Below are 72,089 nucleotides of genomic sequence, written 5' to 3' on the forward strand. Positions count from 1 at the left end.
AATGATTGTAAAGACTGGCATCAATGTTTTTAAGAGATCTATAACTTAATTCGTCTTCTTTTTGTTGTATAATTTTGATCTTGCAAAAAGTTTTATAATATCAAATAGAATTTTTAAATTTAATACAATTATAAATGATTCTAATATAACATATTTTTGGACCAAATAAAAAAAAATAGACAAAGAAGATTATCTACAATAGAGGTTTTGGAGGGAATTTTTTGAGACAAACAACAAGATATCAAGTATTGCCTACAATCTAGGCAAGAGGAAAGACAAGTCAATCAAATACTTCCAATTAAATTTGTATATCCTTGAATAAGAATAGGCTATGCCTTAAGAGCTACAATCACTTACAAAATATTATATCTAGTGGCCATGAAAGCCATTTTCTTTAAAACTATTAAAATTCCAAAAATATTGTATTTTTCATCCTAATATTCATAACAATGTTAGAAATGCTATTGACAATGCAATCAACTTGGGCCCATTTTATTATAATAGCTAATAGAGGGTGCTTCTTCTCTATTCAAATATAGATATTAACAATCATATCTATAAATTAAAAATCAGATTATAAAATAAAAGTGAATATACTATTTGATTAAGTGAAAAGAATTTTAACCTTTCTTTAATTGAAGTTATATTTATATAAAACAAAGCTTTGCAATCCTAATTAAAATAAGATATAAGTTGAATAGTTAGTGAATCTAAGTGGACTTATCTTTGTACTTAAGAAATTGGTCATGGCCTCCACTTATATAGACTTTGATTGGTATTTAGCTACTTGAATCTAATTTTGACCTATCTACACTATTTAAATGCAAATATATATATATATATATATATATATATATATATATATATATATTAATAAATAACCTTCTTCCTAACTCTAAATATATATTTTATCTAAATCAAATCTAAGTTAAGTGTCTCATGTTAAAAAATTCTTACTTATTAATCTTATAAAAAGATATATATTTTTTATCTATTGAATATAATTTAATAGCTAAGGAGATTGTTTAGCTACTATATTATATTTAATACTATATTCTTTATTATACTTTTAGTTATTAAAGATAATCAACTTAATTAATGGCTTAGTAATAATATATTTTAAATATTAAAAAATAATTTTTGATACTAATTAATACATGATATTCTTATTTGAGGGTTCAATCTTTGTCAATGCTCTTGGTTTGTTAAGTTTTATGGCCCTTCTATCTTACACATAAGGCATTTTTTTCTTCTTCTTGGTTATAACTTTAATTTAACTTTATCTAGTTTAGATATTAGTTACAACTTGTAAGTTTAGTCATTTGTTTCTTTTAAACTTTCTTGCAATCTCCATAAAGGTTGGCTCTTTGTTTTCAATATCAGCTTTTTCCAAATTGCCTTTGAAAGTAATCTTAGATTTTTCCTTAATTATCTCCATATTCTTATTGAATATAAAAGTTGGTACAAGAGTTAGAGCAATCATGAAGATTTAGACCAATTTAGAAGTGGTGATCATCTTATCAAGTATAAGAAGAAAAATATTGAAAATAGATAGAGATATTGTTGTAAGACAAAGATAAATATTATCTACCTTACTTGCAAGTTCTATTAAGCTTATTCCATCTTTTTTTTTTATTAATAAATGGAGTGGCATCCACCTTGTTGTTGTTAACATTTTGTTTTCTTCTTTATAAGTTTTGCCAGGAAGTTATTGCTTTTTTGAAACAAAAAAAAAACTTTGCACGATTTGTATTTTGTGTTCTAATGATACCTTCATCTATTTTAAGTATTGAGAGGTGCTTCACTATATTTTTATATATGATGTACATTACACTATGCCCAACCATGATCTTGATAGAGAACTAGGCATAGGCATCCATTATTTTGGAGATGATCAATATTTTTTTCTTTTTTGATAAAGTAATTCCACATTTGGACTTTAATTAGAGCTATAAGTCAAATTTCTATAATACACTTGATTTATTCATAGAAACAATCTATATATTAATTAAGATACTTGTACAATAGAGTTTTTAGATTAAGCTAACTATTTATTCTTATAGAGTATCTACTTTACTTACTTCTCTAAGGATCTTCAAGATGATCAAAAGAATTTGGAAGAAATATTTTGGATTAAATATAAAGGATTCTATTCTACTCAATATAATGACCATGTATTTGCATCTTTCTTCAATATTATCCAAATTATTCCATTGATTTCAAAAAAACTTAAAATATTTGTTTGTTACTAAAAACAACTTATTAAGCTTTCTTGTTGGATTCAAAGATAATGTTGGTTTGATCTTTACCTTTTTAAAAAGTTACTTAAGAACCATGCCACAATTTCTCTTCTTTCCTATTGTTTGATTGTTATTGGATGGTTAATCATCTTATTCATCTTCCTCATTTATTACTTTAATGTCTTAGAAGAGCTAAGTCATTTCTTGATAATTATTATTTTTTTTTCTTGGATATTAATAATCCTTATATCTTATACAATGATACATAAATGAAAAGAAAAAAGAAAATTAGATCTATCCAAATAATGTCACTAATTTTTGTATCATATCAAATAGTACCTTAAAATAATAGATCATATAAATTTTCAATGTAGCTGCCTCTAACATAATAGTCTTGCAAAATTATTTGAGTAGAAAATAAATAACAAAAGTTCAAATAATTGATATTTGTATTCTAAGCCAACAAGATCTATATATAGCTTAGTTTGCTCAACTTTGTCTTATGAATTGAATAGAACTACATAACAAAGCTTAAATAAAGGAGGTAGTTTCTATCATTATATTCAAATGGTAGCTATTTTTTAGACATTCTATTTTATTTATTATTGTTGTAATACACAAGAATAAAATAGTCCATAATCCTCCATTTTTCTTATAGAGCTTGGATTAGTTATAAAATTTTATCTTCATGTTGGTATTGACCATACATTAATTAAAAAATTGTGGCCTTAAAAAGACATATGAGGCGCCATAGTTTATTATTTTCTAAGCTTTGATCATGACTTCTTATAAGTGAGACACAAGTCACTTCTCACTTTGGTACAATTTTATAATCACTTTTTCAAATTTAAAATTGATTTATAACAAGTTTTTTGATGGAATTGCTGGATGTTATACATTTATTTTTCAACTTAATATGTGAATTAGTTAGGTTTGACCATTTTACTCTTGCATTGGTTATCGATTTGACCTCATGGCTTTCAAACCATAGGTTGAAGGTTGAGTATGCCTATCTAATTAAGATTTAATTCAATCAATAGTAATATCTATTTTTAGCTATATATTCTAAAATATACTTAAAAATACTTGAAATTCTTTATTACTATTATAACCTATCTAATTTCTAAAATAAAACATCTATAAATAAAAAATTAAAAAATATTCTTTTAATATACTTAAATACTATTAAAAAACCAAAAAAATAGTCTCCAACAAAAAATATGGTTAGTAATTTGTATATGGTTTTGCTATTGAGATTGATAATATTGCAAAGCTTGTAAGTATGGGTAATTAGGTAGATACTATCTTAATATTTGAGTATGTTGATAGCCTTTTGGATGATGTTGTATTTCATGTTATTTTCTTAAAAATTCTTTAGATCTTGGCTGTAGAAAGTAAGGTTTTATTTTGTAATTAATTAAATTTTTTTTTATAGGTTTTGACCATTAAAAAATAATATAATCAAATTCTAATTTCAAAATATTTTAATACCAACATAACATTCTTAAAAATAATCTATTTAATAATCTTAAAAATGTTCAAACCTTTTTTTTTTGTTACTTCTATTCTTTTGCAACTTCGAAATTTTCTTAAAAATCCTAATTCTACTTAAAAAGCTTTAATAAGTTGTAATTCTTAATATAATCATTAAATTAGTGATTTTTTTTGTATGCAAATGCCAATATAAGTTTTCTTTATTTTCAAGAAATTTAGCCCAATCCAACATACAAATTGTAAAAAAGAGCCAAATGCCATTTTGATGTCTCTTTATTATCAATTTAAAAGTTAATGAAGAAGTTCTAGCAATAATTACTTATTCTCAAATTTGTAACTTTTTCTTATGTTTTTTGCATAGCTTGATATTCAAGTCTTTTAACCACACATCTAATTTCACTTAATTCTATTTAATAGATTTTGAAATATTGCAAGAACCTTAATCAATCTTGAACTCCAAACTTAACATTTTCAATTATAGATGTTGTACATATTACATAAATTAAGAAAAAATACTAGTTCTAATATTAATATATAAATTTTAAATTACAAATATCAAACTTAACTTTGAATAATTTTTTAAAAATCGTCCTAAAACCAATATAATCCATCTTATGCCTCTAAAAAAATCTTGAACTTTTTCTTCCAATTCTACTTGTTGATCCTTTAAATATCCCTTCATCTTATCATATACGATTGTAGTTAGAATTTGACTTTTGATTGAATCTTGTAAATAATTATTTTTTAGTTATCAATCCAACATATCTTAAGGACTTTGTAATATATTTCTATCATAAACTTTATTTTAGAGTCAATTATATCAATTATTTTTTAAGTTCACTTCATATTTACTAATCTATGGTCATTTTTAGGTAGAAATTTTTTTGTAATGTGAAAAGAAAAATCTCTAATTATTTTTATTCTATTAACTATTAAGACAAAAAAAAAAATGAAAAGCTTTCATGATTTTTTTTTTTTTAAAACTAAGATGATAAAATATTAATTATAAATTCATTTTATTCACTTTTTCTCCATATAGTCATGTTAAAATAGAATAACAATGGTGGACAATATACTTGTTATTGGAGCCTATTGCACTAGCAAAGTAAGATGTATAGAAAACTAGAAAGGACTAAATTTGGGTAGAATAGATTCTTAAGCAACTTAGAAGTAAAAAAGATAATATTTCCATAATGTTTGCTGTTAAAAAAGATTTTTGTGTTTATAAACATATAACAATGTTAGATCTTAATTTGCAAAAGATGCCAAAGATTTTATAATGTAGATAAGAACATTACAATCTAAAGTTTAATAGTAGAGAATAATTTAAAATTTCTATAAATAAATACAAGTGAATTAACAAAAATTGCTTTTGATTGGCACAACTTTGTAACTAACTATTAGTATAATTATTACAATTAGAATTGTAGATATTGGAATTCAAATTTAAAGTATATTTATCAAATATAATTTTAGATATTATTATAGTTGAATAGCTAATTGGTCAACAAAACTATCTAAATTAATAGTATATCTTACTACAAAATTTTAAAAAAACAAAGACTTATTTTTTAATAGGTCTAAAGTCCAAATTCTTATACTTAAGAAGTTAGTAGGTCCAAAAGCTAATAGGTAGAATTTTTTTCTTTAGACTTGACTTTACTTTTGAAAGAACTTATTAATCACTTTAAATCATCATTAGTTATTAAATATTTTATTAGATATTTATATGTAATTATTAATTTTAAAAATAGATATTTTTACATTAAAGTTGATAAATTTTAGTCAAAATTTATATAAGGAGTAATTTATAACTAACTATAGATTTGTATCAAATATCATATAACTTAATTTAAAAGAAAGACAAAAAAAACTTAATTTAAATTAAATAATAGAAAGAATATTATGATAATTTTAAAAATTATCTATATTAAAAATTATTCTTGAATAAAACTTTGAAATAAATAATAAAAATAAAAAAATATATTCCAATTATTTTTCTTATAATGCTTCAATTAATTACTAACAACTATCCATCATTTTGTTAAAAGCTACTTATTTTTTTAATTTAATTTTTCAAATTCTAACTTCAAGATCTCTAATTCTTACGTGAATTAAGTACTTTCAATATATCTTCTATTGTCTACACAGTATTAGCTTGTTGCTCATGCAAATTGAATATTCTCAATCTATTGTCTATTATCTATTTTTCATTTATCTTAATAACTTTATTAGATTGATTCTTGTAAATTATCTTTAATCAACCTAATAAATTCACCTCAAATTGTGAGTAAATTAAAAAAATGATTATATAGTTTTAAGTAATTACTAAGATTTTTGTATCAAAATATAGATATATTTTTTGTGAAAATATGCTTTGTAAGGAATAAGAAAATTATTCTTTGTATGTAATGCAATCAAAAGAATATTTGACGAGTATTATTTTTTTTACTAATGATTTGATTATGCCAAATATATCAATATAATAAGCTAAAGTAAATACATTAAAGGGGTATTCAAATGTTTTAATACAAAAGAAGATAAGTTTATTGGCATTTCACTTCAAAAAAAAGTAGTGTTAAGTTTAAATATTTAAGATTTAATATTCCATTAAGTAATATTTTAAAGCTTGAATACATAGTCATATATCATAGACATACACATGTAATCCAATAGTTACTAATATGATTAAGTAGAAGTAGATAAATATAGATTAATTTCATAATATCTTCTATAGAAGCTTTTTAGAAGATTAATAGATAGGATTTTAACTTTACATGTATTTATAGTTGATTGATAGATTAGAAACTTGGTCAATAAGTTAATTTTGTACCACATGCATTGTTAGCTTATAGAAAAGCTAACTATATGGTGCACATGTAGCTAACTTCTCTTACAACTTAAGATATATGTCTAGTATAGTCAACACGTGTTAGAAGTCTTATAGAATATTGCGATATAGCTTAAATTAGAGAATATATATAGAAGCAAGAGTGAAGCCTTCTTTACTCTTGTCAATGCCTTTTTAATCTTTTTTTCTTGATTCAAGACCTTTTAATCTTCTTGTCTTTAGAAATAGCCATTCTAGTTCAATATATTACCATCTTTGAGTGATTTTTTGGTCTTTTTGAGTGACACAAGTATGTATTGAGATTTTCTTTCCTTGAGATTCATCTCCTTTATAGTTTAACAAAAATGCTAACTTATTATTCTTATATTATTTTAGAAATGAGTGAATTATCGTACTTCTATTGTTGTATTTTGAAGGTTGTGGATTATCCACCTTTAAATAAATAATTTTTTTTAACATTAATTTTTTTCGTAAAAAAAGTTGATTATCTTGCTTTATAGAAATTTTTATTTAATATTAAAGGTTATAGATTATTATCTTTTAAAATAATTTTTTATATTTATTTGAGTTACATATGAAAGTAAAGATTATAGATGCTACTTTCAATAGAAATGAGAATAGATTTGCAACTATTGCAAATATTTATGAGCTTATCAACATTCTAAGAGTAGAAATTTTAGAAATTTATAATATGAATTATAGAAATACTATTCCTATATATATGAAAGAAGTATAAAGTCTACACCAAGAAGTTGTGCAGTTAAATAAAGCAAGTAAATCAACCTCAAAACCAAATTCAAGAAGCCTTGTTTCTAGAAGTACAAGAGAGGCAAGGATTAGTATGTCTAACAAGTTTGTTAGAATAAGATCAAAATTTTGTATCACTACAATAAGAATCATGTTCAACCATCACATATGCTACTAAATTCCAAAAAATTATTTGCAATGTAGATTGAAATAACAAAGCTCTTATCAATCATTTTTAATATGGATTAAAAGATAATGTCAAAAATTTATTGTTGATAATATCAAGAGCAAATTTATTAGAATAATTTATTACTCAAGCCATTGTATATGATAATTAATTCTTTGAAAGAAGCTATAAACAAAGATTTCATAAGAAAAGTACAAGTTAAGCCATGACAATGCTTTCTAAATATTCAGAAGCTTATTTTTTTAAGCAAAAATCTATGTAAATTGACATGATACATTTTAAAATTCTTATTGAATAAAAAAGACTTATCATCATCAAGAAGGTTTTTATCTATATTCTATAGAATCCAAGCACATTGCTCAACATTATTCAAAGATACAACGTAATCACAAAATAAAGAGTATAGTTTCCAAAGAAGATGATGTATCAAAAAATAAGTTTTTCTAGCTATAATAAAGACCATGCTATTAGAATCTTACATCGCATCTAGTAAAGGTCTTATTTTCTTCTTGGATCCTCACCTTCTTTTACAATAGAAGTTTATTTATGACTAAAAAATCATAAAATCTTAGCCTTATTAGATTCAAGAGCTTCAATTTTTGCTATAGTATCATCTTTTGTTATGTCCATTTATAATAGTAAAAAGATTTTAAGTAATATTCTTAGTCAATATGAAGATTTTAAAGATATTTTTCAAAAAAAAATATAGATATTCTTCTAAAACATCGATCTTATGATTATTCAATTGATTTGCAAGAAAGAGCTCAACCACCGTTTGGACCAATCTACAAATTATTAAAAAATGAATTGGATGCACTAAAAAAATATATTTACAAGAATTTGGCTCAAAACTTCATATGCTATTCAAAATCTCCAACAAGAGCTCCTATTTTATTTTTGAAGAAAAAAGATGGATTTCTGCAAATGTATGTAGATTATTGAAGACTTAATAAGATCACCATTAAGAATAAGTATCATCTACCTCTAATTTCAAGATTTCTTGACCAACTCAATCAAAAAAAGATCTATACAAAAATAGATCTATGAAGAGCATACAACCTAATATGTATAAAAATAAAATAATAAGAAGATTTCTTTTTAAATTAAATATGGATATTTCAAATGTAATTTAATGCATCAATTCTTTTTCAATATCTCATAAATAAAGTTTTTTGAAAGTTTCTACATGATTTTGTTGTCTATTATTTAGATAATATTCTAATCTATTATGAGAATACAAAAAAACATGAATTTCATATTTGCCATGTGTTACAAAAACTTAGAGATGCAAGATTGTATGCCAAGTTGAAAAAGTGTATATTTCACATAACTCAAGTTGACTTTTGAGGATATGCCATTTCTAATGAAGAACTATCAAGAACATAAACATCAAAGAACTAAAATATCAATATATTCTTGTATCACTTAAAAAGACTAAAAAATTACTCAAAGATGATATAATATCAAATTAGTATGGCTATTTTCAAAGATAAGAAGACTAGAAAGTCTTGGAATAAGACTAAGCATTAGAAAGACATTGACAAGAATAAATTAGGCTTCATTCTTGCTTCCATATATATTCTTATGTAAGAGCTACGTGAAAATATCCTATAAATTCTCTAAAACGTGTTGAATTTGCAAGACATGTATCTTAACTTCTAAGGCAAGCTTTTTATATGTACATCACATAGTTACATTGTTTCATAAGCTACCAACATCTAATTAATTTGCTGACCAAGTTTTTTACTTACTAATCAACTACAAACACATATAAAGTCAAAATAACATCTATGAAGCTTTTAGAAAGCTCCTCTAGAAAATATCATATAATAAATCTACTTTTATCTACTTCTACTTAATCATATAGTTAAATATTAGAATAAATATATATGTCCATGACATTACTCCTCCTTCTACAAATGAGTTCTATGAGAAGCAGTCATCATATGTTGAAAAAATCCAAGATGTAGCAAATGGTATTTTCTACATACTTTGATGTTTATTCTCTTCTAAGATAATTGATAGGTCCATTTAGCCATTGATAGTGTTCCATACTAAGGCAAAAAGACCACCTTATTATTAGATTATTATCGAGGCCTTTATAACTTATTTTAAATAAAATATTTAAAATATATAATTAAATATTAAAATAAATATATATGCCTATAACAAAAACTAATGATAGATCCAAATAAGGTCCAAATTATCATGGATTAGAAGATTTCAAAAACAATCAAAGATGTATAATTTTTTTTGGATTTTATCAATTATTACAGGATTAAAAATTCCTAATTATCAACCTTATGGACTTTTTTAGCTATTACTAATTCCAAAACAACCACGATCTTTTGTTTTATGGATTTTATCATAAATCTTTTAGTTTTAAATTTATATGATTCTATATTTGTGATAGTAGATCATTTTATCAAGATAGCTTATTTTTGTACTATGTACAAAATGTATCACAAGTGAAGAAATAACTAAGTTTTTTTTTGACAACATCTATTGCTATCATGGATATTATATCAAATAAGGAGAATCAATTTGTATCAAGATTTTAGAAAATCCTTTTTAAGATTCTAAAGATGAATATAAAGCTTTCTTTGGCTTTTTATTTTTAAACTAATGGACAAACAAAATATGAGAATTAAGTTTTGGAGTAGTGTTTGAGGTTTACCATCAACTATCATCAAAATAATTGGATAATTCTTTTGCTATTGGTAGAGTCTACATACAATAATTTGATACATTTTTTTATTCAAAAAACACCTTTTTTTGTCAATTATGGTTATCATCCATAATTTGATATTTTTAACTTTTCAAAAGTAGATAATTCTATAGTAGAAGATTTAGTCAATTGTTTGTCAAACCTACATACAAAAATGAAGGTACAATTAAAAAAAGTTCAAGAAGTGTTAGGGACATAGTCCTTAGAACCTTCTAGAGACAAGTTTCTAGAACCTTCTAGAGACAAGCTTCTAGAACCTTCTAGAAGCAAGTCTCTAAAATCTTCTAGAAGCTTCTTAGTTGATAGAAGATGTAAGGGACATAGTCCTTAGAACCTTTTAGAGATAAGTTTCTAGAACCTTCTAGAAGCAAGTCTTTGGAACCTTCTAGAAGCTTCTTAGTTGGTAGAAGTTGCTTGAGAAGCTTCCTAAATAGGAGTATATATTAGAATCGAGGCTGAAGAGTTCTTTAGTCTCGACAATACATCTCTTGGAGCTCTAGCTCACCTCTCTGGTGTTGTTCTTCTATTCATCTGATTAATCTAGTTCTTACCAGTTCTTCTTGAACTTCTTGATAAATATCCAATCTGTATTCTGTGTCCGTGACAGTTTGTTGAGACTTCACTCACCTCAGATATCAGAGCTAGTTTCTTCTTTGTTAGAGTGTAGATTACCCCTCTGCTTGGAAGTGTACTAGCACTTTAGAGGTTGCGGATTACCCTCTTCTAAATTGATACTTCTTTTGTTACAATATTGGAGTCTTATTCTTCTTGGAGAGAGTGGATTACCCCTTTTCTTGAAGCTCTTAAGGCATTTTAGAGGTTGCGGAGTACCCTCCTCTAAACCAATATTGTCTTCTTGTAGAGTCATTTCTGTCCTTCTCTTAGAATGGTCGGGGGCCAAGACATTAGTATGACGAAAAGTTCAAAGTCCAAGTTAGATGCTATCATGAATGCCCTCGCTACGTTATCGCAAAGAACTGCAAAGATTGAAGGAGTCGTGGCAAGACTTCATAATGATGGAGCATCTGGGATGGCACAATCTAGGTTGCACCAGTCTCAAACTTCTACACTTGGAGAAGCAACTTTGCCTCAGGTTCGACAAGCACCACTGATTCTACAACATAAGGAACCCCGAGTTAGCCTTCTGGACAAGTTCGATGGTACACGTTCCAAATTTCGAGGATTCGTCAACCAAATCAGGTTGATAACAGTTTTACAACCCGAACGCTATCCAACGGAGGAGTCACGTGTTGGGCTTGTTGGAACCTTACTTATAGGACAAGCTCTATCATGGTTTGCTCCTTTGTTTGAGAAACGATCGTCCATATTAAACAACTTTGAAACCTTTTTGGAGGCGTTTGCGGAAGCATTTGGTGAACACGACAAGGTTCAATGGGCTACAACAAAGATCCGATCACTACGACAAGGGATGCGTTCTACATCAGTCTATGCATCGGACTTCAGGCAATTAGCATGCGACATCAATTGGGACGAAGAAGCGTTGATGAGTCAATTCTATTGGGATTTAAGGGACGATGTGAAGGATTTGCTGTTAACTCTTCCTGATCCGCAAACGCTCAACGAAGCTATTAGCCAAGCTGTGAAGTGCGATAACCGCCTATTCCAACGTCGCCAAGACCAACGTTCAAGACAACATACGGTTCGCCACACCCCAACTATGTCGGCAAGGAGCGTGAATTCACATTCAAAGGTAGAAGACATGCAAATTGATGCGGTACATGTCAAATCTCTTACCCTGGAAGAAAAAAGCGGCGTATGGAGGAAGGTCTATGCTTGTATTGCGGTGAAGAAGGCCACAAAGTTGGAAACTGCCCCAAGAAGCAAAATCGACGTATTATCAAGACTAGGGGCACGTTTATTCAGGAAAACGAGGATGCCCAGCCACAATAGGAACCGTGCGGTTGGACAGTGAAATATCGCAACAACAACCAGGTTCCTTTCTTTTCGCTCAACCTGCCCTTTGTTTTACAATCCCTTTGTTTATTGGCCCTCAAAAACTGAGAACCTTAGCATTATTAGATTCAGGAGCATCTGCTTGTTTCTTAGACGAAGAATTTACAAAGCGTCATAAGATCCCTTTAGTACAAAAATCCAAACCTGTTTACGTCGAGGTCATAGATGGACGACCTTTATTGTCAGGTAGTCTCACCTATGAATCAGAACCTATAGAAGTGACGTTTAAGGACCATAGTAGTCATATTATTTTCAATATTATTAGAATCCCATCAAATTTTGTTAGTCTTGGTCTTTCCTGGTTGGAAAAGCATAACCCATCCATAGATTGGAAGTTGCGAAAGATGACCTTTCCCACAAAACCACCCAAGAGCAAGTCTAGTAGAAAACCCCGAATAGAGAAATCCTTATTTATTGGAGCAAGAGCATTTATAAGATTGTCCAAGAGAGGCACACCGTTTGTCATTTATGCGGCTCCAACTACCGGGGAGAAGATCTCGACAGCAAGTATATCGGAGCAATATAAGGATTTTAAAGACGTGTTTCAAAAGAAAAATGCCGACATGCTACCGGAACATAGACCATATGATTGCGCCATAGACTTACAGGAAGGAGCACAACCGCCTTTTGGCCCAATCTACAATCTATCACAGATGGAGTTGGCGGAGTTGCGAAAGTACATCGACAAGAATCTAGCCAAGAACTTCATCCGTCATTCAAAATCGTCAGCTGGAGCATCCATCTTATTTGTGAAGAAGAAAGATGGCTCGTTGCGGATGTGCGTGGACTATCGAGGCTTCAACAAGGTAACAAAGAAGAATCGTTACCCGTTACCCTTGATTTCTGGTCTCTTAGAACACCTTGGATGTGCAAGAATCTTTACAAAAATTGATCTAAGGGAAGCTTACAACCTCGTACGAATCAAGGAAGGAGATGAATGGAAGACAACGTTCCGTACAAGGTATGGCCATTTTGAATATAATGTCATGCCCTTTGGTCTTACCAATGCTCCAGAGGTCTTTCAACATATGATGAATGACATTTTTTGAGAGTACCTTGACGATTTTGTTGTCATCTATTTGGATGATATTTTGATATTCTCCAAAAATGAAGAAGAGCATGAAAAACACGTTCGTTTGGTATTGGAGAAACTACGCGAGTGAGGACTATATGCCAAGTTAGAAAAGTGTTTGTTTCACCAAATAGAGATGGAATTTTTGGAGTTCATTGCAACTACGGAAGGCTTGAAGATGGACCCCAAGAAGGTGGAAGCAATCGTGTCCTAGGAGGTTCCGAAGACGGTTAGAGACGTACAATGCTTTCTTGGTTTTGCCAACTTCTATCGGATCTTTATCAAGAATTACTCTCAAGTTGCTGCTCCTCTCACTCGGTTTACATGCAAGGATAAGCTGGAATGGGGACCTCTAACAGAGAAGGCATTTCAAAACTTGAAGACCGCATTTACTATGGCTCCAATCTTGGTACATCCAGACTTTACAAAGGCCATCTATTTAGAAACTGATGCTTTGGATTTTACCTTGGGAGTTGTACTTTCACAAATGGGAGAAGAAAAGAAGCTCCATCTGGTTGCATTCTATTCTTGAAAGTTCTCTGCTGCTAAAATCAATTATGAGATCCACGATAAGGAACTTCTAGCTATAGTGGATTCTTTCCAAGAATGGCATCACTTTCTTGAAAGAGCTACACATCTAGTGACCGTATATATAGATTACAAGAATTTGGAATATTTCATGTCGGCTCGAGTTTTAAATCGACGTCAAGCTCGATGGAGTATGTTGCTATCTAGGTTCGATTTTATTATCACTTATCGACCTGGAAAGTAGCAAGGACTATCTGATGCCTTATCGAGGAGATCATATCTTGTACCAAAGGCTGGAGAAGCAGCATTTGATCAACAATGTATGACATTATTGAAGCCAGAGCAATTTCAGCTTTGCGCTACTATTATGCCAATTGATGCTGACTTCCTAAATCAGGTACGTGTCGTAACCATTGAAGATTCAGTAGCCATTGATATTAAGCAGCGTGCCAATGACGACAAGTTTCAAGTGGAGGAAGATCTTTTATATTTTGAAGAGCGGTTATATATCCCAAAAGGACCAGCACGACTCCGAGTTCTTCAATCTCGCCACGATTTTCCAGCTGCAGGACATTTTGGATTCAATAAGACCTTGGAGCTTATTTCTCGAGATGATATCATATCAGATCGAGGAACCCAGTTCGTATCAAAGTTTTGGAGATCTCTCTTTGAGATACTGAAGGTGGATATCAAGCTTTCTTCGGCTTTTCATCCTCAAACTGACGGTCAAACGGAACGAGTGAACCAAGTCTTGGAACAATACTTACGATGCAACATCAACTATCAACAAGACGATTGGACCACATATCTGCCACTAGCCGAGTTTGCATATAATAACACCCTCCATGCGTCGACTCAATACACACCATTCTTTTCCAACTATGGGTATCATCCAAAGCATGATTTATTGAGTCCATCAACAAATAACAATCTAGCAGCTGAAAGATTTGCGAAACAACTATCAAAGCTTCAAAATACGTTGAAGCTTCAATTACAATCCGCTCAAGAATCCTACAAGGCGTCTGCAGATAGATTTCGGAATCAAGCACCTACTTTCAAAATTGGAGATAAAGCATGGCTTCTTCGACGGAATATCAAGACCAAGTGACCATGTGATAAGTTGGACTATCGAAGATTGGGACCATTTATCATCCAAAAGCAAATCAATCCAGTGGTGTATTGTTTGGAATTACCGGCTTCTATGAAGGTACATCCAGTCTTTCATGTTTCTTTGTTGGAGCCTTATCGAGAGTCATCTTTTCTTGGAAGAGTGCAATATTTGCCACCTAGTATTGAGATCAAGAACCACGAGGAATACGAGGTTGAAAAGGTGCTGGATTCTCGGCGAAGGTGGGGCAAGTTGGAGTATCTTGTTCATTGGTGCGGCTACGACATTAATGAGCGAACGTGGGAGCCAGCTGAAAATCTCACCAATGCGCCGCAAAAGGTACAGGAGTTTCATCAACAACATCCTCATAAACCTAAGCCGGTTCGACAATAGCTTCTTTTTGAAGCTTGCTCACCCAAGAATATAAGAAAGGGAGAGAGCACCACCAAAATTCGTAGTTGATGTAGTTATTTTCTCCAAGATAAAATAGAATTTTTTCAGTAGCCATAGTTTGGTCTTCTGATATGGATAGCCAAGAGATAGATATTATGTCAGTCAGATTATCTCAACCAACTAGTTCACGAAGGCGACCCCGAGATGAAGAACCACTTGTACTATGACGACGACGGAGGATACCAAGTAACCGATCACTGGTGATTGTATTTGAGTCCGAGCCTGCTTACGATGGTCAACCAGAAGGCATATTTGCAGGACAATTTCACAATGAAGACACGGAAGTTCATGCTTGGTCAGAAGTTGAAGGAGTGGGCCACTACCGTTGGCTTCAAGGGCCGATGAATCACTTACCTCATGAACAACAGTTGGAGTTCATAGCAGACGTTATGCGACAGATCTTCATTTTCTTGCGTTGGTACTGATTGACAACAACATTGCTTCTCAAAGACCTCGAAGCTAAAGGAGGGGGTGATGTTAGGGACATAGTCCTTAGAACCTTCTAGAGACAAGCTTCTAAAACCTTCTAGAGACAAGTTTCTAGAACCTTCTAGAAGCAAGTCTCTGGAACCTTCTAGAAGCTTCTTAGATGGTAGAAGATGTTAGGGACATAGTCCTTAGAACCTTCTAGAGATAAGTTTCTAGAACCTTCTAGAAGCAAGTCTCTGGAACCTTCTAGAAGCTTCTTAATTAGTAGAAGTTGCTTGAGAAGCTTCTTAAATAGGAGTATATATTGGAATCGAGGATGAAGAGTTCTTTAGTCTTGACAACATATCTCTTGGAGCTCTAGCTCACCTCTCTGATGTTGTTCTTGTATTCATCTGATTAATCTAGTTCTTGCCAGTTCTTCTTGAACTTCTTGGTAGATATCCAGTTTGTATTCTGTGTCCGTGACAAGAAGAAGAAAAGATTATTGTAAATGCTTATCATAAGGAATAACCACAATTCATTTTAGATAGCAAGATATAGATATTTTGTTGCAATATCAAGACTACTTGTCTTTGTGATAAGTTGGATTATCATATGCTTGAATCTTTTCTTATTTATGAATAATTCAACTATATTACTTTTTAATTATATCTACCAAAGTCTATAAAAATCTATTTTGTATTCCATGTATTTCTTCTTAAATCATATAAGACAATAAATATCTCAAGAAGAAGACAAATATCACTTCTTTCTATAAAAGTAGATAACAATCAAAAGTTTGAGGTGAAAGAAGTTTTAGATGCAAGGCGATGTCAAAATAGATTGAAATATCTTATTCATTGGTACAAATATGATATTAGTGAATGCACATGATAGCCAACAAAGAATTTTGTAAATGCATTAAAGAAGGTTGAGGCTTTTTATTAGTAACATCCATCAAAATCAAGATAAAGAATGTCAGGATCTACAAAAGATGATGATTGTTCCTCATGGAACTTATCCCTAGATTTGAAATTAGTATCATGGACATATACATTTATTCAAATAGCTACTTATATGCTTAGTTAGAAGTAAATGTATATATATAAATTAATTTCATAATATCTTTCAAAGAAACTTCTTTGAAGCTTTATAGATGCAATTTTAACTTTATATGTGTTTGTAGTTAATTAATAGGTTAGAAACTTGGTCAATAAATTAACCATGTACTACACATATTAATAGCTTATGGAACAAGTTAACTAAGTTATATACATATAGGTAACTTGCTTTCTAAGTTAAAATATGTATCTAGCTGTCACGGCCATAATCATGTAAGCTAATAATTACATATAAAAATAGGTAGAAGTAAGTAAAAGTAGATAAAAGTAAGTTAATTGTATAATATTTAATATAGAAGCTTCCTAGAAACTTCCTAGATGCTGCTTTGACTTCATAGATGTCTTTAATTGACTTTTTGGATTAGAAACGTGGTCAACAAGTTGGCCATGTGCCACACATGTTGTTAGCTTGAAGATCAAGCTAACTATGTGGCCCACACATAGAAAAACTTGCCTTGTAAGTCAAGGCATGTGTCCTACAAAGTCAACACATATTGGAGGTCCTATAGAACGTCGCCACGTAGCCCCTAGTTAGATAGTATATATAGAGACAAGAGTGAAGGCTTCTTCACTCTTGTCAACTCCTTTCTTGCTTCTAGTTCAGGTTCAAGAGTCTTTAGTTTCTTGTCTTGTGGCAATAGCCATTCCAGTTTCCTTTTAATATACCTACTTGTTTATATTTTGACTTATTATATCGAGATAGCCGTTTGGTGTATATTTTTCCTCATCGAGTCTTTGTCCTTGACAGATTGACAAGAGTACACTTACAATATCAGAGCTTTGTTTTTTCTTGAGTAAGAGTGGATTACCCCTTTCTCTTGACAAGACATAAGCGTATTAGAAATTTGCGGATTACCCACTTCTAAACTGATATTGTTCTTAGTATCTTCTTTGTTATCAAGTCTTTCTTTTCTTTTGTCTTGAGCAATATCAAACAAATTTTTCTTCTTAGTGTCATTATGGCAGAGCTTGTTGAAATGAAGAGTGCAATGGCACAAATGCAAGAGCAAATGAGGGAGTTAATGCTTGCGATGCATCAACTCAATTCACCAACACAGGAAAGAACAAGAATAGCAGAAAGTGGAGATATAGAGATGATCGGAGCTGCTTCAACATCTACAACAAATCACGTTCCTTCTCCAATTGTACAACACCCTATAAGCACTAGAGAACCAAGAATTGCCTTACCTGAGAAATTTGATGGTACGAGATCAAAGTTTCGAGGGTTCATCAATCAAGTACAATTGGCAATTGAACTTCAACCGCAAAGCTATCCAACTCCAGGATCACAAGTCAGGTTTATTGACACTCTACTTTCTTGTTCTGCATTATCGTGGTTTTCGTCTTTTCTTGAACAACGAAATCCAATATTGGACAATTTGGAAGCTTTTTTGGCGAAGTTTCGATCTATGTATGGTGAACACGATGCAACTCGTGTTGCAAAAAATAAGATCCAAATTCTGCGACAAAGAAATCGCTCAGTAACAGTATATGCTTCACAATTTCGACAACTTGCAATTGACATCAAGTGGGATGATGCTACACTCATCAGTCAATTTCTTTATGGATTGCAATACGAAGTAAAGAAATTGATGCTCAACTTACCTGATCCTCAAACTTTGAGTCAAGCAATCGATTTTGCGGTAAAATGTGATAATCGACTTTTTGAATTTCGATCTGAGAATCATTCACGAGAACCTCAACGTTATTATTCAATGGCAACATCAACATCTTTACCAAACGTACATTCGGAAGTAGAAGACATGCAAATTGACGCGGTACGTTTTAAACCTCTAACTGAGCAAGAAAAGATTCGTCGTCGTCAAGAAGGATTATGTTTATATTGCGGAGAACCTAAGCACACTGCTCAACATTGTCCAAAGAAACGACGCAACTATAAAATGAGGGGTACGACGGTCAAAGAAGATAACATGTCGGAAAACGGATTCGTCCAGCTACAATAGGGACCGTGCAGCTGGAACCTTGTACAATTCCTAATGAAGGTCCTATCCTCTCCTCAGAACCCTCTCCTTGTTTTATAATAGACTTATATTTAGGACCTAAGAATTACAAAGCCTCTGCTTTATTAGATTCGGGAGCCTCAGCATGTTTTTTAGATGAACAATTTGTTAAAAGTCGTAAAATACCCTTTGTACAGAAACCTAAACCAGTACATGTAGAAGTCATAGATGGTCGTCCCTTGTCTTCTGGAGATGTCACTCATGAAACTCATCCTATAAAAGTAACAATAGACGATCATGATAGCTACATAGCTTTTAACATAATTAAATCCCCGTCCAATCCAGTTATTTTAGGTTTATCCTGACTAGAAAAATATAACCCTCAAATAGATTGGAATTCGCGTAAACTTGACTTTTCCAAAAGCGTTATTAATAGTTCTACGAACCAAGTAAAAAATTAAACGTCTAATACAGTAAAACCCGTACTGATAGGTGCAAAAGCATTTATATACGCAGCAAAAGAAGGATCAACTTTTGCTATTTATGCTGCACTTATTTCTGAAAACGTAAAGACTTCAAGTGGCATTCCAAGTCAATATCAGGAGTATCAAGACGTTTTTGAGAAAAAGAATGCAGATATTCTTCTTGAGCATCATCCATATGATTGTTCAATCGACCTCAAGGAAGGAACTCAGCCACCATTTGGACCAATTTACAGTTTATCGCAAGATGAGGTGGCTGAACTCAAGACATATATTGACGAGAATTTAGCGAAGAATTTCATACGCAATTCAAAATCTCCAGCAGGAGCTCCAATTCTATTCGTAAAGAAAAAAGATGGATCTTTACGAATGTGTGTTGATTATCGAGGACTCAACAAGATCACAATCAAGAACAGGTATCCATTACCTTTGATATCAGGACTCCTTGACTAGTTGAATCAAGCTAAGATCTATACAAAAATAGATCTAAGAGGAGCATATAATCTAGTACGGATCAAAGAAGGAGATGAATGGAAGACTGCGTTTCGAACCAGGTATGGACATTTCGAATATAATGTCATGCCCTTTGGACTCACAAATGCACCAGCTGCTTTTCAACATCTCATGAATGATGTATTTCGTGAATTCTTAGACAATTTTGTCGTCTGCTATCTAGAAGATATCCTGATCTATTCCAAGAACGTCGAAGAACATGAAATACATGTTCGTCAAGTATTACAAAAACTTAGAGATGCAGGATTGTACGCCAAGATGGAAAAGTGTGTATTTCACACTACTCAAGTTGACTTTTTAGGATACATCATTTCAAATGATGGTCTCATGATGGATTCTAAGAAAGTCCAAACAATCGTGGATTGGAAGATTCCAAGGACAGTAAGAGATGTTCAATGTTTCTTGGGATTTGCGAATTACTTTCGGATCTTCATCAAAGATTTCTCACGAGTTGCAGCTCCACTTACACGCTTAACTAGTAAAGATAAATTTCAATGGAATCAAGAAGCGGAAGCAGCATTTGAAGCCTTGAAGACATCATTTGTCTCTGCACCAGTCTTATATCGTGTTGACTTTTCCAAGGCATTTTTTATGGAAACAGATGCATCAGATTTTGCCTTGGGTGCAGTTTTATCACAAATGGGAACAGATGACAAACTCCATCTGATAGCTTTTCATTCAAGAAAATTCTCAGCAGCCGAGATCAATTATGAGATCCACGATAAAGAACTTCTTGCGATCGTGGATTCCTTTCAAGAATGGCGTCATTATCTAGAAGGCGCTTCTAGTCCAGTCACTGTGTATACAGATCACAAGAACCTCGAGTATTTCATGTCAGCACGCGTGTTGAATCGTCGTCAAGCTCGTTGGAGTATGTCTTTGTCAAGATTCGAGTTCATTATCACTTATCGGCCAGGAAAACAACAAGGTTTATCCGATGCCCTATCTAGACGTTCTTATTTTGCACCAAAAGAAGGAGATGCAGCTTTTGAGCAACAAAGAACGGTCCTCTTGAAACCGGAGCAATTTCATCTCCGAGCAATGAAATCAACATTGACTGTTGATTCAACTTTTCTCAAGCAAATCCAGTCCAGTATGTCCTCAGATCCTCTTGTTTATGATATCGAGAATAATTCTTCCAAGTCTCATGATCCTTCTAAGTTTGAGTTCAAGAATAATCTATTATATTTTGAAGGACGCCTATATGTTCCAGAAGGAGAAGCACGTTTACGTGTTCTTCAAGCACGTCATGACTTTCCAGCAGCAGGGTACTTTGAATATAATAAGACTTTGGAACTCATATCAAGAGATTTTTGGTGGCCACAAATGTAGAAGTCAGTCAAAGACTTTGTACAATCATGTGATATTTGTTCAAGATCAAAAATTCCTCGTCATCGACCTTACGGACTTCTTCAGCCATTACCTATACCAGAACAACCATGGTCTTCTGTTTCTATGGATTTCATCACAGATCTTCCAAGCTCAAGATCTTATGATTCTATATTTGTAATAGTAGATCGTTTCACCAAGATGGCACATTTTGTGCCATGTACAAAATCTATCACAGGTGAAGAAACAGCTAAGCTTTTCATTGATAATATCTATCGCTATCATGGATTACCTAAAGATATCATATCGGATAGGGGAACTCAATTTGTGTCAAGATTTTGGAGGACCCTTTTCAAGATTTTAAAAGTGGACATAAAGCTATCTTCGGCTTTCCATCCTCAAACTGATGGACAAACAGAGCGCGTAAACCAAGTCTTGGAGCAATATTTAAGGTGTACTATCAACTACCAACAAGATGATTGGACAACCCTTCTGCCATTGGCAGAGTTTGCTTATAATAATACGGTACATTCTTCCACGCAACAAACACCTTTCTTTGCCAATTATGGCTATCATCCACGACTTGATACTTTTGATTTTTCAAAAGTTGATAATCCTGCAGCAGAAGATATGGCAAATCGGTTGTCAGAGTTACATGCAATAATGAAGACACAATTAAAGGAAGCTCAAGAACGACAAAAGATAAACGCAGATCTATATCGTAAGGAGCAACCACAGATCAACGTGGGTGATAAGGTATGGCTACTTCGTTGCGATATCAAGACTACTCGATCTTGTGACTAGTTGGACTATCGTAGGCTTGGCCCCTTTTCTGTTTCTGAACAGATCAACCCAGTTGCATATCGGTTACATCTACCAGAGTCAATGAAGATCCATCCTGTATTCCACGTATCTCTTCTTGAACCATATAAGACAGTGGATATACAAGGAAGAAGACAAATGCCACCGCCTCCTATAGAAGTAGATAATAATGAAGAATTTGAGGTGGAAGAGATATTAGACTCAAGGCGGCGCCAAAATAAGCTGAAATATCTTGTTCATTGGCGCGGATATGGTATTAGTGAACGCACATGGGAGCCATCCAGGAATCTAGCAAATGCATCAACTAAAGTCAAAGTTTTTCATCAACAACATCCATCAAAACCAAGATGAAAATCTCTCTTATAAAAGAGACAAGATTGAGGCAAGATAACATTCAATTTCCTATCCTTGTTTGTAACTTCTTTGCATTTGTGACGCTAATTAGATGGAGAGCCAACAACCAGCGGATTCAACTCAAGAACCTTCGTTTGCTGACCTGTCGGATGAGACATTACGATTGTCACAACCTTCAAGACGACGCAATCGAGATGAAGATCTTCAAGAACGACATGTTCTTCCTCGAACAGATGGTGAGATACAACGCGTTTGGTATCACGATTTGGGAAGGGACTCTCGATGTTTGGTGATTTTGCTAGAGGTAGGAAAAACTCCTGATGGTGTTCCGAATATTCTATTCGAAGGAAGTTATGAAGGCCTCAATAATGATCAAATAACTGGGTGGTCTTCCCGCCCTGGTATGGGACACTACCGATGGTTGAGAGGCCCTATCAATCATCTTCGAAGAGAACAGAGCTCAGAGTATGTGGCGAATATAATTCGTCGCATCATAGATTTCCTCAACATATGATGACCGCTCCTCGTGGAACTCGTCTCTAGAAGGGGGGGTAATGTCACGGCCATAATCATGTAAGCTAATAATTACATATAAAAATAGGTAGAAGTAAGTAAAAGTAGATAAAAGTAAGTTAATTGTATAATATTTAATATAGAAGCTTCCTAGAAACTTCTTAGATGCTGCTTTGACTTCATAGGTGTCTTTAATTGACTTTTTGGATTAGAAACGTGGTCAACAAGTTGGCCATGTGCCACACATGTTGTTAGCTTGAAGATCAAGCTAACTATGTGGCCCACACGTAGAAAAACTTGCCTTGTAAGTCAAGGCATGTGTCCTACAAAGTCAACACATATTGGAGGTCCTATAGAACGTCGCCACGTAGCCCCTAGTTAGATAGTATATATAGAGACAAGAGTGAAGGCTTCTTCACTCTTGTCAACTCCTTTCTTGCTTCTAGTTCAGGTTCAAGAGTCTTTAGTTTCTTGTCTTGTGGCAATAGCCATTCCAGTTTCCTTTTAATATACCTACTTGTTTATATTTTGACTTATTATATCGAGATAGCCGTTTGGTGTATATTTTTCCTCATCGAGTCTTTGTTCTTGACACTAGCAAAGACAATATGTTTTAGAAGTTCTATATAATATCACCGCGTAGCTTTAATTAGAGAGTATATATGGAGGCAAGAGTAAAGCCTTCTTCACTCTTGTCAATGTCTTTTTAGTTCTTTGTCTTGTTTCAAGACTTTCTAATCTTTTTGTCTTTAGCAATAGCCATTCTAGTTTAATACATTACCATCTTTGAGTAATTTTTTAGTCTTTTCAAGTGACACAAGAGTGTATTGAGATTTGTTTTTTGAGATTCATGTCCTTGATATCATATCAAATTGAATGAATGATATACAATCTTTTAATTGAATTTTCAATGATGTAAAGCCCAAGTATATATCCATTTTAAATACATTTAAAGATTCAAGATGATTTAATCTATATCTTGATTTTAGGTAGTTTGGTGGTTTAAAAGAATATAAATATATGCTTTTAGAAAAATCAAAATAATAATTATGATATTTTGATTCTTATGAAAAATATAAAATAAATTATTATATTCATTAATATTAATTTTTTTCAAAGGTACTGAATCTAAATATGCCATTGGTATTTTTTCCAAATTTAAATATGATTCTAAATTAAGCTCTTTTATTGAACTTATAAAAAATATAATTTTTGGTAATTTTTTAAATTTTAGAACATCTTCTTAATTCAAGTTTTAATAAGCTTTTAGCATTAAAAAATGACCATAAAAGTTTTTTGAAGATTTTCTTTTCTTTTCTTTTCTTTTTAATTGTAAGATTCTCAAACTCTTAATCCTTGTCTACAAATAGTTTTTATTTAGTATGAGAAATGCTTGAATTAAAAAAAATATATTTATATTTACTAAAAAAAATATTTTAAATATTTTAAAATTAGTATAATATTATAATAAAATTTAATGTAATATATTATTAATATAAAAAAGTATGTAGTATTTTGATATATATTTTTATTTTATTTTGCATTAATACAAAAACTCAAAAACCAAAGAGATGAAAAACAAGAACATCTAATTTTATTAACTATATTATTGCTTTAAATGCTATAAAATAATCTTTCAAACTTTCAAATAACAAGATATAAAAAAAATTAAAGATTTGAATATTGAGATTTTTTCCCATCAAAACTACAATTAAAATTTATTTATTTCACTATTTTATTATGAATTTAAAAACTTTATATAACCTAAATATTATCAAATTTTATATTTTTTATATTTGAATATACCTTCTTAGGTTTATTATTTATATACATATTATTTGGATAAGTTAAATAGCATATCTTTGTTAAAAATTTATTAATTAATTTAATATTTATATCTCAAATTTGTGTAGCTTTTTATTTTACTTTAGTTTCAAAAATCTTTTAATCCATATCTCTTAATTGATCATAAAATCTTATATTTCATGAATTTTTATTTTCATTAATGATTTATAAATTAATATTTCTAATATTTATTTTATATTTAATTTTAAATAATATTTTTATTTTATTCTAAAACTAAAATTTTCTTTCTATTAACATGCTATTAAAAAATATACTACAAAAAATAACTTATGTCTAAAAATATATTTATTTCTATAATACTCAAAATATCAAAGCTTACTCTTAAATTATTCTAAATCTTATAGTCACTATTTTCTTCATTTAATTTTAATTTTAATTTTAATTTTTGTTTTGTTTTGTTTTGTTTTGTTTTTGTTTTTTTTTCCCCTAATCTTTGTAAATCTTGCTTCCAACATCTTAATTTCTTTTCTTCTTTTAAAAATACATCCATGCTTTTAAACTTAAAGAGAAGTCATTATAAGCTTTCACAATTCTTTTTCCAACTTCCATAAGCTTAGAAGTCAATTTATCTTAGTATTGAAAAGAATAAGTGACAAACAATCATAAACTTAAACCTTTGTCAACTTCTTCAATGTCCATCTTATCAAACTTAATAGAAAAATGGTCTATTGATTTCCAATCTCATGTTGCTACAATTAATATGCTATTATTGCTAGTATGTAATATATTAATAAAATCTATATAATTCATTTGATTTTTATTCTTAATATCATCTGAAACCAAGATAGTTTTATTTAAAAAAAAAGTGATTTCAATAATTTTTTTGCTTCTTCCAATTTCTTATCTTTTTTACAACTTTGAATATTTTTTAAATGTCACTATTTTTTATAATTACCATTATAATAATTAATATTATCAATAAAACATGAAGCATCATATATATGATTTACATCATTAAATGCAATCTTTGTTAATGTTGTCTTTCTAATTCCATCCATACCAAAAAGATATAATGCTTATGTTTTGTTTTTATATAATTGTGTTATTTCTAATTAGTATTTTTTTCTTTCCAACAACTTTTCTTCATGTAGACTAACTTACATAAAGAATCAAAATTATAGATTAGTAAAAAAATATTGCATTCATAAAAGAATTAAAAATAGATCTAATATATAATAATACACTCTGTAATCTAATCATCATAAAAAAAAATAATAAAAATTATTAACTTAAAAAATATTTTATTTTTTAACTAACAAAATAAATAGTCTACACTTTATAAGTAGCAAATCATTATCTATAAGTTAAAGAAGTACCTTTTTATGGACATTTCTTTTGGATGTATCTAAAAATAATTCATTAATACCTCAATTTTTATACAAAATCTCTCTCTTTATAATAATGAATCTTTCAAAAATATCTAGAAATATTGGCCATAGTGAAGGATCTTTATTCAAACAACCTTTGATCAATTAAGTCAATCTTTTCTGATTTGGAGGTAATTTTGGTCTTTTGTTATTTTTAGTTTTTTGTGATATTTTCTTTTTTGTTTTAATACCATCAAATGGTTCTTTTTTGGTAAGAATCTTAAAACATACCATTGCAAAGGAATTAACATTTGCTTCAAAAACATATTTTTGAATATGTATCTCAAGAGAAATATATTTAATAGTTCCATACATATTATTCGTTTCAGTTGTTGGTTTTCTTCTAACCTTAATATTTAACATTTCAAAATCAATCAATTTAAAGACATGTTATTGAATCATCTTAATATCTTTTTTTCTACAAATTTGATAAATATTAGCATTGTCTTTCAAAGCACAAAAATATTTAATGAGGTTTGGATGAGTAAGACCATCTAAACTGCTTATGTCTTTAATAAAAAAATTATCATATGGAATTTTCATTATTTTAGTTGCACTTAAAAGTTTCAACCATTTAGGTTTATAGACTTCTCCACAAGATCCTCCAGTTATGTGTTTTATAATTTGTAGACTTTTTATATTAATTTAAGGTTCCAAAGCATCTAATTCTCTACCCTAACTATAATCAAAGCCCTCAATTTTTTTCAAGAGTTGCTTTGCTAATTCACAAGTGTAAAGATTTTCTTTTAGAAGCTGCATGATTTTTTCATCTTCCACACCATGAAATGTTGCAGCATAAAAAACAGATGATGTAATACTTTCAAATTTGTCTTCATAGTATTTTGAAAGAATATCAATTGCAACATCACAACAGCACTTTAAATCCAAATGTAATTCTCTAAAAGTTGCTTTGATTTGTTCTTCCATTATGACATCTTAACACCAATTTTATTTCTCCACAATCTACTGCTCCTGGTTAATGATCAATCAACACCGACAACACGCCATCACCCATCACCTTTCTCAACCTTCAGTTCCCTACGTCTGCAAATCACATCATTGCGGAATAACACAATATACCACATCCCGTCCAACATGTGTGCGTGCAATGAGTTATGGCCGAAGCATTCGCAAGACGACATAGCCATGCACAGACATAGTAAACAGTGACTTGCAGCAGGTGTGACTCTTTCACGTAGCCTGCGACATAGGCATCGAACGGCACAAAGGTCATCACGGCCAATCAGAAAACAATAGCGAGAAAATCTTCAAAAATCAAACGGATTGCCATTCGGAGCAACCAAGAACATAAAACCAAGAGAAAGACAGAGAGTGCAGAGCCAAGTGATGCAACTGCTCACCGAAGTGCAGAAAGATATGAGGCTGATTAAACCTTGATACAAACCCTTACCGACACTTTCACTGGAAACGAAGCAACTGTCGATTGAATCCATCAAATCCTTACCGATAACAGCACTAGAAACGAAACAACTGTTGATCCAATCCGTCAAACCCTTCCCGACGCATGTACTGCAGGCCACGTTTTAGTTAATCCGAACCGTCAGAGTGAACTCGCTGCGCTCACGGCTTGATCCCACCACGTCCTCACAAGCCAACTCCGTGCTCCGAATGGGTTGAGACAGCTAACTATCTTATGAGGGAACACACGGAGCAGAATGAGATCTCTACCCGCTACTCCAGCCGCAACACCTTTCGCTCGGAACAGAGCAGCAATTCAACGTGTGGGCATGCGTAGTAGTGAGAGATGCGCAGGGGTTTCGGCGTGGGGAGGGAGAGGTATGACACGATTAACCAGTGTTTGGAACAAGTCACCCCAATTATCAGAAGGCGACAAGTTGTAGGATCTTATTCAATGAAGGAACGATACACCCACACCAACGTCCACTGCATCCATCCAGGTCAAGTATAGACTACCTTACCTGAAGGAAGCTCGCAGGAGGGGACTGTGGGTATAGCAGGGAGCCTGAGCATTCACATTCTCTCACGGGACGAGCGAAACATTATCTCACAGGATCTTGTATAATTGACAATGTGCCTGTTGTCAATCGATGTGACTTCTGTCACCAAGGCATGAGAAACCTCGAACCGATGATTACTAGCTCATGCGGACAGGCGCATGTGTTAAGTCTATGGCAGTGATCACGTATTTGTCTACTCATGTTTAACATCTGTTACGTCTGAGATTATGTTCCTGCTGATAGAGCCGAGGCAAGCAATGTGTACATACGCGCAAAGTTTCACGACTTGGGTGTGCTCATGTGGGGTACTCATAGTGGGGGTACAATTGTCCGCCCGCATGCTAAAATACTCCATAAACGGGGTGCAGGCCAGTGTTCCCGCTAGCTCAGTTGACATTGAGGGAAGCAGTTTTTTTTGGTGCAGGTAATCATAAATGAAATCATTCTGAACTTGCTGGACATTCCTCCTACTACAATGTCTGTTTGGTGTGAAGACAGATTGTTTATGCAGTATTTCTTCTTTTGAATGGCACATGTGATGTATCTTTCAGTAAAGACTATGTTTTGCTACTTGAAACATCTACTAAGCGTGTTGTGGTGTGTTATCAGAGATTTATATCATTGCAAATTCTTCGACCATCTTGTGTTCCTTTAAAAGAAGGCGTTTTTGTTGTTTCACCACTGCACTGAGACATCAAGAACAACTTGTCCTTTGGATCCAGTACTAATTTAGAGCTAGACAGTAGTAGTCGGCTGAAGATAATTTCTGGCAACGCCAACCCATGCCTTGCTCGAGTACTTCATCATGTGATTTTTTGTCTTTACTAGATCATTAGAGTTCTTTCCTTAAGAACCAAAGCAGGTGGAGGAAATTCTGTAAAGCCTTACATGATTCCAATACTTAATGATGGCTTCTTTTTTCTTCGTCCTCGTGCTCTACGTTGATTATCAGGAGGAGGTCTCAACTCGATCACAATTTGATGTACCAGGACGAGCCTGCTGGTGGCATTGACAGGCATGTTTAGATTCCGTAGAAGGGTCGCACTGATACACTTTACTTAAAAAATGTCTACTTGCTTGAATCGTATATGCTAGATGACGTGCACTAAAGCTGTGGAAGTGTGCACTCTTATTACATCTTCCATAGCCACACTATTAGAATCATAGGATAATTTTATAAATAATAATTCAAGTTAATACACAGTAAACACTGTGTTTATACATGATTGATCCAGCGAGGGTGGTGCAACTGGAACGTCGCGATGCCTCGCTGGATGAGTTCCTGCCGTTGCTTCAAACGGTTACTTCTACAATTATGGTTCACAAACTAACTGTTCTAATACACCCTCTAAACCATATCGTGGTGAGGCTGCGGTTGCTCATCCAAGCAAACCTAGTAATGGCAGGTGCTAGGCGAGCTTCGGTCCACACAACAATTTCGTAAATAAATTTGTCATTATATCATGTGTGGAACAGTATCGAAACAAGACTTTGTTGAGTGCGGATAATTGCCGAATGAAGTGATGTCGAATGTCGATATGCTTTGTTCTGGAATGGAATTTCGTGGTGTCCACGAGGGCAAGAGCCGACTGATTGTCGCAATAGATAACCATAGGTGTAGTTAGGGTTTCAAACAGAGAGAGATCATGCAGTAGATGTTGTAGCCACGCCAGCTCAGCAGTGGCCATGGCCATGTACTCCGCCTCTGTGCTGGAGATCGCAATAGATCTTTAATGAGATGAGCTGTAGTTGACCACACATTTCAACAATAGTAAAGAGTATCTGGAGGTAGAGTGCCATTCATCCAGGTCGCCAATCCAATTTGAGTCAAGAATCCATATAATGGTGCAGGAGATTGCAAATCTTGGCAATACTCAAGATAATAGTCCACCAAGCCCTGTAAGTAATGGAAGGCATGCTTATGGGCCTGCAAATGGGTCAGGCCCAGAGCATGCATATATTAGTTCAACATAGTGGTCACAAAAGAAAGGTTGGGCCACATGCTAATTGTGGCCTAATTCAAGGACCCTACTGTGTTAGCATATGAGAATTCATTTGGTTAGCGAGGGGCATCCTTGATGATTGGACAATTCAAAGAAGAAAGCTTAATTTCCAGGGCGAGATGAGTGGTTACAGGCTTGGGCTCAAAAAATCCAATTTCTCAAATTTTTGGGTGATGTAATGCAATTGAGACATGCAAAACAAACCTTGGATGTAGTCACAAATGATTTTGAGATTCAAGTCACAAATGATTTTAAAAGAGATAGTTGGAAGAGATCTATGGAATTCAAGCAATGTATAGATGATAATAGAAAAGAGCTAGTATCACCTAGTGCAAAAAGTAGAACAACTTGCATACCATATGAATCATTAATGATTAACTCATGACTATCAAGAGCATTCAAAGAAGAAGGGATTTCAATGCTATTAAAAGGATGCTTTGCAAAAAGATTGCCAAGGTGGTGAGAAGGAAGCTTTGCTAAAGGAATGTCAAGGTTGCCAAAAGGAATTTGAGGAGGATCAAAAGGAACAATAAGTAGGAGAACAAAAACTTGGACTAAGAAAAAACAAGATTGACCATTGAGATCAACCATAGTGGACGGAGACAATGGACAAATAAGAAACATTGGTCCATAGTCAATGTATGTAGGCTTCAAAATAGAAGAGCACATAAGTTGAAAAATATACAAATCTACTCAAATACTTTTATTAGCAAGATTGAAAAGATATGTATTAGAATGAGAATAAATCACATGCTCTTCCTGAAATACAACATCTTTTGAAAGAAGAAGCACTTCATTGGTGATTCTTTGAATCTTATATCTTTTACTAAAGAAGGTATAACCAAGCAATATACATTCATAAGTTTTATTGTGAAGTTTAATACAAAGCAGATTCAAAATCTTTATAAAACATTGACTTTCAAAGACTCAAAGGTAAGTAATATTCAATTTTTGATTATACCATAATTTAAAATAAATTTTGTCATTGGAGATCTTTTTAATAGAACAATGATTTTGAAGATATGTAGTTCATATAACAACTTTGTCTTAGTATGGTTTTGATAATTTAGCTTCATAGAGTATATATCTACTAGCATTGAGCAGAGTATGGTTTTTTTCATTTCCAATGCCATTTTAATAAGGAATATATGCCATGATAAGTTGAAGTTGACATTGAATACCATGAATTCCCAAATATTGATCAAAATTAGAAGAGAGGTATTTTCTTCTTTGATTGGAGCACAGAACTTTGAGTTTGTAACTTATTTGATTTTTTGCTCATATATGAAATATTTTGAATACATTGTCGTATTACGTGCTATCTTGCTTGAGAACGCATCGGGCATCTGGCTGTGGAAGATAAAACGATGTTTTGTAAGTATTCAAGTAGTCTAGTGGGTTTCAACCATCTAAATACAAACTATTTCAGATTTCAATGTAAAAGCTTAATCCCAATACAAAGTGCTTAGAAACATTATTTTTAATAACTTCAAGATATTATAAGCACAAATTCTTTTGTTATTTGTTAGTTTTATTTTATTTTATTTTTATAAGTATTATTTTATTTTATTTTATTTTATTTTATTATTTATTTATTTATTTATTTATTTATTTATTTATTTATTTATTTATTTATTTATTTATTTATTTATTTATTTATTTATTTATTTATTTATTTATTTATTTTTAATTTTTAATTTTTAAACCCTAAACCTAGACTGCGAGCTTCGGCAAGCTGTAATTCTCAATTTGATCGTCCGATTGTTATAAAACTTCTACCACTAGTGTCTTTGCAAGTCTTTTAAATGCTCAAGAAGTTTCAATCTAATTTAACAGATAGATTGCAAGAAAACACTATAAATCCACACTGATGTCTCTTGACCGTCGCCTAGAAAATTGATGACGAACTTTGAATTGCAATTTCTCCTTTTCCAACCGTTAATTCTCATTCAACTTTGTGTATAGCTCCGCCATTAAGTCCTCAACTTAACAAATTAAAATTCACCTTATTTCAGTCGATAAATCTCCAGATATTATAGAAATCCTAAACAACCCCAATATGCCGACTTTTGATATCTCTTTACACTAATGACCAAATATCCTCTATCCACACTGTTAGATTAATACAAATTTTCACATGCTCTTGGCATACTCAACCATCTAGACATTTCTAAAATTTCAACCACATGTCACGGACACAGAATACAGACTTGATATCTACCAAGAAGTTCAAGAAGAACTGGCAAGAACTAGATTAATCAGATGAATACAAGAACAACACCAAAGAGGTGAGCTAGAGCTCCAAGAGATGTGTTGTCGAGACTGAAGAACTCTTCAGCCTCGATTCCAATATATACTCCTATTTAAGAAGCTTCTCAAGTAACTTCTACCAACTAGGAAGCTTCTAGAAGGTTCCAGACACTTGCTTCTAGAAGGTTCTAGAAACTTATCTCTAGAAGGTTCTAAGGACTATGTCCCCAACATCTTCTACCAACTAAGAAGCTTCTAGAAGGTTCCAGAGACTTGCTTCTAGAAGGTTCTAGAAACTTGTCTCTAGAAGGTTTTAGAAGCTTGTCTCTAGAAGGTTCTAAGGACTATGTCCCTAACATCACCCCCTCCTTTAGCTTCGAGGTCTCTGAGAAGCAATGTTGTTGTCAATCAGTACCAATGCAAGAAAATGAAGATCTGTCGCATAACGTCTGCTATGAACTCCAACTGTTGTTCATGAGGTAAGTGATTCATCGGCCCTTGAAGCCAACGGTAGTGGCCCACTCCTTCAACTTCTGACCAAGCATGAACTTCTGTGTCTTCATTGTGAAATTGTCCTGCAAATATGCCTTCTGGTTGACCATCGTAAGCAGGCTCGGACTCAAATACAATCACCAGTGATCGGTTACTTGGTATCCTCCGTCGTCGTCATAGTACAAGTGGTTCTTCATCTCGGGGTCGCCTTCGTGAACTAGTTGGTTGAGATAATCTGACTGACATAATATCTATCTCTTGGCTATCCATATCAGAAGACCAAACTATGGCTACTGAAAAAATTCTATTTTATCTTGGAGAAAATAACTACATCAACTACGAATTTTGGTGGTGCTCTCTCTCTTTCTTATATTCTTGGGTGAGCAAGCTTCAAAAAGAAGCTATTGTCGAACCGGCTTAGGTTTATGAGGATGTTGTTGATGAAACTCCTGTACCTTTTGCGGCGCATTGGTGAGATTTTCAGCTGGCTCCCACGTTCGCTCATTAATGTCGTAGCCGCACCAATGAACAAGATACTCCAACTTGCCCCACCTTCGCCGAGAATCCAGCACCTTTTCAACCTCGTATTCCTCGTGGTTCTTGATCTCAATACTAGGTGGCAAATATTGCACTCTTCCAAGAAAAGATGACTCTCGATAAGGCTCCAACAAAGAAACATGAAAGACTGGATGTACCTTCATAGAAGCCGGTAATTCCAAACAATACACCACTGGATTGATTTGCTTTTGGATGATAAATGGTCCCAATCTTCGATAGTCCAACTTATCACATGGTCACTTGGTCTTGATATTCCGTCGAAGAAGCCATGCTTTATCTCCAATTTTGAAAGTAGGTGCTTGATTCCGAAATCTATCTGCAGACGCCTTGTAGGATTCTTGAGCGGATTGTAATTGAAGCTTCAACGTATTTTGAAGCTTTGATAGTTGTTTCGCAAATCTTTCAGCTGCTAGATTGTTATTTGTTGATGGACTCAATAAATCATGCTTTGGATGATACCCATAGTTGGAAAAGAATGGTGTGTATTGAGTCGATGCATGGAGGGTGTTATTATATGCAAACTCGGCTAGTGGCAGATATGTGGTCCAATCGTCTTGTTGATAGTTGATGTTGCATCGTAAGTATTGTTCCAAGACTTGGTTCACTCGTTCCGTTTGATCGTCAGTTTGAGGATGAAAAGTCGAAGAAAGCTTGATATCCACCTTCAGTATCTCAAAGAGAGATCTCCAAAACTTTGATACGAACTGGGTTCCTCGATCTGATATGATATCATCTGGTAGTCCATGATATCGATACACATTATCGAGAAAGAGCCTTGCTGTGACTTCACTGGACGATGTCTTCTTGTAAGGCACAAAGTGTGCCATTTTTGTAAGCCGATCTACCACGACAAAGATGCTGTCAAATGAGTTCGATGATGGCAGGTCCGTGATGAAGTCCATGGAAATTGAAGACCATGGTCGACGTGGAATCGGCAATGGCTGTAGGAGTCCATAAGGGCGATGCCAAGGATTCTTGGATCTTGAACAGATGTCGCTGGAGAGGACAAAATCTTTCACATCCTTCCACATTTAGGGCCACCAAAAATCTCGAGAAATAAGCTCCAAGGTCTTATTGAATCCAAAATGTCCTGCAGCTGGAAAATCGTGGCGAGATTGAAGAACTCGGAGTCGTGCTGGTCCTTTTGGGATATATAACCGCTCTTCAAAATATAAAAGATCTCCCTCCACCTTGAACTTGTCGTCATTGGCACGCTGCTTAATATCAATGGCTATTGAATCTTCAATGGTTACGACACGTACCTGATTTAGGAAGTCAGCATCAATTGGCATAATAGTAGCGCAAAGCTGAAATTGCTCTGGCTTCAATAATGTCATACATTGTTGATCAAATGCTGCTTCTCCAGCCTTTGGTACAAGATATGATCTCCTCGATAAGGCATCAGATAGTCCTTTCTACTTTCCAGGTCGATAAGTGATAATAAAATCGAACCTAGATAGCAACATACTCCATCGAGCTTGACGTCGATTTAAAACTCGAGCCGACATGAAATACTCCAAATTCTTGTAATCTATATATACGGTCACTAGATGTGTAGCTCTTTCAAGAAAGTGACGCCATTCTTGGAAAGAATCCACTATAGCTAGAAGTTCCTTATCGTGGATCTCATAATTGATTTTAGCAGCAGAGAACTTTCAAGAATAGAATGCAACCAGATGGAGCTTCTTTTCTTCTCCCATTTGTGAAAGTACAACTCCCAAGGCAAAATCCAAAGCATCAGTTTCTAAATAGATGGCCTTTGTAAAGTCTGGATGTACCAAGATTGGAGCCATAGTAAATGCGGTCTTCAAGTTTTGAAATGCCTTCTCTGTTAGAGGTCCCCATTCCAGCTTATCCTTGCATGTAAACCGAGTGAGAGGAGCAGCAACTTGAGAGTAATTCTTGATAAAGATCCGATAGAAGTTGGCAAAACGAAGAAAGCATTGTACGTCTTTAACCGTCTTCGGAACCTCCTCGGACACGATTGCTTCCACCTTCTTGGGGTCCATCTTCAAGCCTTCCGTAGTTGCAATGAACTCCAAAAATTCCATCTCTATTTGGTGAAACAAACACTTTTCTAACTTGGCATATAGTCCTCACTCGCGTAGTTTCTCCAATACCAAACGAACGTATTTTTCATGCTCTTCTTCATTTTTGGAGAATATCAAAATATCATCCAAATAGATGACAACAAAATCGTCAAGGTACTCTCAAAAAATGTCATTCATCATATGTTGAAAGACCTCTGGAGCATTGGTAAGACCAAAGGGCATGACATTATATTCAAAATGGCCATACCTTGTACGGAACGTTGTCTTCCATTCATCTCCTTCCTTGATTCGTACGAGGTTGTAAGCTTCCCTTAGATCAATTTTTGTAAAGATTCTTGCACATCCAAGGTGTTCTAAGAGACCAGAAATCAAGGGTAACGGGTAACGATTCTTCTTTGTTACCTTGTTGAAGCCTCGATAGTCCACGCACATCCGCAACGAGCCATCTTTCTTCTTCACAAATAAGATAGATGCTCCAGCTGACGATTTTGAATGACGGATGAAGTTCTTGGCTAGATTCTTGTCGATGTACTTTCGCAACTCCGCCAACTCCATCTGTGATAGATTGTAGATTGGGCCAAAAGGCGGTTGTGCTCCTTCCTGTAAGTCTATGGCGCAATCATATGGTCTATGTTCCGGTAGCATGTCGGCATTTTTCTTTTGAAACACGTCTTTAAAATCCTTATATTGCTCCGATATACTTGCTGTCGAGATCTTCTCCCCGGTAGTTGGAGCCGCATAAATGACAAACGGTGTGCCTCCCTTGGACAATCTTATAAATGCTCTTGCTCCAATAAATAAGGATTTCTCTATTCGGGGTTTTCTACTAGGCTTGCTCTTGGGTGGTTTTGTGGGAAAGGTCATCTTTCGCAACTTCCAATCTATGGATGGGTTATGCTTTTCCAACCAGGAAAGACCAAGACTAACAGAATTTGATGGGATTCTAATAATATTGAAAATAATATGACTACTATGGTCCTTAAACGTCACTTCTATAGGTTCTGATTCATGGATGAGACTACCTGACAATAAAGGTCGTCCATCTATGACCTCGACGTAAACAGGTTTGGATTTTTGTACTAAAGGGATCTTATGACGCTTTGTAAATTCTTCGTCTAAGAAACAAGCAGATGCTCCTGAATCTAATAATGCTAAGGTTCTCAGTTTTTGAGGGCCAATAAACAAAGGGATTGTAAAACAAAGGGCAGGTTGAGCGAAAAGAAAGGAACCTGGTTGTTGTTGCGATATTTCACTGTCCAACCGCACGGTTCCTATTGTGGCTGGGCATCCTCGTTTTCCTGAATAAACGTGCCCCTAGTCTTGATAATACGTCGATTTTGCTTCTTGGGGCAGTTTCCAACTTTGTGGCCTTCTTCACCGCAATACAAGCATAGACCTTCCTCCATACGCCGCTTTTTTTCTTCCAGGGTAAGAGATTTGACATGTATCGCATCAATTTGCATGTCTTCTACCTTTGAATGTGAATTCACGCTCCTTGCCGACATAGTTGGGGTGTGGCGAACCGTATGTTGTCTTGAACGTTGGTCTTGGCGACGTTGGAATAGGCGGTTATCGCACTTCACAGCTTGGCTAATAGCTTCGTTGAGCGTTTGCGGATCAGGAAGAGTTAACAGCAAATCCTTCACATCGTCCCTTAAATCCCAATAGAATTGACTCATCAACGCTTCTTCGTCCCAATTGATGTCGCATGCTAATTGCCTGAAGTCCGATGCATAGACTGATGTAGAACGCATCCCTTGTCGTAGTGATCGGATCTTTGTTGTAGCCCATCGAACCTTGTCGTGTTCACCAAATGCTTCCGCAAACGCCTCCAAAAAGGTTTCAAAGTTGTTTAATATGGACGATCGTTTCTCAAACAAAGGAGCAAACCATGATAGAGCTTGTCCTATAAGTAAGGTTCCAACAAGCCCAACACGTGACTCCTCCGTTGGATAGCGTTCGGGTTGTAAAACTGTTATCAACCTGATTTGGTTGACGAATCCTCGAAATTTGGAACGTGTACCATCGAACTTGTCCAGAAGGCTAACTCGGGGTTCCTTATGTTGTAGAATCAGTGGTGCTTGTCGAACTTGAGGCAAAGTTGCTTCTCCAAGTGTAGAAGTTTAAGGCTGGTGCAACCTAGATTGTGCCATCCCAGATGCTCCATCATTATGAAGTCTTGCCACGACTCCTTCAATCTTTGCAGTTCTTTGCGATAACGTAGCGAGGGCATTCATGATAGCATCTAACTTGGACTTTGAACTTTTCGTCATACTAATGTCTTAGCCCCCGACCATTCTAAGAGAAGGACAGAAATGACTCTACAAGAAGACAGTATTGGTTTAGAGGAGGGTACTCCGCAACCTCTAAAATGCCTTAAGAGCTTCAAGAAAAGGGGTAATCCACTCTCTCCAAGAAGAATAAGACTCCAATATTGCAACAAAAGAAGTATTAATTTAGAGGAGGGTAATCCGCAACCTCTAAAGTGCTAGTACACTTCCAAGCAGAGGGATAATCCACACTCTAACAAAGAAGAAACTAGCTCTGATATCTGAGGTGAGTGAAGTCTCGACAAATTGTCACGGACACAGAATACAAACTTGATATCTACCAAGAAGTTCAAGAAGAACTGGCAAGAACTAGATTAATCAGATGAATAGAAGAACAACACCAGAGAGGTGAGCTAGAGCTCCAAGAGATGTGTTGTCGAGACTGAAGAACTCTTCAGCCTCGATCTCAATATATACTCCTATTTAGGAAGCTTCTAGAAGGTTCCAGAGACTTGCTTCTAGAAGGTTCTAGAAACTTGTCTCTAGAAGGTTCTAGAAACTTGTCTCTAGAAGGTTCTAAGGACTATGTCCCTAACACCACAGATGTTTCTCTAATTTTACAAAATAGTTAAGAGTACTAGCCTTAACTTTATTGAAAAAAAATCCAAATCACCAATACAAACACTAACTTTGAACAACGATTGCAAAGTCTTTCCAAATCCTATGAAAACCAAGTCTCTTATTTTTTGAAGGAGCTTGAAGCTAACTCTTCAACCTCAAAATCCCGATCTCTTAATGCCCTCTTCTTTTTCCTCTATTTTCCTTTAATTCCATGAGGTCCTCTATTCTTCCGCCCTGGACTCGGAATTGGAACAACAGACTGCGCTTCTATGGAATTCCCTCCTCTAAGAAGATCTTCCCACAAAAAAGACGTTTCTCCCAAACGGCATAGAAAACAGAATAGCTTGAAATGGAACTGAAGCCTCCGTAATCGGGATCTCATTGGGTTGCCCAACCGAATCAGGTCTCATACTAGGTAAGAGGCCCATAACAGGACTTTGATTGGATGTCCTTGTAATTGGGTCAAATTGGCCCTTCGCATTAGGCTCACCCAAATATTGAATTAGTCCTTTCTCATTTTCTCAACTCTTAGTAAAAATGGCTTAGACACATTCCACCTGATTCACTAGAGTATCTTGAAGACCTCGATTTATCTCCTCAATTTTTCCAAGGCTTTGGATCTATTGATCCTGATTATTGAAATTGAACGGAGCATTATATTGCTGATAAGTATACCTCGACTATTTGCAATTTCCACACATTGGCATATAATCGTCACTGGCTCTGGGATTGGGATATTCAATAGCATAATGATCAATATGTTTGTAACAAAAACAACGAAGTGGTCTTCTTGCACCTTCCATCAGGCATATTGGGTGTCTCCACCGATATATATCTACTAGGTTTGTTCCATGTAGGGTTAGAAAATGATCCTAGTTGCCCCACTGGTACGAAGGGTACTTGGTTTGATGATGCTGGTGGAGCATTTTGCTGATGTCACGTACGGTGATATAGCTTGTAATAGAGTGACATTAACTGGCCCCTGAATATTGGCACAGGAATTGGCCACTGTTTCTAACATCCAAGATGATTAAATATTAATAAAATCTTTTTCATTTATATTTTCACCATATAATTGTGTTATAACACAACAATGTGAAAGTATTTACTCTTGTAATTAAGAAGTTAGAGCATGGTATAAAATAAAAAAAATCATCAATAAATGTGACATAATATTCAAACTTGGAGAAAGTGGGTGAGATGATACGGCCACTTAAATCTGAATGAATTAATTGAAGAAGTTGAGTAGCTCAATTTGTAGTCACTTCTAGGAATTTTATCACAGTTTGCTTTCCATGAAGACATATTGGATATAAGTATTGAAGAACTTACTTAATAGATAAGTTCATAATAGACTTATTAGTGATAACTTATTGTAAACTTTTGGTACTAATATGCTTCAACTTGCGATCCTACAAATGAAAAGAATTTTTTTGAAATAGTATATAATTATAGTTTGGAAGAGTATTAATTGAATAGGTATATACTACAAAAGAAAATTGCTTGTGAGGAGTGTCTTTTAAGTGCTAATATGGTAGAAACTCCATTTTTTGTTGTCATGAAGTAGAACTAGGACCACCATGAGTTGAAAAAAAGAAGTTGGGAGTCGAGTTGAGGGCAAGTTCTATGAGCTTGCACCACCAAGTTTTAATAGGATACAATATTAGGTCAATGCTCTAAAGAAGATCAGAGGACTTGAGGCCAAATTCATTGTTCTAAGTAGACTCATATAAACAAGAGTGTTGTAAAAGTATATATGGAAGTAAAGTTATTCACGCTAGAAGCAAGGATGGATTCTTTTGACTAATGGAAATTGCAATAATATAAAAGTTAATAATTGAGTAGTAATCAATAGTCAAGTTGTAGTCTATTTTGTTGTTATGTAATATTATATCGCCAAGGATGTACAAATGATTTTGAAGTAGGCATAAGGCTATGGTAGAATTATCTTCAATAAGAAGTCTACACATACAATTTTTTTTATTGATATGCCACTTCTTCTTACATTATGATCAGTGATAAAAAATAAATTCTTATGTAGATTAGAGATGCATAATATATTAATGATCTAAATGGTATCTCTATTGAGTATAGAAATATTCATATTGCCTTAGCTATAAATTAAAAGAGTATTAGCATTGCCAATGTGCACTCAATTTTTTTTTTGGGATAAAGGTTCAAAATTAATAAATTGGCTTTTATTGTGAGCCAAGTAATGAGTTGCATACGTATCAATAAAATATATAAGATCTTTTCTTGCACCCAATTTGGACAATTTTTTGGAACAATATGCTTGTATAAGATAAATATAAGCATAAAAGAATGGATGTATTTTTTTGATGTTTTTTATTTTTATTTTTATTTTTGATTTTCATGAGTTGTTATTGCTGTGTTGGTTGATGGCTTATACTTATTGGTTTTTATAAAAATTAATCTCCAATATCCCATTTTCTAACAATGTAGACATGGCGTTGTCCATTTTGACTTATTAATTAAATACCAACCAATAACAATTCTAAGATCCTCTTAGAGTTGATTGCAAGTGTCTACTAGTCCAAATCAAGAAGGAAAGAACCTACTAACATAGCAAAGAATAATATTGCATACATCAATATAAGCAATACTATTATTTACAAAGATTAAAAATAAAATAAAATAAAAAGTCAATTAAAAATAAATGAATTTAAACAAGACATCACAACTTCAACTTGGATATTCAAGCTTGTGATCAATGAAGAAAGACGACCTAAAAACACCAACCTCATTGACAACAACACTATCAATTTGGAAGATCCCTTTGACATTCATCAAAATGGTAATAAACTAAAACGTAGCAATATACCAAGTTCCAATAATCAGATGTGGCTATTGCATAAAAGAGAAGGAGAACTATACAAAGTTATTTGACTCTAATGGTAGAATTTGATTGATTAATTGAGTAATTTAAGAAGAGTATAGAGTGATTTAATTAAAAATTAATTAGAAATAATTGAATTTGAATGAATTTTTTAAAATTGAATAAAAATTATTTAGATTAATTTTTATACTTGGATGAATTATTATATTTAGATGAATATTCATTCAATGATGAGTTCATATTGATGAATGAATATTAATTCAAAAAAATAAAAAATAAAAATAAATTAAATTAAAAAATATCATTATGAAAAGAAAATTTTGGGCATGCTTCTTATGAATGACTTATCATAATAGGTATGATTTAATGGTAGAAGTTGATTGATTAATTGAGTGATTTAAGAAGAATATATATTGATTTAATTAGAAATTAAATAGAAGTTATAACTTATGAAAATTATATAATTAATTTATTTATTATAAATTTAAAAAATTATTCAAGTAATGGAGGTTATTTGTCTTATACTTGGGAAAATTAAGGAGATTAAGGGTGAATTACTCACAATTTAAATAAAAACTAATTTCTTTTAGGATTTCTACAATTAATTCATTAGTAGTGAACTAAAATAAACTTTCAACTAGTTGAGATTTATTATAACTCAAAGGTAATAATGTCACTTGAAGAATAGATATTTTTAAGTGCAAGCCAAGATTTATTAGCCATTTTGCATGCTCTAACATGAAAAATTATCGAATTATCTATAAAATTCTATATGACATTTAATGTACCATGATTTTGGTTTTTCCACGTGGTAATTATAACTTAATTATTTGGTGATGTCAACATTTTCATATTTTCTTCTAGCATTGGTGTTGACTCTTTGTCTTTGCTAGATACTAACTTCCATAATTCTTCAATTTTGAATTTCATTTGAATTTTCTTTTTTCAAATTGTATACGAAGAGCTATCAAATTTTGGTAATGTTTTAGTTAAAAGACTATTTTTAGTTATTTTGAAGAAAAGATAAGATTATTGGTGCTCCAATTTCTATGACAAATTTCTTCTTCAAAGTTTTTTTTTTCTTGTGATTATTTAATATTTTTTTAGAATTTTTTATATCAAAAACTAATTCACAAAATTATACTATGATATCTTATTAGAATCATAAAATAAATTTATAAAGAATAATTTAAGTTAATGTACCATAAACATTATAATTATACATGATTGATCTAGTAAGGGTGATAAGACTGGAACATCTCAATTCCTCACTAGATGAATTCTTACCATTGCTTTAAATGGTTATTGTTACAATTATGGTTAATGAACTAATTTTTCTATTACACACAACATTGGAGGTAAATGTGTCTTTGTGTCCAATTGAAGTGTATCTCTATATGTGAAATTTTTTATTTATTGTTTCTACTTTCATAATAATTTTGCATATTACAATTGTTTTATTGTTTATATTTCAATCTAAGAACATGTACTCTAATATATTAATGTGGTTGTTGTCACTCAATGTTCTTGAGTAGAATTTTATCTTAACTAATTTCATAAAATTGTCTTAATTAAAGTATTTAAATATCATACTTTTATTAATTATAATTTTTTGGTTTATAAAATATTGAAGAACAAATGAAGAAACTGATGGTGGTGAATCTTTTAAGGCATAAGTGGTGGCCATTTGGATTCAAGAGCTGTGGGAGATTGAACATGTTTGCTGATTTGGGGCATGACCTCCGAGTTGGATCTGAAGTTGATATAGTACAATGATAGAAAATAAGATCCTAATAAAGATTCTCTTAGATGTGGCATTGGTCAATGAAGTAGAAGATCTAATGTAGATGTTCTTGTAATCAGCGATGAGTTATTGCAATGAATAGAGTTACTTAATCATTATTTGTAAACTATAATAGAATTGAATCATATTCCATTACATCTTTTTTAGGAGTCACAACCAAGTCAACTTTCTCAAAGGATATAATTTGTAACCTTTAAGGATTATTTTTAATAAAAAATTATAAACAAAGAAATTTTACCACTCTTATAATTCTTATATGGTATTAGAGCAACAAAATTGAATACAAGTTTAATAAAAATAGATAACTAAAAATATAAGAAAGCTCATAAGAAAAAGGATTGCACTTAAGATATTTTGTACAAAAATTAGAGCACTAATATATCCTCTCTTAAGATTATGGCTTCTAATAGCCTCACCACCAAACAATGGCCAAAATTCAATGACACTTGGTATATCAATGGAAGCAAAAGATATAAATGAAGTTCAAAATAGAAAAAATATAAAAGTTGGTTTTTAAAAACAAAAGAGTACCAATACCTATCTAAGAAGCAAATATAGTAATACCATCAAATCAATTAGAAATTTAAGCATGGAAAAAAAAGAATCATGCTACACTTGCAGCCATTTAAGATTGTGTTAATAACTCCATATTTTTTTATATTGGCACATTAAAAATATCTAATATAATATAGCTTGTATTAAAAAATACATATTTTACTAGTAAAGTTTGTACACAAGCTTACTTATAAGAAAAATATATAATACAAAAAATGAAGGTTGATAAATAGAGAATACTCCCAACTTTAATTGTGATTCTTTTTTACAAAGAAACTACAATGAAGAGCTTTTCTTTCAACACTCAAGTCTTCTTTGTTAGGTGTAAGATTAAAAATAAGTAGCAACCTTGATTATCATCAAATCAACCTTCAAAAGACCACAAATATTCAAAATAAAAATCATGACAAAATATAATTCATTAATTTTTAAGCTTTATCATTTGATAAAAATAAAGTGTATATTGGTAATAATATAATATTTTTTATATATGGAAAAAGAAAAGTCAACGTATGCATGATTAATGGCCACACTATTTGTCATACTAGTATATTATATCTATCAAATTTGTAAAAAAAATATTTTTAATGCAAGAACATGATGATATTGGAGGTGGCATACTCATTAAAATTTACCAATGTTACATTCTTGACATAGATAATATAACCATGTCACAATGTCCACTCATTGATAATCTATATTTACATGGTACTACTATTTTACTTACATATTCAGCTTTAGCTAATTTATTTGTAAAAAATAAAAAGCATCTCATTATAATCATTCCACCTCTAGCCATCAATCATGCAAGCTCCATTGGATTAGTTTGGCTGAACACTACTTTCTATTGTGTTCTTGAATTGGTCTGGTCTTTTGATCCAAAAGCTTCCAATAGCCAAAAGTATCTACATCCTTGTTCAGCCTATACTTGTTCCAATTCTGAATTAGGCTCATTATTATGTCCCTGCTATTCAACTCTTGTCAATTCTAATAGGGGACATTGCATGCTTCCTAAGCCTAATTCTATACATCAATGCTCCAATGACATTAGTTGTTGTCAACATCCTCTATGAATGGTCATTGTTAATCCTACAACAACATGCTGCAGCATTTTTAGAAGCAGCCAATAATCCATTCTACTAGTCCAAGTCAACTCTACTCTAGCCGATTCAGATATCACCCAAAAATGTACCAAACTCCCAAGGTACACCTTCTATTTCAAATGTTGTCTTTTTAAGTGTATCTTTGACTTTGGATCTTCAACTCAAAAAAAATAATCTCGTGGCTTCCAACATTCTCATACATCCTATATTGGAAAATTCAGTTCAAGCTTACTTTAGGATTTCTAGACAATTGTGGCATTGCAGATTAGATCATATATGTGCCAATTACCTTCATAATATTGTTTGATTTGGTATAAGTCACCAAATCACCTCACAAATTGTATTAGAATAAAAACAATACAATTAGAATGTCAAGTACAATTATTAAAAAAGATTAGGAGAAAAGATGCTAAGTATAAGAAAAGTTGTATTAGTAGAAAAAATATTGCTAATATAGAAGATCTAATAGAAATTTACATGTAGAAGCATCTTACAAGCATCAAATAGGTATTTTTTAATATTTTAGAAACATCTAAAAAAGATCAAGAATATTCAAAATTCTAATGTTATAAGGTATAGAGAAGGTCCATATATGAATCAAAGACGATCCAAATACAATCCACTTTGGATGTATATAGCCTAGATACGGTGGTGGATTTTGTATGGATATGGATACGAATATAGCATATTACAGTATTAATATGGTATTGTTGCAGTACTGGATATAGTATACAGAATATAAAACACAGAGTACAATATGGTACACAATAGAATATATAATAGAATATGTGGTAGAGCACAAGGTATAGAAGCAACTACGTATAAATATTGTTGAAATACGGCGAAGTATGATTGATGTATTGTATCGAGTACGGGTGGTTCTGTATCGGATGGCGGTCATGTATTGGTGGCCGGGTAACAGATGGCCCCTCAATTGGATCCCTCTCCTAATTTTCTTTTTGTGTTCCGGTGTATGGCAGAGCCCCGACAAGTGTGGGTTGCGGCTAAGCAGTTTCTCTTTTGTTCTATTTTTATCCGTATTGTAGCTGCAGTGGGCTGCGGTAGAGAACACGGTAGGTTGTACTCGTTATTCGGTTGAAGGTGGCTGCTGGAGCGGACGAGCAGTGGTGTCTCTTGCCAAGTTTGGCACAGTGACGTGTGTAGTGGATGAACCTCTTATGTTCTGGTATGCTCAAGTTCTGGTATGCGGTTTATTTTGTCTTCATCGGATTCTTGCAGCAAGTGTATACAAGGCTGGAGCCGCAATCTTCTTCGCTTACTAAGTTGATTGTTGGCAGTGATCGTTGGCGGCGGAGCGAGCTGCGGTGGCCTTGTCAATGGCTTCTCCCGATTTAATTTTCTTCTCCTCGGTGGTCTTGCAGAGCTCCGCAATCCCTAGGCAGTGCAGCTAGAGCCATTGCAGTCGTGGAGCTACTCGCATTTGAGTAGCGATGCTGGTTTAGTGTATGACGTGGTAGTCTGGATTTTTTCTCTTTGTGTTTTCTCGATCCATTGCCAATTTTTGATGGAATCAAGTTCTAGAGCGGCATTCGCTATTGCTACTTCCTTGGGGCTCTTTCCTTCAAGTTATTACCCCGCTCTGTTCCTGCCATAGAATAATTGAGAGTTGGTCGATCACAGCATTGTTGTTTCTCCTTTGCTGGCAGGATTGTGGTGGAAGTTGAAGCAACATTCCTTGGTTCGACAAAATTTTCCTTTCGTATGTGGTTTTATCATTAAGCTTGCTTGCTCTACCGTTGTATTATCCATGTTGTTTTTTTCCACATCACCACTATCGGATCGTGAAGCGGCGTCGTTAGTAACAATGTCAAATGTTTGGTTACGATTGGTTATTCCCTTGCTGGTTTTTTTTGCTATGAGTGCGGCCTTGCAATAAGATATACGATAGCTATTGCTGCCTTCGACGGTCGGCGATTGATTTCTCCCTTGTTGGTTGGAGCAATGGTGTCGTAATTCCCTTCTGCATTGCAGCTTCTGATCCTTAGATTGTTGGTCGTCTTGTTGTGTTAGCACCTTTGCATAATTGAGCAATTGATCCATGCAAGCTCCTTTGCAATGCATTTTCTTGTGTTCGGCAGCCTTGATGAGGATTCAGAATTGGAAAAATTCTTGCGAAGGACCATTTGAGTTGGATTATTGAAGAACCACATCAACTCATAGGAAAGTTAGCTACCATAACTTATAGGAGCCATTAAAATTAGGGTTCTTAGTGAAGATTGGAATCAAAATTAGGTAGGCAGGAGTAAGGAATCGAGCCACCAATTCAGCCACTATTACTTCAGCACCGTCACAAAAGTCCACGGTGATGCTTAGGCATCCTCCTAGGGCCTTCGTCATCAAAGTTTGACAGCAAGGGGGTTCAGCAGGCAATCAGAGAGGAGTTCGAAGTACTCCAAAAAGAAAATTGTACCTCTCACGTTTTGAATTACAAATTCCGATTGAATCTAGCATTCTCTAGTAAAGCCAATTGTTATTCAAACTCCATCTAGTAATCGACGTGAGGCAATCATTGTGATTGGCAAAACCATTAAAAGAATTGGATTTACTTAGATCATGTATAGATGAATTAGGATTTGGATGGATGAAACTTTGTAGATGAATATTGATTAGAAGTGGATAAATTCTCATTTATGGATGACAAATTTTCTTGGATGAATTCTAATCTTGGATAATTTTTTAATATTAGATAATAAAAATAAAAATAAAAATAATCTTCTAAGTGTGGTTTTTTTATTGTTGTTTAGATAGCTTATGTGATTGTTGTGGTTATAGATATAGATTTTTACTAATTAGAAAATTAAAAAATTAAAAAAAAAGAGGTAACTTAAGTAATTAAATTATAAGTTAATTAATAGGTAAGAATTAGAATAAATCGTCTATAAGAGGGATTTATTTAAATCAAAATTGGAATGTTATTAGAATTGTTGGACATAAAGTAAATGCTAGTAGGAATTTGTTAAAAAACTTAGACAATCAAAATTATTGAGAATTGAATTAGACTTCCAACTAGTAGGAGTTTATTTTAGTTCATACCTAGTACAATTTTAGGCCTTCTATTTCAATATTTTCCACCACATACATGTTTCACCTGTTTCCATGGCAAACAAAGTGCAACAAAGTTTTTTAAAATGGCCACCTTCTATGCTTTTTATCAAATTGAACTTGTTTACTCAAATCTTATTAGAAGAATTTCTTGTCCTATTTTTTTGGATTTAAATATTATATTACTTTTATAGATGACTTCTCTTGGTATATAATTCCTTGTTTTTTTTAAAGAAAGAATAAATATTTTATTATGTTTAAACTCTTTCATACTTAGATTAAAACTCAAACTCAATATAAATTAAAAATATTTCATTCTAATCAAAGAAGCAAATATCTTTCATTCAAATTTGATTAATACTATATTACTCATAGTATTTAATGATAACTTACAACTGCTTATACACTTTGATAAAATAACATTGCAAAATAGAAGAATTGTACCTTGCTTAATGCAACCTAAATATGTTCTATGAGGCTTGATTTATTATGCCATATTGGAGAGAAGCAATATTGAGACTGATCAACATTTATAGGAATGTATTCCTTTTTGATATTTAAATCTTATAAAAGGTGTTGGATTTGATGATTATTATTATATTTATAAAATAGATTAGGAGATTTTAGATTATTGTCTAAACTAAGATTTCTTGTCCCTTTCAAATGGTCTTGGACTTGTTGTTGATAATTCCTTCATAAGAAATTTAAAGAAACTACTTTGTATAGTTGCTTACATACATATGTTGGATGGTTTCTTCTATAATTTCTACATACTATTCTATTTTCAATCCAACAGCTACCTGATAGGTGTCTTTTTCAACAATGGTGATATATTTCTTGTCATTTTTGTAATTGGGTCCTAAAATTATAATTAGGATTTTTTTAATTTTAGAATTGAATATTAGGCTCTAAATTATCTTGATTTTTATAGAAGGAGATATAAGATTGTTGTTGCCTAGGATTTTATTGGTAGTTTTGATGGATTGGACAAAATTCGCTAGTATACTTTGATTGACAACATTGAGTATATCATAGTCCTAAAGTATATCAATTATATTCTATAGGAGGTGGGACTTGGTTTAAATTTTGAAACTTAATCAAAAGAATCATTTGCTCATGCATGGCTTTGATTAGTTGTGCCAACTTATCTTAGAACTTCCATTAGCTTTAAAGGATCTCATTTTAAAATTCATCTCTTCTTGCTACTTGTCAATGTCTTCAATTACTGAAGCTATTTTTTTGGGTCCTTTAAATAATCCAGCCTTCCCTTGAGGATCTCTCTAATTGTATGGTGTTGAATCCATAGCTAAACAAATAGATAAAGAAATTAATTCATTCTAATCTAACTCATCTACTAATAATTCGACTTAATTCCAAATTTCACATCAAGGCTGTCACTTTGGATATGTCACAAAAAAATCGACACATTGGAGAATCACTAAACATTGGTTCAATGTTGAATGGAAAACCTATTAAGTATTCACTTATTCTAGTGGAAAGTTGTAGAGGTCAAAAGTCTATTTGTTATATGGCTTACTCCTTTCTTGTATTGATATTGTCTTGTGCTAATGTTGTGTAGGGAGGGGAGATCCACATTGCACTTTTAAGTTCAATTTGATTGTCCTAATTAACCTAAGTTCTTATTAGGTGAATTCTAACTCAAATTCAGCAAAACAATGACAACTATGAATCCACCAATGGAAAAAAGGGTTCAAAGTCTTCTCAATATTGAAATTTTCTACAATTACTCCCTTTGAGCATGCTTTAGTGTGATAGCACTTAAAATTATCATAGCTCTACGATTGCAATAACTAGATACTACTAGTAAGCACTAAATTGGAATGCATCTAAATTATAGATATTATAATAATATCTTTTTGTTTTCAAAAACAAGAATTAAAGCTACAATTACTTGAATATTGTAACAAAGTCTTGCCATGACTGGCATGGCAAAACTATCATCTTCTTTTACATTAAGATTATGATCAACAACATACAAACAAACAAAAAAATCTAAAGAAGGTCCTACTGTCTCCTTATCATAAATTCATCTACCTCGCATTGCCACCAAATCTATTGTCATCTTCTCTTATTTATTTTCACCAGAGCAAAATACAATCAATCGTAGCACAAGTGAAAGAGAAATCAACTGCTATTTGAAATAAGACATGTCAATTCATACAACACAATATCAATACTAAAACTTGAAAGAGAATTTGAATGCTCAACAGTCCCTGAAACAAACTAGAGCCTTATTAGACTACAAGGACTAGAGCAAGAAGATCAATATGCCATGCTTAAGAATTCTAACCTTGTCCCATTTGTCAAATGTAATTTTTTCTTGTTATTGTATAGCCTTTGTATGCTATGCACTTCTTCTTTTGACCTCATTTAGACCTTCTAAATATTTCAATTTATCCTTTAAAGATTGCTTGATCAATAATCTTTTTGTTTATGCAATTTGAAAGAATGAAATTTCAAACTGAATTGGCAAAATGGCTTTTATGCCATAAACCAAGGAAAAAGATGTAACTTAGGTGGTCATCTTCAATGTAGTTTAATAAATCCACAAGGCTATATGAAGCTTGGTGTTCCAATCTCTTTAGATGTTGTTATAAGTTTACTAAAGATATTGACTAAGGTTTGATTTATTCTTTTTATATGTCCGCTAGATTAAAAGTGATAAGGAATAGTTTTTTTATAGTCAATTTTGAATTATGAGGTTAAATCTTCTATCATATTATTTAAAAAAATACTTCTCTCTATTATTATTAGGAATATGAATCTCAAAATAAGAGAATCCTTGATACACTCTTGTGTCACTGAAGAGAACTAAAAAGTCACTCCAAAGGTAATGTAATAGTAATTAGAATGGCTATTGCTAAAAACAAGAAGAATAAAAATTCTTGAAACAAGACTAAAGACTAGAATGGCATTGACAAGAGTAAAGAAGGCTTCACTCTTGCCTCCATATAAACTCTTAACTAGGAGCTATGTGGTGATGTCCTATACGACCTTCAAGACATATTGACTTTGCTAGCCACATGTCTTAACTTGCAAGGCAAGCTATTTATGTATGCTCCACATGGTTATCTTGTTCTACAAGCTATTATGTGGAGTTAACTTATTCTACAAGCTACCAACACGAGGTTAACTTGTTGGCCAAGTTTTCAACCTACAAATACATCTAAAATCAAAACTATGCCTATGAAGCTTCTAAGAAGCTTCATCAAAAGACTTTATGAAATTAATCTATATTTATCTATTTCTACCTAATTATATAAGTAATTATTGAGGTAAATATATATGTCCATGACATTAACCCTCCTTCTAGGGATAAGTTCTATCAGGAGTAGTTTTCATAGATTGAGGAAGTCCAAGATGTAGCAAATTGTATTTGTTACATACTCTAATCTTTGCTTTCTTGAAAGATAATTGATAGGCCCTCTCAGCCATCGATAGTGTCTTATACCACGGTGAGAAGACCACCCTATTATTTGGTTGTTGTTGAGGCTTTCGTAACTTTCTTCAAATAAAACAATTGAAACATTGTCACAAGTTGTTCCTACCTCTAATAAAATCACCAAATAGCGGGAGTCTCTTCCAAGGTCATGATACCAAACATATTGTATCTCACCATCTATTTGAAGAACAACATGTTATTCTTGAAGATCTTCATCTTGATTTTGTCTTCTTGAAGGTTGTGACAATTACAATGTCTCATCTGGTAAATCCATAAATGAAAGCTTTTGAGTTGAATCTATTGATTGTTGGTTCTCCATCTTCTTAGTATGACAAATACACACAAGCTACAAAGAAAGATAGAAGGTAGAATATTATCTTCATTTGATTTTGTTTCTTTTGTAGCAAAGATTTGCTATTCTTCATCTTGGTTTTGATAGATTTTGTTGATGAAAAGCTTCAATTTTCTTTGCTACATTTACAAGATTATTTGATGGCTCCCATATGTATTTACTAATATCATATCTCTTCCTATGAATAAGATATTCCAACCTATTTTGGCACTGCCTTGAATCTAAGACTTCTTTCACCTTGAACTTTTGATTATTATTCACTTTTATAGGAAGAGGTGGCATTTGTCTTCTTGCCAAAATATTCACTATCTTATATGACTCAAGAAGGAATATGTGAAATATAAGGTGGATCTTTAGAGACTCTGGTAGATATAATCAATAAGCAACAGGATTGATTTGTTCACAAATAGAAAAAAGTCCTAACTTATGATAGTCCAACTTATCACAAAGATGAGTAGTCTTGATATTGCAACAAAGTAACTATACCTTATCACCTATATTGAATTGTGGTTACTCCTTGCAATAGGCATCTACGTTGGTCTTTTGTTGTCCTTGAACTTCTTTTAATTGTATCTTCATTGTTGCATGTAGTTCTAACAAATGATTTGCTAAATCTATTACTACAAGATTATCAACTTTTGAAAAGTTAAAAGTATCAAGTCATGGATGATAACCATAATTAGTAAAAAAAAATTATTGAGTAGAAAAATATACTAAATTATTATATGCAAACTTTGTCAATGAAAAAAGAATTGTCCAATCATCTTGATGATAGTTGATAGTATACCTCAAATATTGTTCCAAAATTTGATTCATCCATTCCGTTTGTCCATCACTTTGAGGATGAAAAGCCAAAGAAAGCTTTATATCTATATTTAGAAACTTTGATAAGATTCTTTAAAATCTTGATACAAATTGAATCTCCCGATCTGATATAATATCCTTTGACAATCCATAATAGTAATAGATATTGTCAATAAAAAGCTTAGTTGTTTTTTTACCTGAAATAGATTTTGTACATAGTTCAAAATGTGCCATTTTGTGAAGCGATCTAAAATTACAAATATGGAATCATATGAACTTGAAATTGAAAGATTCATGAAAAAATCCATAGAAACAGAAGTCTATAGTTGTTCTGGAATAAGTAACGGTTGAAGCAGTCTATACTGTGGATGGCAAGGAATTTTGGATCTTAAAAAAGTATCGCATTATTGTACAAAGTCTTTGACTGACTTCCACATTTGAGGCCACTAAAAATCTCTTGATATTAGCTCCAAAGTCTTTGACTGCCTTCCACATTTGAGGCCACTAAAAATCTCTTGATATTAGCTCCAAAGTCTTATTGTATCCAAAATGTCTTGCTGTTGGAAAATCATGACAAGCTTGAAAGACACGTAATTGTGCCTCACTTTTTGGAATATATAAGCAATTTTCAAAATATAGTAGATTATTCTTGAACTCAAACTTTGAAGTATCATAGGACTTAGAGGAAATATTCTTGATATTATGAATAAGAAGATTAGATGACATATTTGATTGAATTTGCTTGACAAAGGTTGAATCAATAGTTGATGTTGATTTTATTGCTCAAAGATAAAAATGCATAGGCTTCAAGAAAATCATTATTTATCGATCAAAAGATACATCTCCTTCTTTTGATGCAAGATAAGAATGTCTAGGAAGGGCGTCTGATAGACCTTGTTTTTTTTCGGATCAATAAATGATCTTGAAATTGAATCTGAATAAAGACACACTTTAATGGGCTTGATGATGATTCAAACCACATGTTGACATGAAATACTTGAAGTTCTTATGATCCATATATACGGTGACTAGGCTTCAAATGCCTTCTAGATAATGATGCCATTCTTCAAATGAATCTACAATTACAAGGTGTTCTTTGTCATGGATTTCATAATTAATCTCGGCTCCTAAAAAAGTTTTGGAATAGAAAGCTATTTAGTGGAGTTTGTCATCTGTTCTCATTTGTGACAACACAACACTCATAACAAAGTGTGATGCATTTTTTTCTATAAAAAATGTCTTAGAAAAGTCAATGCAATGCAAGATTGATGCAGAAATAAATTCTTTCTTTAAAGCATCAAATGATACTTGTGCTTCTTTATTCCACTCAAGTTTGTCTTTACAAGTCAAACGTGTAAGTGGAGCTACAATTTGAAAAAACATTTGATAAAGATTTGATAGTAATTAACAAAGCCTAAAAAACATTATACATCTCATACTATTCTTGAAATCTTTCAATCTATAATAGTTTGGACCTTCTTGAGATCCATCATTAGGCCTTTGTTGGAAATGATATACCCTAAAAAGTCAACTTGAGTAGTATAGAATATATAATTTTTCAACTTGGCATACAATCTTGCATCTCTAAGTTTTTGTAACACACGATGAACATGAAGTTCATATTCTATTGTGTTCTTAGAATAGATTAGAATGTCGTGTAAATAGCAAATGACAAAATCATTTAGAAACTCACAAAAAATATCATTCATAAGATGTTGAAAAGCAGCCGGTGCATTTGTGAGTCCAAAAAGCATAACATTATATTCAAAATGTCCATATCTAGTTTGAAAAGCAGTCTTTTTTTCATCTCTTTCTTTGATACAAACTAAGTTATATGCTCCATCTAGATCTATTTTGGTATAGATCTTTGCTTCATTAAGTTGGTCAAGCAATTCTGAAATCAAACGCAAAGGATACCTATTCTTGATGAAGATCTTAATGAGTCATCAATAATCCATACATATCTACAAAAATTCATCTTTCTTCTTTACAAATAAGATAAGAGCTCTGATTGGACATTTAGAATGACGTATGAAGTTCTTTGTCAAGTTTTCATTAATGTATTCTTTTAATGCAACCAATTCATTCTACGATAAGCTATAGATTGGTTTGTATGGTGGTTGAGCTCTTTCTTGCAAATCAATTAAACAATCATAAGATTGATGATTTGGAAGAATATCTACATTTTTCTTTTCAAAAATGTCTTAAAATTCTTCATATTGGCTAGGAATACTACTTGATATTTTTTCACCATTAGAAATAATATATAGCAAAAGATGATCCTTCTTTTGCAGCATGTATGAAAATTCTTGCATCTACTAATAAAGGTTTGGAAATACTAGAATTTTGTACTTCTACTTCACTAACTCGATCTTGGATTATACCACCAAAAATATTTAAGATACAAGAAATCTAATCTATTTGAGAATTATATTTTTCTAGCCATGATAATTCTAAAATAATCGAGTTGGAAGGAGATCTTATTATATTAAATACTACTACATTATTATGATCTTTAATTATTACATTTAATAAAAGAATAGTATGATGGATAATATTTCCAGAAGAAAATAAATGACCATCTATGACTTCTACATGTACGGATTTAGTTTTCTTGACTAAAGGTATTTTTTGATTTTTGACAAAATCTTCATTTATAAAATAGGGTAAGGTTCTTGAATCTAATAAGGTAAAAATTTTGTGATTTTTAGGTCCTAAACATATATCTATTTTAAAATAAGGTGAGGAGTCTGAAGAAAGAATACGATCTTTACTAGGTGTTGCACATGATTTCAGCCACATGGTTCCTATTATAGCTGGAGAAACTCATTTTTTGACATATTATCTTCTTTGGTAATTATACTCCTCATTTTGTAATTGCGTTGCTTCTTTGGACAATGTTGAATAGTATCTTTAGCTTCTCTACAATATAAATATAAATCCTTTTAGTAACATTGAGTCTTTTCCTGCCATATGAGAGTTTTAAAACGTATTGTATCAATTTGCATTGATTCCGGCCTTAATGAATATATTTCAAAAAACTTGGAAGTTGCCTCCATTACTTGACTTGTTCTTCTTTAACCAAGTCTTTATTCTTGATGCCTTTCAAATAATCAATTGTTGCATGCAATGGCTTGAGTAATAAATTGTTCTAAAGATTTTGCTTTCAACATTGTTAATAATAAATCTTTGACAATATCCTTTAATCTACATCAAAATTGATTGATGAATGCTTTGTCATTTCAATCTACATTGCAAGCAAGGTTTTGGAATTTAGTAATATATATGGTGGCTGATCGTAAACCTTGTCGTAAAGATAAGAATTCGTCTCTGCTGCTCGTTCTTGATCACTTTCTCCAAATGTAGCCATAAACACTTCTAGGAATGAATTCAAATCATAAAGGAGTCACAAATCTATTTCTATTAAAGATGCAAAATAAAAAAGAGCATTTTTTGATAGAAGTGTGCTTATGAATCTAACTTTAGTAAATCCATCAAGATATTTGAAAGAGTGCAACCTTAGATAGAACTTGACTTGTTGCAAAAATCCTTGAAATTTTGATCTTCTTCCATCAAACTTCTCAAGCATATTAATCCTTGTCCCTGTCATACTTATAAAAGCAAAACTCCCTGAATTTGGTTGTGAAGATGATCTACTTGCTTCCTTCAATTGCACAACTTCTTGCTTTAGACTCTGAACTTCTTTCATAGGTGTAGGCACAATACCTTCATGATTCATGTAAGAAATATGTGAGATTTTCACTTTAAGAATGTTGACAAGCTCATGAAGATCTGCAATAGTTGCAAATCTATTCTTACTTCTATTACATGTAGCGTCCATAATCTTTTCTTCCATAGACAACTCAAACAAATCCAAAAAGTTAAATTAGAGGTGGATAATCTACAACTTCTAATAAAAAAATTTACAAAGAGGGATAATCCACTTTCTTTAAAGAAAGATCAATATTAGAAAATAAGATTTTTTAGTTTAAAAGGTAGATAATCTATAACCTTCAAAACACAACAATAGAAGTAGGATAATCTACTCACTTCTAAAACAAGATAGAAACAATATATTAGTACTCTTGTCAAATTATCATGGAAATGAATCTTAGAGAAAGAGAATCCTTGATATACTCTTATGTCACTGAAGAGAACTAGAAAGTCACTCAAAAGATAATGTAATAGTAACTAGAATGGTTATTGCCAAAAACAAGAAGACTAGAAAGTCTTGAAATAAGATGTGAGCATAATTAAAAGCTCCAATGGTTAGTTAAATTTTTTTTTGTAATTTTTAACATATTTTTATTAATTTTAATGCTAATATAACTAATTAATAGATCTAAATTAGTTTTTTTAGTTAATTAATACTTTGATCATATTTTTAGGTTATTAATTAGATGGATACTTTTAATTAGTAGATTAATTGATTATTTTAAAATTCAAAAGAAAAAAATAATAAATTTAGAAGGTCTATAATTTTTTTTCTTCAATTGCTTTAAATCTTTTTTTAGTAATAAAACTATAATTTTAGTAGAATTTCTCTTCTAATTCTTAGGAATTATATGTTAAATTAATCCACAATCTTAATCTTCAATCCAAAAGCTAATTTCTAATTTGACTATGGTTAGAAAGTCCCTTAAATCTAATTGCTCTATCTTCTTCATTAATTTTGAAGATTTTTAAGCTTAAATTTCATTTTGTAATTTAATTGGATTAAAAATATAAAGTCTAATTTTAAAATTAATGATGATCTTAAAAAGATGGAGACAAGCTAAATTTTTGGTGGAGTTTCCTCTCATAGTGATTTTAATCACTATTTGAAGTTGAAGAAAAAAAAAATTAGAAAAAATCACAAATTCAAGGCCAATTTACAATTAGGTTTTGGATTTGCTAAGAGTTCATGCTTAAGGGAATTTAAATTGAAGAATGGTGATTATGAAGGCTTTGATGGCAAGAATCTTCGCTGATTTCCAAGTAAGCTAATTAGAATTAGAATTGTAGTTGAAATTTACAACTAAATTAGCAAATTATTTGATTCTTATGATTTAGAACTCAGATTTGGGCTTGTGAATAGTTGATCTTACGATAAAAATATGTTTTAGAGACATTAGTGGTATTATTTTCACCAAAAAGGTGTTAGTTTTTGAGTTCTAGGTATTTCCAACCTTGAAATTGGATTTGGGCTGAGAGTTATTGAGGATCCTTGATCTTGGTTAGAGATTTTCCGATTTTGATGGTGGAGATGTATCTGCTATTTTTGAGCCTCCTCCCACGTTAAGAGGGCTTGGATGACTGAGCTCTCTCTCTCTCTCTCTCTCCATCTTCTTGTAGCGAAGCCATGGCAAAATGTTCCCCCATCTTGTGAATGCAAATCTTCTTCTTTAAACTTATATGGCCTCAACTTTAATTTGCTCAATCTATCTCTTTTTATTTTCTAGCTATGAAACTTTATAAGTAGATTCTACTCACCCTTAGCTTTGTAACAGCATAAGGCACGCCTAATTTGAAATTGTGACAAATTTTTGGAGAGTTTTCAAGGTGGTAGGGATCTACTGCCTTGGTAGTGTTAGAGTGTCGGCTTAAAAAATCTATAACTCAGTGACCTCTAACTCAACTTTAATGTGGATTGTTGAAATGAATGCACTATAAAGTTTAATTTACTAAAAAATTTAAATCGCTGATTTTCGATCTATATCAAATTTTTAATGAATTTTTAATTTCAAAGGGGACTACTACCTTGGTAGTGTTGAACAACCAGTTTTGAAAAATTGTATCTTGCTACTTACTCACATTTTTTTTCTAGTATTTGTTGGAAAAAGAATTATATTAAGTTTGGTTTTAGAAAAAATTATACTTATCAATTTTAAAATATTAACTGATTTTTAGTGAATTTTTAAGTAGAAGGGGGTCTGCTGCCTAAGCAGCTCAAATCGCCTTACTTTGAAAACACACATCTCAAATGTCAAACCTCGGATCACAATGAAATTTGGTAGATAGGAGCAAATTTATGTCAACCTCAACCAAAAAAAATTTCAAGCACAAAAGAGCTGTGTGGAATTGTTAGCAAATTTTTGAATGACAAGGGATCTGCTGCCCTCAACTTGACATATTCGAAGTAAGTTTTTCTTCCCTAATCACCTTCTAATCACATCCCTTAGCACCTAAATTGCTATATTATCACTCATTCGTCTTATTACCATCAATTAATGTTATTTAATATTTTCAAAGAACTTTTACCTCACTTGGAAATTAATCTTAAATTCTTATCTTTCCATCCATTCTTACCTTTAAGGATAAAATAAAATAAAAAATAAAAATAAAGATTAATCTGATCTTTTAATTTTTTCCTATTTCTTTTAACCTTAACCTTTTAGTTTTTTATTTTTACCTTAACCTTTTAGCTTTTACTTTTAACCTACAACTTTAAACTTATATTTTTAATCTTCAACTTTAAACTTTTATTTTTAATCTTAATCTTTTACTTTTATTACTTTTAAACTTTCACTTAACTTTTAATTATTAATTATAACTTAAATTTTAATATATATATATATATATATATATATATATTTTAATTTTTTAATCTTCCAACTTTCATCTTTTATCTTAAAAAAAAATCTTAACATCATGTTAGTGCTGAACTTAAATATTTAAGGCTGTTTATTACTGAATTTTCAATTCTAGATGAAGTTTTGTCATAAAAACTTCATCCATACATAACTTCTTATATAGAATTCCGATTTACATGATTAATACTACTTTGGAAAGCCCTAGACTAGCATTATAGCATGGTATTCATTATTTCTATTTTATTTTATTTTAATTCATAATTTTTAGAATTTAAGTTTGATAGAATAAGTCTTGGAAGGCACTAAACTAAATGAACTACAAATGCTAAAAATTAAATCATAAAAAAGTGTAACTAACTTGTTATATTGTTGGATTAATCTTAATTATTTCGTCATTTTGGTTTTCCCATCTTATAGATGATTTGCATTTCTACATTAATTAGTATTGGGCTCTGATATAAGTTATGATCTAATTAAATAAAATTTAAGTGAGGGAAGAAAAATCCACTCACACAAGACTAAAGACTAGATTGGTGTTGACAAGGATGAAGAAGGCTTCATTCTTACCTCCATATATACTCTTAACTAGGAACTACGTGGCGATGTCCTATAAGACCTTCAAAACATATTGACTTTGCTAGCCACATGTCTTAACTTGCAAGGTAAGTTATCTATGTGTGCACCACATAGTTAGCTTATTCCACAAGATATTATGTGGAGTTAACTTGTTCCATAAGCTATCAACATGTGGTTAACTTGTTGGCCAAGTTTCCAACCTACAAATACATCTAAAGTCAAAATCGCATCTATGAAGATTTTAGGAAGCTACACTAAAAGACTTTATGAAATTAATCTATATTTATCTACTTCTATATAATCATATAAATAATTATTGAGATAAATGTATATTTCCATGATAATTATTAATTAAATTCTTTAGATATCCAAATCTAGTGATAATTTGATTGTAAAAGAATTTGGTAATTTGTGTGGCATTATTGGCTTTAATTATCTTTTTCTTAGCCTACTTTATCAAGTATTTAATTACTATAATTATATAATATATTCTATAAATAGAATTAAAATAAACTTCTTTAATATGATCAATTTTCTATTTTTCAAAGGAAACTAATAATAAAGACATATGAAGAAGCAAACTCATCTTTAAATTATTCATAATATCTTATTGACATTCATCACATATCTTAGTATATTTTTGAAAATATTAGAATAAAGTGGGCCAATAATAGCTAATTCTAAGGATTTTTTGACTATTTAAGGTTTCTATAAAATAACCTCTATATGCACTATTGTGACATGTTGATAAAATGGTGGAAATTTCTTCTCGTATCACACACCTTTGTAACATCTATTTTTCATTTATACAATTTACTACCAATTATGGCAAAATACCTACTATTGATTCTTATTTTTTATGATTTTTTTTTTAAATGTGAGAAAACAAGGCTTAAATTGTCAAAATCTTTGTAATTAATTCATATCAAGTAGGAATGGTTGAAATAAGAAATAAGATTTTATCTATTAAGGTATTATCAATTGAAGCTTTATTAATTTGTTCTAACAACCTAAATAAATGGTTTGCTTACATGTCTGTTCTTTCGGACTTGTATTCTACTTTGTAATTGAATTCTTTTAGTAAAAGTATCCACCTTGTAAGTCTACTACTTAAATCAGCCTTATTCATGACATACTTGATTATTATGTGATGTACAAAAAATACTACTGATTTCAACAAGAGGTAGTGTCTAAATGTTTTTTCAAAAAAAACCCACAGCAAGGTTTTTTTTTTTTTTTTTTTTTTTTTTTTTGTAGTGGTGTAATTTCTTTCCATAAGATTTAGTTGTCAACTGGAAAAGGCTATAAGATAATTCTTTCTTTTTTTCTTACTTTCTTAATATAATATGCTTATTATTGCCATAGATGAAGCATCATAAAGTACATAAAAGAGTAATGACTAATTGGATGGTCTTATGATAGGATAAGTACTAAGCTTTGCCTTAAAGATGTCAAATGCCTCTTGGTATTTTTCACTCTACTCAAAATTCTCATCTTTTTGTTAAAGTTAAATAATAGGCATAGAAAGAGTAGCATAATCTTTTATCACTTCCCAATACCATTCTAGGTATTCTAAAAATCTTTATACTTCCTTCATTGTTGAAAGAAGATTTAATTCTACTATAACTTTGATTTTTTTAATCACATTTCTTACCATTTTTTGTTACTACATATCTTAGTAGAACTCCTTTTTTAGCTACTAGAAATACTGTGTTAGGATTTAATGCAATCCTAGCTTTCCTACAGCTTTAAAGATTAACCTTAACATATTCAAGATGTATTATCTTAGAAGATTAGGTGCTAAAATCATCAATGAATACTATCATTGATTTATGTAGTAATTTTGAAAAAGCATATGATATGGCTCTTTGAAATGTTGTAAGAGCATTTCAAAATCCAAATGGCATAACAACGTTTTTTTGAATGTATTAGTTAAGTTTTCTATAATCTATATATATTTAGAATTTTTTATTCTTCTTTTTAATTAAAACCATGGATAAAATTTAATTTTTAATTTCTATAAATTAAAAATATCTAACTTAGAGGAATTTTTTTAATTTTTTCTTAATAATTAATTAAAAATTGGTATTTATTCTTCTTTCTTTTTATCTCATAAGAATTAAATTAAAAAGAAAGAAAATTCTATATTAATCTATTTTAAAAGGTATCTCCTTGAAGTCTTTGTAAGACTAAACAAACACATCCCTATACTCTATAATCAAGATTTTATAACTTGTAAATTCTTCTTTTGTTAATTGAACTCCTATCTTAATGAATTTTGAATCATCATTTTTCAAAGATACAACTACTATTTTATAATCAAGATTATTGACATGTGATTGCTCCATAGGACTTCTATACTAGTCATTTGCTATTTGAAAATGTATAGCTACTTTATTTTTAATTGTAAGACCACTAGAAGTCTATTGAAATTAAAGGAGGGGATTAAGACAAATTTCTTCAATTATATCATCTAAGTCCTGACTTTGAATGCTATCAAATTTTATCCCAAAGGTATCTTCAAATTTAATGTCATCTACTAAAGTAGCTAAATCTATCTCTATTTCATTGTTTTACTAAGTGACTAAACCATCTATGAAGTTGACATGCATTATTTCATCTATATTTAAAACAAGATGATTTTTAATCATTGAACAAATTTTCTATCATCCTTCCAATCATATAATCTTAGGCCTATACAACTTAATGGAATAGGTTGGACTATATTAGAATGAGCCAATTCATTTTTTTCTAAATTCATAAATCTCACCTTCTTCTTTAATTTTTTTTAGGTTGAAGAGAGTGAACTTTGTCTTTAGAAGAATTGGTAGAGATTTTTGTCAATGATAACCCTTAGAATTGTATGAAGATTTTTGTAAGGTTTTTAGAAGGACCATAAATAATATGAGATTTTTTGCCACTCCAATCAATTTTGGCTACCACCACTATCAACTAAGATTTATCCAAGAATAAGAGATAGGAATTTTTATTCAAATATGTATAAATAATATAGAAGGTGAAGAAATACTCTTTACTACCTATTATCACCTTACAACCATTAATTTGGCCTAGACGTGTTTCTTTGCTTTGCTTAGCCATATTAATCACATAAAGAGAAGAATTAGTAATATTAAGGCCTAATTTTTCTATGGTTCTTATAGGCATTATGTTTAATCCACTATTTCCATCTACAATTGTGTGAGATATGATCTTGTCTACTATAGATACTTCTAATTTAATTGCCTTTACTTCTTATGCCTCTTAAATTGTTCTAACATAAGTTTGGATTTTTGTCTTCAACCTTTGACATCTTTTAATAGATAAGCATGTTTTAAAAGTATTTTTCATTATTGAAAAAACCTCCAATAATTGAGCAATGGTTAAATCGGCCTTAATCTTATTCAAGTCCTTCTATAAATCATAAGACTCTCATTGATTTTTATTTTTAGAAGGAAGTGAAGTACTACATTCTAGCTTTAGAATTTAAGATCCTTTTCATTCTTTTGTAGAAGAAAATTTTTCCACATAGATTTTTTTTCTTTTATAATTTTAGATTTCTAAGTAGATATAGGTTTTAAAACTTGAGATAATTTTTTTGACCTCTTTATATTATCCATTGCCTCTTTTGTGGCTTTATTTAAATCAAAGAAGAGAGAAAAGTCTTTTGAACTATTCTCTCTATTTATTGAGGTAAGAAAGAGAAGATTATTGTACCTAAATCTCATTATAATTGCTAAAACTAGCATATTTAAAAGCTCTTTACTCTTATCATGGATTTCTTGATAGGAGATGTAATTCATGTAAAAAGATGATGGTTGCTCTTTCGCAGATTAGAAGCCTTGTTTTTTATTTGATATTTCCTAATACCTTATATCATATAAATTTTGGCTATCATTTTATTAGTTATATTGAATTTAGTCAACTTTTAGTAGAATAAATCTTTTATATATATTTATTAGAATACACACTATTTATGTCTAATTAGTTACTATAGTGGAATAAAAAAGGTATGAAGGATAGCAATTACAATTGGTTAGAGTTAGGTTGTGTCCTCCCGGTTATATGAGTGTTGAAGTAATTGGTAGGTTAAAAAAGTCAATGCTTCATGGAATGTATCAATAGATACAATTAGTTTGTAAATTCTTTAATCTAGAATTTATTCTAAACATACTAATTAAATAAAGATAAGATATAAAGTGATATTTTTGATTACAAATTTGTTGTCAAAATTGGCCATTATATAAATAAAGCAAGATAATTGCTAACTAAAATTTGATATTATAAAAAAGACTAATGCCAAGATAAAAGAAATTTTTTGTTCTTTTCATTGTTGTCATATTATAAAGTTGAGTGTATTAAGTTAATCAAATTTTAAAGCTTAATATCTTAGTAATTATATTGGCTTATAAGACTTATCAAATAGATTTTTTATTATTATTAGAAAATATAAATTATCATATAGGAGAAATTTTATAAGACTTGAGTCATTATGGACTAAAAAATAATAAGTTAGGTTTTTTAAGAAGATTTCGCCATCTTGTTGGTTGTAGTCACTAATTAAGAATAATTATTTCTATAAATTTGGAACATAGAGTGTATTGATAAGGTAGATGGTGTATTTATTTACTATATAAATTTCTATTTATTTTATCAAAAAATAAGAAATATGGTATTATTATTAAAATAGGCTTTATTTTTACTAGGTGAAAAAAATTCAAACACCATGAATTAGTTTTTATTGAGTGTCAAGTGATTTATTATTACTATGTTGATGAATTATTGGTCATTTTTTGTTGCTTCTAAAGGGATGGACTTTTTAGAGCAATACATTTATGTAAGATATACATATATAAAAAATATAAAAAATATATCCTTTATATTATTAGATTTTCATATATTTTTATATTTCTTGCTTTTACTAAAAGTTATTGACGTATTAGCAGTAGCATTTACATTATTCTTAAAATATCTGATTCCTAATATTCTATCTTTTTGCAACAAGAGCATGAGGTGGTTAATTTTATTTTTTAAATATTTGTTGTCTTTTTTGGATAGTTTTGAAGTTGTTCTTGTTTGCTGCTTATCCTTGTCTTTGCATCTTGCAAAGAGAAATTAGAATTCTAAAGATAAGTCTTTCATAGATGTTTTCTTCCAAAAAAATATTGAAATCAACTTTTGGAATGTTGTATTTCTTTTGTGAGTATTATTTAAATTATTGTATCCATATTATAGTGGCATAGATCTCATAAGGATAAAAATTTCTATTTGTGATAGAATAATTATTCCTACAAAGTCACATTAATGGAATAATGTCTTAAAATTGTATAAATGTTATCTTACAAATACTTTAGCTCTCATTTTTAGTGTTATGAATTTTCCTTATAGATGTGCTTGAGTAGCAATATCACGAGCACAATATGTATTTTTTTAGAGCCATTCATGTTTCATTAGTTGTTTTGCATGCTTCTATATGTAAAAAGATGGAATTATTTCTGCAATTCTAAGTGCCTACAAGTACAACATGATCCTTCTTTTTCCAAGTAAAGATTGCAATCTAATTGATTGGTGATGATTGTATTGTTGCATGTAATTTTGTGATTGGTATTGGCTCTTTTTCTACGTCCAAGACTAATTCCTACATATCTTTTATTTTTCTTGCAAGTTCTATTTTTAATTATTTATGTTTTTGGAATTTATTATTTTAAGTTTTTAATTCTATTGCTGTTAAAATATTATATTAGAATTATCTGAAGTTAAAAAAATGAATATTATATTTCTATTATTTAAAATTGTATAGTTTACAAAATATATTTTTTCTAAGAAGATACGACCAAATGGATTGCACTTTTTTTTATAGGATATGTTGTTCCTTATATTACAAGAATAGGGATTTACAAGCTATTAGTTACTCTATTATTTAGGATTGCAATATAATTTTTAGCTATAGTATTCTATTCTCTTTTGTTTGAATATTCTAAAAAATATTTAATTTGGTTTATCAACCTAGGATTTGATAATCAAGTCTTTAAAAATTTTCTAATTGACATATATTTTTATATTAATCTTTTTTGTTTGTAATTATTTTTATTGCTTGCTTCTCTAATACTATGCTATATCCAAATATGCCTTTTTTTGAAATATTTTGAGACCTTAGAAATTAAGAATTATCCAAAAATTATAATTAATAAGAAAAAATCAATACATATAAATATTTAGTTGATGTATGCAATACTAATGAAAAGATTTAATGCATTTCAAACATATTAGGTTCTAAAATTGTGTCAATTGTTGAAACATTGCAAATTTTGCTAAGCTCATTTTCCTTGATAGTTGAACATTAATATTTGTTTTAAGCCAAGTTTTCTTTTCATTTACAAATAGTAACAAAAAAAAGTAGCATATAATAGTGTTTGATAGTTTACAAAGTTTACATAGATTCTTCTGTAATTACCATATATTTTTATTGATTTGTGTATATTTATATTATAGACTAATGTTGGATTAATATGGTAGTCAATCAATATTTTTCATCCAAATATATGATGTCACACATGTTGGCATTCTATGAAACTCCATCATAGTGCAAACTACAAAAAAATGAATTTTGTGTACATAAAGCACTTAAAAAAACAAAAAAGAATTGATATTGAGTTGAAAGTAAGAATGATTTAATAATTACTACTAAAGAAATTATATAATAGCAATACTAGATTGGTATACAAGAGTGGATTCTATAGCACTTTTGATTGAGTTCTCTATATTTGTCTAGTGGAATTTTTCTTCTTTTAAAGTATCTAAAATTTAAGTTAATATTGTGATTTTGTAAATCTTTTCATTAAATAAGTATATAAAGTATGCTTTGAAATAAAATTTAAGACAAATTGCTTTCAAACCTTACCATCTTTGCAAGAATTTCATGCTAAGATGTCATGCTCTTAGTATATATGTGCTCAAGTATTCATTAATGACACATTATTAAATATTTTTTATATTACATATAAATAAAAGAAATTTTTGCTTATATTAAAACATAATTTGTAGACATGATGAAACAAAATCACTTCCAATCTTTCTTTAAAAAAATAAAAATAAATTAAATATACATGTAAAATTTTATAATATATATTATTTAAAATAAATAATTTTATGAATAATATTTATACTATAAAAAATGTATATATATAAATTTAATAGATTAAAAATGTATTCTTTACTGTAATATACTACAAATGTATTCTTTACTATAAATTTTTATTAGAAAAAAATTTAAAATATATATTTAAATATAAAATAATGATAATAATAATAATAATATTAAACAATGTAATCCATCTATTATGGTCTTATCTAAATACTATGTTTTATAAAATTTGCAGCAAGTAAGCAAAAACTTTAACAAAGAGCACTATATTTTTTTCAATAATGTAATGTCTTATTTTTAGTTCTAATTTTAAAGAAGGTATTTTACTAGACTTCATAATATAAGAACATTCTATCAAATATGTAGTTTTAGTGTGTGCTATTACTACAATAATCATACCAAAATATATATATATATATATATATATATATACAAACTACTAAGAAATATGTGAAAACTTTAATAATGATTTATTACTTTATTGAGTATTAATCCATGTATCTTTTATTAATTTCCAATCTAAGATAAATGACCATAATTAAAAATTATAAAAATAAAAATCTATGAATATAATTTAGTAATGGAACTATATATTTGTTTATTTATATTCTACATTATAAATTCAAATAATTTTGACAGATTTTAATTTAATATAAGACAAGATATAAAAATAAATAAAAAATAAAACATTTTTTTCTCACTGTTTTAAGTTTTTTCGTAGCTTATAGTCATCTCCAAATAAACTTTTCTTTTAGTTTTCATATTATCTTTATAGAGACTCTTGCTTAGTGTAAACTCCGATTAAAATGCTTGTAACTGAAAATACAACTTTATAAATACTATACATAAAATGCAATCAACCTTATGACCAATGAAAAGGGATTGTGTTACCTCGGTTTTTATCCCAGTTCTCGGTCATATTATACAATGGATGTGCAGGGGATCTTTAATCCTGTTCCAAGCAAATGAGTTTGAAGTACTAAAACTAGGTCAGGCCGTGAAAAGCCTGATGGCTGAACATCAGAGCACAACGGCAGAATTGCTCATTCATGAATCAAGGTGAGGCAATCTTGAAACGTTATTGTTAATAAGCTATGAAACATGTCAGACTAAGTTCTTCAAGGGCAGGATCAGATTATCGTTTGAGATAAGCGGTTATTACTTGAAATTTTCATGCATTCTTTGTAATAATATTTTTACTTTTGAGAGTGATGCTTCTTCACCAAAAAAGCCATTCTCTGAGTGCATCAGCAATCGAATGACCCATTGGAACACTCTTGGCAATGCCGTAAATTGTGCACTTCTCATGCATTCGATACACTACCCCGATGAGGAGGGATAGGCCATGCACTTCCGCTTGAATCACTTGGAAAAAGCTTCCCTGGTATTCTGTTCGTATTCCTGCAGTATTCTACTTGCACAACACTGTTTTGAAGAGTTCTAAGGCTATTAAGTCTCGTCGGCTCAGTCACTGATTCTCGCAGCATTTCGCCCTGAGAATGTTGATGAAAATGCTTACATCAAAACTCAACACGAGGAAACGACTTTTCAGCAACATAAGCATGCATTTGACGCCATATTTGAAGATATGCTATTACAAACGACAACACATGCAGAGCACGTATCATATCTTCTGAACAACCAAGTGAGAGAATATTATTCATGCCACAGCAGATGTTTCCTCTGTTCGATGCGTATCAATCGGGATCATGAACTGGTGATGACTGTTGAGCAAGTCCCTCAAACTGGTGGTCAATGAAGTCCAGTAGAGACGAGTTGAAACTGATGAGAGAATATGGTAGTAGAAGATTGAAAACTGCACGACAGCAGGAATATTTGATGAGAATTGGGTCACGTTACCAAGCATGCTACAGTCATTGTGCATCATCGCATATAGGAACTGAACAAAAATTGGCATGTAGTGAGTAGCTTCAACGTTGTGCGATCCTGGGAGGATGAATCATGCGATGATGTGCAGGAATGATCCCCCCCCCCCCCCCCCCCCGCACACACACACACACACTACCCAAGTTGAAATTCGCAGGGAAATATTCATCTTCACCCTGCATTTTGCATGGATTCCTCCTCATCGCATCTCCCTTACTCTGGAGCATCCGGAAGACTTTGCTATTCACCACGCAGCGTGCACAATCCTTCCATATTCTGGCATCTATCTGGGCATTGGATTCTTTCGGCATGAATGTGGGTGAATATTTGTGAATGTATTTGTGAATTAAATGCTCTGATATGGTGTTTGAGATGCATTGGATGCTGCAACATGAATAGTGATGGTGGGAGAAATTTTATTCTGGATTCTACATGAAGTTCTACAAAAACTTAGACACTGCTCTTGAAATAATACTAATGCTAGTAGTGATCAAAAAGAAAAAAAAGTGTAAATACGTATTTTTTAAAATATCTTCTGTAGAAATTAGATGTTTCAACAGTACAAGAAATAAGAAGAACAAAAAAGAAAAGATAAAGCTCTCAACATGAAGTAAATGAAAAATCCAAACATAAGTTATCCAGTTGTCCATGGATCTCTTTAATCCATTTGAATTTAAAGAGTAATGTATACGTATGAACAAAAATATAATTTTAAAATAATAATAATAATAATAATAATAATAATACATTTAAAAGAAATAGATTCAAAATTTGAAGAAGAAATTTCAATAGTTAAATCTTCATTTATGATGCGATTTTGTTAGTTCTACTACTGTTGTTCTCTTTGCGTTCAAGCTTCAGTACACCAAAGCAATTGAACTAATAGAGGTGGGTTCGAACACGAGAAAAGACTAGTTATATGAATTGGGTCTGTTAGTGTCACAATTGACTGTACTCTGGCTATCTGAAATCAATTATCAAACTACAAAACACCAAGGCTTACTACTTCCATCTTAATTCAACCCATAATCCATTCTACAATTATCAATTCAACAATACTTCACTCAATCACAATTCTTCATAAGCAAATAATAAAGAAAACAAAGAAGTAGTACCAAGCTTACCTCGGCTTATGACTCTCATAGTCTGACTCTCATTGCTCTTTCCTCAAACTATTTACCCTACCAAAAGATGATCCGTCGGCCAGCGGATTCCAAAGGTTATGACCCTTTGAATTCTTAACCATTTATTCCACTAACAACCTACTGTTACCAACTAAACTGCCTAACCATCACTCTAATTCTCAAGGTTTTCAATAACCAACAAGTAACTTGCCACAAAGTTTATTTACCTATTCTACATAGTCCCACTCCTAATTGTGCAGTGTCCTCGCAAACATTATTTAGCCTCAACTTATAAAGACGTAGCAGTGTTGGCTTCTTCAATCAATGGCATTGGCTTACCACCCTTTGAATTGGTGACCTTCTCCTCTTTACATCTTCATCGTCTGCCTCGATATTCGATGGTTCTCCATCCAAACGCGTCGTCAAATCTTCATTCAACAAATCCAATTTCCGTCCCTAAGACTCACGTCGGGCAATTTGGTTATCATACTCCTCCAACATCTTCTACTATTCTTCTATCGGTTTCAAAGGTATCTCCTAAGGTGTTATCGCTGAAATTGACGTATTGGTCCGCACTAAATTATTAGCCTCTTTCGCTAATATGGCTGGGTAAAGTCTGCAACATCATAACTTCTACCTGCAATCGTTCTTGCCGTTCCTTCCAATCGATCTCCATCTTTACTGTCTCAGATATCATATTCGCCATCTTCTCCTTAACCACAAAAGAAAACACGATGCTTGTCAAGAGCCCTCCTCCTACTTCTTACTATGGTCCAATCAATTGGGTCGATTCTCCCTTTTGTAACAGAAAATCCATCCCGGGTTTATGTATAGTAAAGTTTAAGCCAATTACCATTGATCTGTGTCGTAAATTTAGTACCCATAAAATCTTCTAATTGTACTGAACCATTTGAAAATCCTTCAATAACTCAATATGGTCCATGCCATCAAACTTGAAATTTTCTTGAAATTTTTTTAAATCGACTATCATAAAGAAGTACCAAATCATTGGGCATAAAAGCCTTTGGTCTAAGCTTACTATCATAAAAAGTCTTCCTTCGTTTTTACGTTGTTTCTATTATCATTAATGCATTGGCTCTAGTTTCATCTAATTTTTTCAATTCTTCTAAATGGTGCCATAATGAATCCTGATCTCCCAATCTATTATCTATAGCAATTCGTAAACTTTGGACTTCCAATTCAATAGGTAATATTGCTTTCTAGCCATAAACCAATTAGAAAGCGATAGCATTGGTAGTAATTTTATACACAGTATGGTATGTCCATAAAGCTGCAAATAACTTAGTGTCCCAATCTGTTCTCGCTCCTGAAACTATTTTTGTTAAGATTTTACATAAAATTCTATTAGTCTTTTTTGTTTCTCCATTGGCTCTAGAGTGATACGGTGTAGTCTTTCGATGTTTTATTTCATATTTAGCTGTGAGTACTTCGATTGTACTATTTATAAAATAAGTTTGTCGATCATTAACTAATTCTCGTGGACAACCGAACTGTGTAATAATATTTTCATACAAAAAGGTTGCTACTATACTTGCACTATCGATTTTTGTAGCTATGGCTTCAGCCTATTTTGTTACGTAATCCGTTGCTATCAGTATATATTGTTTTTGTCCATTTCTCGAGGTTGGTGCAATTGATCCCACAAAATCAATTTCCCATTTTTCAAAAGGCGCTTGAGCCAGAATTGGTACCAATGGCATTGCTGAAGTTCCAATAGGTCGACCTGTTCTCTAACATGGGTCACAATGATGGACGAATTGGTTGGCATCTACAAACATTGTTGGCCACCAATAACTAACCAATAAAACTTTACGAGCCGTGCTGTCCCCCGTAAAATATCCACCATAATTATTCAAGTAGCAACCATCCAATATAGTACGCACTTCACTCTGATAAATACAGCGTCGCAAAACTCCATCCTTGCCTTGTTTATATAAAGCTTCACCAATCATCGTATAAAGTGCACATTTTAATATTAAGCATCGTTTAAGCTTTTCATTGAAATTAGATGGGAAGGTTTGAAATGTCAAGTATTGAATTATTTCACTATACTTCGGAGTAATTATATCTACCGCAAACAGATTTGCATTGGATAGTGCATCGTTAATGGATTCATTTTTCAATATATTGGATAACCAAGATAAATGGTCCGCATTGGAATGTGATTTTCGTGGTCGTACTTGAATAGTAAAGTCAAATTCTTGTAAGAGTAGAATCCATCATGCAATACGATCACTCAATTGAGGCTTATTAATCATATATTTTAAAGCATCATGGTCGACATAGAAAAAAAATTTATAACCAAGAAGATAATGTCGAAACTTTTGTACGGAATAAATCATTCTCAATGCTTCTCTTTCAATTGTTGTATAATTTTTTTTAGCTACTACCAATTGACGACTTGCATAATAAATAGGGTGATCAA

The 72,089-nt window shown here is 31.6% G+C and overlaps 2 long non-coding RNA genes across 2 annotated transcripts; one reads left to right on the forward strand and one right to left on the reverse strand.

Annotated features, from left to right (window-relative positions):
* Positions 1-26,925: 26,925 nt before the first annotated feature.
* On the reverse strand, positions 26,926-29,935 carry LOC149989585 (uncharacterized). The gene is made up of 2 exons (XR_016502284.1): positions 27,480-29,935; positions 26,926-27,318 (listed from the first exon to the last, which is right to left on the reverse strand). It is a non-coding gene; the product is annotated as an uncharacterized LOC149989585 (long non-coding RNA).
* Positions 29,936-45,606: 15,671 nt separating this feature from the next.
* LOC149989586 (uncharacterized) lies at positions 45,607-46,382 on the forward strand. The gene is made up of 2 exons (XR_016502396.1): positions 45,607-45,847; positions 45,960-46,382. It is a non-coding gene; the product is annotated as an uncharacterized LOC149989586 (long non-coding RNA).
* The last annotated feature ends 25,707 nt before the right edge of the window (positions 46,383-72,089 follow it).

The sequence above is a fragment of the Physcomitrium patens genome, chromosome 3 (assembly GCF_059467195.1).
Source record: "Physcomitrium patens ecotype Gransden chromosome 3, ASM5946719v1, whole genome shotgun sequence".
NCBI classification, from domain to species: Eukaryota; Viridiplantae; Streptophyta; class Bryopsida; order Funariales; family Funariaceae; genus Physcomitrium; species Physcomitrium patens.